Genomic DNA, 72,089 nt, shown 5'->3' on the forward strand with positions numbered 1-72,089 from the left:
TGGCATTAATGTTAATGCTCTCATGGACGCGTTATTCAGAAGCCATGCGGAAGTTATTCAAAAATGAGCCTACATTGCATCAGATGTAAGAGTAGAAACGTCTGTGTCCTCATGCTGCTTAGTTTTAGCAAACAATTCGGCAAAAAAACATTTTAGGTGACTTGATATTAAGCAGGTAACTAAATCCTGACACCAAAAGGGGGCGCCATCAAACTCTGTGGCATCACTTGTAAGTCTTTAGACACACATGATAGGCCAAGATCAGTCCTGAAACAGATTATAGACATTTCAAACATTAACAAATGAATATTCTGACATGTGGATCCCTTCCCTTTTGCTCACAAATATCATTAGCTCTGAGCAGATGTAAAATGTCTCATTTGGAATAGCTTTTGTTGTTCTTACTAATAAACGGGCTAAGTGAGACTGAATTTGTCAAACTCAAGGGTCTTCACAATTTGCCCTACCAACAAGAGCATCAGCATTCGCCTGTGTGATTCGCCTATTTTGTGGATAGTCAAACACTTTGGATAAATGTTAGGTTACTTTGTTTAGTGAAGGCAATCAAATCGCGCCACTGCGCGCTGCAGAATCAACACGGATGACCTGTGTGCTAAGAGTGAGCTCTTACATTAGCAAATCTCGTCCTGTTATTAGACTACCATACATTAGCGCGCGCGTAAACAAACCTATAATCCAACAACTGGGAACAGATTTGAACAGTTTCATTCACCTTGTCACATCTCACCAACTTAGCTTCCGGTTACTAAACTGTTATAAAAAACAAAAACAAAAACAAAATAACAATAGGTGTATTGCGTGTGTTTCTTTTTAAAAGTGCATTGCTTAACCGAATTTTCTGTGTAAAATAATACACTAGATATGGACTAAATTGCTACCAAAAATCTAATAAGAAACACCTACGAAGAAAAAACACCTATCAAGACGAATAAAAAACACCTATGAAGATAAATGTTATGTCTATGCAGGACAGTTTCTTCTGAAACAATTTTGATGATTTAAAAACATCGGATTGTGATTTAAACAATTGTTAAAACATGAATAAAGCCTGATTATAGGTTAGGTGTAACGTCAGTTTTTATCTGCGCGTGATAAAGTGGCTTTAACCACCCCCTCGCGGCCCCCCTTCTTTTTTCTTCTGTTGGAATACAATAAGATTAGCTTATAATGAATCTTTTCATATGGACGCTTGCTCTTTTGGAGTGGCGCAGGTGTACAATAGGGGGGCAACGCGGCGAAGTCTCGCGCCTAGGTGTGAGCAGATTATTCAAATAGGGCCGAGTGAAGAAGGGATTGGAGGCTCGCCCGGCGCACACGGCTATATCACAGCGCTAACACGCAGCAGCAGGCGTCATTTGAACTCCAGTCTTCAGCAGTCGCCTCTCAGCTTCCGTCAGCGCGCCTGCAGCTGACTCACACACACATACACACACATACACGCTCCCACTCACAAGTGTGCACACATGCGCCAGCCCTTGACAGGAGAGCGCGACTAGAACACGAGGATCCTTGTGGTTCCCAAACAGCCACCGGCGAGGACGCTGTTGTCTGGGGAAACCCTCTAAAATCTGAACGGAAACTTCAGGATGCTCGGGGCTGTCAAAATGGAAGGACACGAACACGCGGACTGGAGCACCTACTATGGAGAACCTGAGGTAGGTAGACTACCCTAAATATATATGTATATAGTTTTTTTTTCCTCATCGAAAGCCGATTTCGTTTTATACAACTCAATATTAGCCCTGAGATAATATTAACTTTGAGATCAAATATTGACTTGAGGCGCCTCCAAATCCTCCCCCATCTCGATGCGCTGCACTATCCTAACAAAACTTGGGCTTGACACGAAATACCAACTTCCTTCCAGTCATGGACCCTTATGTATACATATATATCTGTATACTGCAATAATATTTTAGCACAAATTCAGAAGAAATTTTTATTTAATTACAAACGAATGTTCAGATTCAGTTTAACTTCTAAGTGGTGGTCTAGCTTGGTGAATTGCAACAATTTTGCCCATATTTGATTTTTAGCATTAGCTTCAAAAGGTTACTTCTGTTGAGCTTCTAAGCTCAACATGAAATGAAATAAAACCCAATACAAAATATTTTAAAGCGTAAACGAGATTGAAATTAAATTATATTTTCAGGTTTGAAATGATATGCCCGTTTTCATAGCTCACTGCTATTTATAATAAGACCGACTTTAATAAAAACTTCTTTCTCCTTTTTTTTAGTGTTACACCTCGGTCGGCAACATGAACACGGGACTGGGAATGAACTCTATGAACACGTACATGAGCATGTCTGGAATGAGCACAGCCGCGAACATTACGGCCAACACCATGAACATGTCGTATGTGAACACGGGCATGAGCCCCTCCATGACTGGCATGTCTCCGGGCGCAGGTGCCATGGCGGGTATGGGCCCGGCCATGACGGGTATGAGCGCTGCACTCAGCCCGAGCATGAGCCCAATGACGGCTCAAGCGTCTTCCATGAACGCCCTGACATCCTATACGAACATGAATGCCATGAGCCCCATGTATAGCCAGTCAAATATCAACCGATCCCGCGACCCAAAAACGTACCGCAGGAGCTACACGCACGCCAAGCCGCCGTATTCATATATCTCCCTGATTACCATGGCCATCCAGCAGTCTCCGAGCAAGATGCTCACCCTAAGCGAGATCTACCAGTGGATCATGGACCTGTTCCCCTTTTACCGACAGAACCAGCAGCGCTGGCAGAACTCCATCCGCCACTCGCTCTCCTTCAATGACTGCTTCGTCAAAGTGCCTCGCTCCCCCGATAAACCCGGCAAGGGCTCGTTCTGGACCCTGCACCCCGACTCGGGCAACATGTTTGAAAACGGCTGCTACTTGCGGCGCCAGAAGCGCTTCAAGTGCGAAAAATCTTCAGGCAAGGAATCTGGCCGGAAGTCGTCCGAACCTGGTTCACACAGCAGCTCTGAAAGCTGCAACGGCAATGAATCTCCGCACTCTAACTCCTCCGTCAGCGAGCACAAAAGGACGCTTTCCGACCTGAAGTCGAACCCGGGAATGAGTCCAGAGCACAGCGCCACCTCACCAGTTTCCCAGCACCACCAACAGCAGCAGCAGCAGCAGCAGCAGCATCTAATGGCGCAGCACCACGCGGTTCTCGCGCACGACGCGCACTTGAAGCCAGATCATCACTACGCTTTCAACCACCCGTTCTCCATCAACAACCTTATGTCGTCCGAGCAGCAGCATCACCACAAAATGGACCTGAAAACGTACGAGCAGGTGATGCACTACGGCTACAGCTCGCCAATGGCCGGCGCGCTCTCAATGGGCTCCATGGCGGCGAAAGCGGGCTTCGACTCTTCGCCTTTAGGAGCGGACACGTCCTATTACCAAGGCGTGTACTCGAGACCCATCATGAACTCATCCTAGTCTAGTGGAACTTTTCACGTGTTTGTACATTTGTAAAAATGACTTTTTGTGTATACGTATTCTGGACTCATTTCTTTTGACGTTTTACGTTAATTTAGTGGTCACGTTTATTAGTAATTATTTTGTAAAAAAAAAAAAAAATGTGAAGAAACGAATGTGACGAACTCTGCTTGGTGGCTTTGAAAATGGACCAAAAATACAGCTGATCTGAATCTGGGAATCTCAACCAAATGAAACGGAGGAACTGTTCTTCATTCATTTGTGAAAACATTATTTATGGCTTGTAAATGTGTATTCTTGTAGACAATGATGAGAACAGAATATATATTAAAGTGTTATTTGAATTTTCAACAAGTTCTGTAAATGTGGTTCTTGCTCATCAAAATTATTCTCGCATGTCTTTATGATCGTCCTACAAAGTAACCACAATCTATTTATTCATTTAGATTTCAGGCCATTTTGCAAGGTAATTTCATTTTATGAATTAAACGCGTAACTGAACTAGTAAATACACACACACAAAAAAGATATAGCAAAAAACAAAAAATACAAAAACCCAACAACTTGAAAAATACGTAAATATAAGTACTGGAATTGCTACAGCCCATGTTTATAATATCGATTATCTCTAAATGTGTAGATAGACATATAGGCTAGAGTTAGTGTGGTGCATACCAGTCTCCTGGGATTTCTTTTTCCACAGCCAATTAGCCAGATTTCCGATAAATAAACTTTGGAGGACTGAAGAGATCTCAGAGGAGCTATAAAAGAAATTAGATAAGGAATTAAAATAGATGTTTCAACTAACAAATGGGATTTAAAAGGAAATTCAATTTCAGCAGGTTTTTTTTTTTGCACAAAAACAAAACATTACAACATTAATATATTATTATTATTATAACTATTATATTTTATTACATGATATTATTTTATATTATTTTCTTTTACATATGCTTAAAATCACATACATAAATACATACGTATAGGCCTACTCAAAATGTAATTTTTTTTACACATATTTGTTGGGGGGGGGGGGTGGAGGGTTTCATGTTGCCTGAGAAATGATGACAGTGGTGGTAACAACGACGAGACGACGACGATAATAATAATAATAATAATAATAATAATAATAATAATAATAAGTAGAAGTAAAAGTAGAAGAAGAAGACACTGTTGCTTGATAGTTACTGATGCTAAAAAGAGGTGGAGAGGAAACAGCCATCTGTAAAAGGTGACGTGAATTTTTTGTTGTTGTTGTAATTTTGACATTGTGACACGTTTTAAAAGACCTGCATGCTGCGTTTTAAATATGACTTTAAATATCGACATATATATGAGCCCATACTTTATTTGACACTTTTTGTTGCTGCGACTGTACACTGTGCTAGACATTGCACATATTCTAATGCGCTTTTTCCTGTTTACAGTCCATGAAGCACTCAACGAGTCAACTAAAACTCGTTTGAACATATTTCACAATTCACTGACATTATGTTGGTGCCTTACAGGAAAATAAAGTTCCTAACATATATTATTTGGCAGTTGCAATATGGTTATATTTTAGATCAGTTTCTGCGCTCAGAACAGGCCTACTGCTCATCTGCAAATAAACAATAGCTGGTAAACAATGAAAATATGGTGTTAATACATATATAGGATGTGTACATGGATCATCAAATTGCAAGACTGTAAACTTTCAATGGAGGCACGTCACTTCTGGGTAAATTTGCACAGATATTAAATTTCGGCCCCCTCATTTTAGATTTAGGCCTAATGCGTGGCTGAATTTTTATAGCGCGCAGATCGATATCGCTGTAAAAATAATCATTTTTTTAAACTAGCTGGGCAGCGAAATCTTTGCTTTGCGCTAAAGTCAACAGTGGCAGAGTTTGAGCTCAAATAAATGCCGCTGTGCCTGGAGCACTTTGCAGAAGGCATCGGGCGAGCAGCGGACTCTCACGCCTTTCCTTTACAGCAGCTTACAGGTAGGAGCAGATCATGCGCTCACAGCCCATTTCCACACACTTGGACGGCATGTTGAGGTTTATATTCGAAGGGTTGCATTTAACTCGGAAACGCGGGAGGTTTTTTCGCCCTCGAATTTAAGAGATACGGTTCGCGGATTGTAATAAGACTTGCTGGAGCCTTTTCTCTCGCGCGGCTTGCTGCTGACAGACTGCGACTTCAGCTGAAAGATGATGCGCTTCATTCACATTGCGGGAAAAATGCGCTCTCTCCAGCGTGCGAGTAAGAGCCAGCACTATCCACGGCGACCCCCTAGAGTTCTCATGTGTAGAATGATTGAGTGGTTGATATTTTCCATTGTTAAGTGATTTAAACGATAAGCAACGTTAGCGAAACTTAACGTGTAAGACAGTTTCTCGAAATAATTACCACGTGCGGTCACGGTATTGATGTTTTCGTCATTTGCAAGAGGTTGCGCAATGGTTTATATGCTACAATAACTAAAACTCGTGGCAAAGATAGTCAGGAGGAAAATGCGGCAATTACCTCTAATGTGTATTGCAATCATGTTTGCAGGCTGAATACACACCTAGTTTACTTCACCTACTTCAGGCAGAAATGGGAGCGAGCCACAGACCATCGACAAAAAGGCAAAAAAATATTTTGTATAGCCTGGTATCATTATAGTAGTCTAACGACTTCATGGTTTAGTTAGGCTACTGGAATTAGCCATACGCCTTTTGGAATTGGGAAGTCGGCCTAATAGAAATCAATAATAATAATAATAATAATAATAATAATAATAATAATAATAATAATAATAATAATAATAAATTCACTAAAACCTTTGTAAATATTACAGCTTCTAAGTATTATAAACAGCAGGCTGCACATGCTGAAAAAACAATTCACATGATTTTCAAATAATGCAAGTCGTTTTAATTGATCACTTATTTAGCCTATATTTTACATTTTATAAACGGCAACCAATAAAATAATGAAAACTATTCCACTTTATTACCATTACCACCAACTAATTATTCTTCTTCTTCTTCTTCTTCTTCTTCTTCTTCTTCTTCTTCTTATTATTATTATTATCCTATTACTAAATATTAAAAACCACCACCAACAACAGCAGAAACAACAACAACAACAACAATAATAATAATAATAATAATAATAATAATAATAATAATAATAACAATAATAATAAAAATAACAAAGTCAAGAACTCTTTACAGCTCCAGTAAATGGCGTGTGTTCACTGGAAATGTAATTTAACAAATGAATGTAGAAATGGGTATAAAATACCTGACGGCGGCTATTGTCTTTCTAAGCGCATAACAATCATGTCAATTAACATAACCTTTATCAAAGAGACCGCTAGGCTTAATTATCCTTACTGTGAAATCCATTTAATCGGGTTACACTTAATAAGAGCGCTTCAATTCTCGCGTTTATTTGCAGTATGAAAGTTTTCAAGTACTAAACATTTGAACAATATATCCCAAACCCCTCAAAGAACCGATGTCAGAAGTTGGGGTCATCATAAGTGGCCTGGTGTTTGCACCATATATTTTAACTGCGGCTAGTCGCCTATTTTCTTGGCCCAAGTATAGTGTAGTAAGCTACAGGCTATTTTCTTCATATTCAGCATTTCTATACTAAATAAGTTATAATATAAATCCAACTGGGCTTTCAAACCATGGAAATGGTATCAATATAACCGATAATACAACTTGTGATGAGTGACTTAGGACCAGCCAATAAAACCTTTGCGATGTTCAGTGTCTTACGTAACCCGTAGAGCCAATCTGGCGCGCGCTGTGCTAGCCTAAAGTTCAGAACACCCAAGTAGATCGTATCCAGGGAAACGGCGCGCGGCCATCTTACCGGCGTTAAAGCGGCTTTTAGGCCGCGGCTGCGACAGGAGCGACACAGCAGCCCGACTTAACTTCTCCCTTACACCAAATGCTCTTAATCCCCAAAGAACAGCAAAGTAAAGCTGCTGCCCCACAGTATATTAAAAGAACACAAAGTCAGTACGAGTTGGAAAAGGCAGTTTCTCTGACAGCGGCGATTCCCACACGGCTCCGAGACGCACGAAATGTATTTAATAACACAAGTATACACTGCGATGAACATGCATCTATTACTTTTCTTAGCTGTGTGTGCCAAATAAACAATAAAACATGACATCGGCTTATACCTTTGCTTCTGCTGTGCAGGCCTATATGCCGTCTTATATTAGTTTAGAAACATTCTGGTTATTTACATTCTTTTGACAAAATTATTAATTTTTTATTGTAATGTTATGATCTTCTATTTATGGCCTTTGTAGGCTAATAGTGACAGGCCTATAGATATACTACTACTACTTATAATACCAAGAATAATTCCTTATTATGAAAAAATGTAGAATTTATAAATAATATTAAGAGATTGAATTGTTATACTATAACTACAATAATACAAATATTATCCTTATTAACCTGCAGCCAGAAAACACATACATTACAATACTCTGCTTCTGATTTATCTCATTTTAACCGTCCATAGACAAACATCAAGAATTGTGTCTATTATCCGGGTAACTATGTATAGGCCTACTCCACTATAGCACTACTACAATTGTTATTTTTCTGACCAAAAACATGTATCTAATCTTACAAGTAAATGCATGATTAAATACAAGACTTTGGTGAAGGGAATACAGAATAGCCTATATGTAGTAATAACATCATATTGTGGAAATTAGTATGTTATCAAAAGGACAACAGAATCAGGGCCTTTAATATATTACAAATTTATATAAGATTTTGCAGATCAATGGAAATGTGCAGTGTGATGGTTAATATGGCATATAGGTTGAAGTGCCATGTACCATGAATCCATGAATCTGGCAACTTTTCGCATGGCACAAGCGTGTCAGGTATCAGCATGTGTGATGGAAACAGGCACGCAACTTTATCTGAGCATATTGGGGTGCTGGAAAGGCTGTAACCAGCAGATCAGGAAAGTGTAATGGTGCTTCATATACATCAAAACAGGTGTGTGCTGGACAGTGACTTGTTGCCTGACTATACTGTGATTCTAGATAGAAATTGAAAGAAAATAATGTTGGTATAAAAATAAACACTTTAGATGCATTTAGAGTATTCAATTGATGAATGTAGATGAACACAATCAAAATTTGCAAATAAATTTTAATTTGTTTTTTATATTTGTGCTTTTAAATTCTCAGGAAATCTTTTTCCCCCTCAAATGTATATGACACCCAGTTAACAAATTCACATCATTTTTTGTTTTCCTGCTGAGGCTGTATAGAGCCAGATGGAAGGTAGCGGAAATAGGCTAGGGATGCAACAGAGGTCAATAGTGTGTTCACAGTGCTCTAACAGAATGGTGTGAAATTCCTACTTGGTACTTTCTCTCACAGACAAGACTTGCCATACCACAGGCCAGGTCCTATACATATAATTACATTTCAGAAATTCATCAGTGTTTATACACAAACTACAAACTATTTATGTGCCTTTTTAGAGATGTCTTCAACATCCTATATGTCCTGTAATTCCTCAGTACATTACATATTTACATACAGCGATACATAAGGGTTTTCATTCATATTTGCCAAAATAGCTGGCTCATGTTTTTCCATTCCCCATGTGCAGACATACATATACATACATACACGTATAGTATAGATTCCAGTAGTTCTCACCCTCATCCAACATTTCCTCTGGTTAAAGTCTACAGTTCAAGACTAAGTCACTGGGAAGGACACTCAACTCATTAAATCTTAATGAAAGCAATAAACACAGGTGCCAGCAATTCATTCAGACGCCCAAACCAATCTCCATTTCCTGCTAAAGGCAAACAAGCCCAGATGCCCCAGTGTGATTCTCTGAATAACAAAAGCAAATCAAATTTTTGTCCTGCATGTGTTCCCAATGCAGAAATGTAGAGGCAATAGGTTATGCGGAGATAGAGCTTGTCCAATTTATTGTACGTGAGACGGGTGTGTCGCTGAGGTGATTCCAGCATTTTCTAGGACAGCAAAGAGCTTGTAGTTGAGAGGATGGCAGGAATATCTATGCAATATTCATTTGAACCTATTTCTTCAAGATAGAACTGGGCAGAAAATCAAGTCTAAAGCCCTTTCTTAGAATCAAACTCATATATATATATATATATATATATATATATATATATATATATATATATATATATATATATATATATATATATATATTGTGTGTGTGTATGTGTATATAAACAATTAATCTAGGTACTCTAGACTAGATACTTCTATGTCTAGATATTTAACTCAGCCCAAATTATATGCTGCTCTACTGATAATCTATTCTATATGTCTATAGTCTATATAGTTTGGAATTCATTATGTCTCCTTTATCCAAATCAAAATTAAATAACAGCATAATTGCTTTCAGAACTCCAAAATGTGCCCAAGTGCCCAATTTAAAGAGACCATGAGCTACTGTAATAAAATAGCCCTACCACCTACTCTATATTCCTTTACTCACATTACATGAACCCAAACACAATCCAATATAAAAGGTACAGATCATTCATCATGCCAAGATTAATGTGTGAATAAAGCACTGTTAAAAGCCCAGAGATGAGATTACTTGTAGATACTACAGGGTAGTGCTCCCCAGACACACACAATTTAACCCGCGTCTGCTTACCACTGACAGTGACATAGTGGCCAGACTAATTCAATTTTCTGTCAGATTAAGTGTAGGTAGTATTGTTGGGGAAGTAGATTTATCATCAGTGAAAAGAAAGACCTCCAGCGTGGACATACAACAGAATCTGTCAAGGACTGTGCTGTGTAAAAGGAGCAACGCATGTTTAACATGCCTCGATTACTATTATTTAGAGCATCAGCCACTGAAATATAATCTAAACATTACATAAACAGGCAAACTTTGTGGTAAGGCACAATCATGCAAAAAAAACAGAAAAGAAAAAATTTGCCAGAAAATAAAAAAGGCAAAGCATGTCTCAAAGCATTTGAGGTACTGTTCAGTTTAGGCTTACCAACCATTACCATAACTGTGTATCTGGGGCTTAAGCGGACCAACCCACTATTAAGGTCACTTATCCCAAAGACTGTTCTGTTACTATACCAATGCAAATAAGTCATCTGTACATGCAAAGCTGTGCATTATTAGAGACTAGTCCAACATGATGAATCCTTTTGAGCAGTGCGGATGATTTAGACTGGGAGAAAGATTAATCATTACATAAGGTTTGCTTATGAGAAGAGCATTTGCAAAGAGGTAGGCTTTTTAAATACCTGGCTTCCATGATGGTGTGGTTAAAATCCCCAATGTTTTTAAAATGCAAATGCTCTACTGCCAGTTGGAAGAGGTACAAATTTATATTTTATGAGAATCAAACATCAAGATGTATACCAGTGTATGAATGCAGTGGTACTTTATTTGACAAGAAATACTATATTAAGCTTGCAATCTAGTGATTTCTGAGGATTTATGTCACTAGCTATGTTGTGCAATATATCTGTTATATATCTATAAGTCAGATCAATTGACAATATTAAAGCTAGCCAATGATGGAGCAAACAAAGCACTGAACATATGCATGGGGTTTGTTTCATCCCCCATCAATGCACTACTGGGGGCTTCACTGAAAATAATCTTAATTGCAAAAAAACCCAAAAAAACTCTTGAACACTGTGTATCCAGTACAAGATGTCTGACAAGCAGAAAGCCAGCATCTAGAGGAGACATCTAACTGCTACAACGGATTTTAGTGAGCAGTTGGTGATAAACGCAGTTAGCCCCTCCTTGGTTTAAAGCAATTAATTCAGGCACCCTGACATCAACTCTCCAATCCTCTGACAGCTTGGAGCCCAAATCAAAATGCTAGTTCTCCTGGGAACAGGAGAAGATAGCCGGCTCTTTTCTGGACTGTTTGCTCACTGGGCCTGAGAGCAATCTTCCTTGCTGAATGAAATGCAAGGACACAAACAATGTGGCGGCAAGAGAATGGGAGACGGGGAATGAACAGTTTGGACTATTTGCTCAGCAGAAGGGCAGTCACAATGGCTGGCCCATGGCTTTCCCATGCATCAAGCCTCTTAGTCTTAGCACTCCTTTGTTGCTGGGTTTCGTTCAGATAAGAGCCCAGCTGCCCCATGCGTTTAATTCCCATTGTACACCATACTGTATAGCCATTTATCTGCTTTTAGGTGGCTTTTTGTCATTTTGTTATTCCATAAGTGTGCATCATATCACCCATGTATCTCCATGGTCTGGCTTCACCTTTGCATGTGCAGTCGCTTAGGAAGGATGGACCAAGAAAACAAGCAAGGTCAAGACTACAGAGAGATAATACCTCAAGTCTTCTCCTTTCACTTAAGCATATGTATATGTGTGTGTAGCTATCTCATTAAATCAGTTGCACCTTGAATCATTCTACGTAAGCAGTTACTGAAGAAAAATTACCCCGTGGAAAAAACAGGAGTAGAGTGAATGAAAAAAAATTGCCTACGCTTCGATTATTCTCAAAACAGGTGTTTTAAACAGAGAGCACCACCCAAAAAAAAAAAAAGATTTCAACATCAGCTTGGTTGTAAATCAAGCTGACAAGCCAAACTCTGCCATGTGCCATTTGCATTTAGGATTCCAAAGCCGTCTGTGACAAAAGTGCATGCTAGTCAAGTGGGTAAAACTCCATAACCACAAGGTCAGACAGGATCATTAAGAAATTATATTAAACATCAGAAACCTTAAGATTCTGATATCTCTGTGGTTCCACCCTTAAGAAAGCCTGTCAGACAGAGGAGCTTATTATGCTTAAGACAGCATTATCTATCACTTGCGTATTTATTGTGCATCTAATTTTGGCCTATTATTAATAATATGATAAACACTACAGCTACAGGCTATAATTAATGCTACCACAACTATTATTTCTACTTCTGCTGGAGCCATGCCACTACTAGTGCATGTGACATAATTACTAATTACTACATATTGCTTTTATTGCTGTTAATAAATGTACTTACGCCACTGCTGCAAACACTTTTTTTTTTCTTTTTAAACTTTTTATTCAATTTCCTTTTTAAGACCATTTTTGGAATGGAATGAAAATTACATTTCAATTTATTAATACACTACAGAATAAAATAATTAATTCATTCATTGATTCTTCTTAAAGTCCAAGATTATTAGGATGAATTCATATTTTGTTAAGAATATTATGAACCAGTCAGAATTAGTTAAAAGCATGTATTAGTGATTATTTTGTAAAATTGTAAAAATTATTTTGTAAAAACCTATTTAATAATATGGGTTTCCTTACATGAGTAAGCTGGGTACTCTTACTTATAAATCACTAAACTAACAGTTCTGAATACTGCTAAAGAGAATAACAGACCCTCAAAATAGAATAAGAATCATCAACCTCAAGAGGTCCACACTTGGTACTAAAGCAATTTTCCTCAAAAGGCAAAAAACCCCAAAAAACAACAACAACAATAACCTGCTAGGGTTTATGCAATGCAGTTAAGAAATGCATGGAGTTATTTGCAAAAATCCTGCTAATTCATTTACTCCAATCCATGTTCTCAATTCTAATTTCACAGCTTCATCAGGTCTATGAGGTGGAAAGTCAGAACACAGAGAGCCTAATACATGTAACATTAATGTAGTGGCAATGAGAAAGCTGGATTAGTGTTAGGAATTTACGTCACAGTGGGAGGACTGATTTCCACAGTATTATAATGGCCTATTATATTCTTATCATGTTTCAAAGAGGGAGTCTCATAGAAGGAGAACTATAGTTCTGTGGTGATAGTGAAAAAACAGAAAAAGGTAATGATGCAGAATCCAAAGCAACATGTCAAAACAAAGAGCAAATCAATCTTGTGTATAGTGCAGCATTCTATATGTTCATTTAAATGCAAGTACATTTGTACATGTGTAGGTGAGGGTGTGTGCATGAACATGCGTGTGGGATAGTTTTGCATAACACTTCACTGATACTAAAGTAAAGCTCTGTTCATGGCTTTTCAGCACTCCTTTAAGTTGCCACCACTGTGTAATTGATGAGTGCTGAGAAATGACACAAAGCTCTACTGCTCAGAAATGAAAGAGAATAACTGAGTCATATAAGAAGAAACACACAAAAGATGGGTGATTAGCAAGTACCGGAACAATGTTGATATTGCTCCGAGAACACACACGAATAAACACACACTTCACTGTACAGCGCTTTCACATGCTGCTCAAGCAATAAAAACAAACTCCTCATCGCTACAGTGATAAAATAAGCACTAAATTCACTATCATATTCAGTTAGCAACACTTATTCAAATAACCAATGGGCTGTATATTCAATTAGTCACTCATCTAAGTTAGACTTTTTCTTAATGCAATGCATAAAGATACATTGAAAGAACTGAGAGCTATGGAATGCCAAACAGTCCATCTTCCTATAAGACAAGCTCCAGGCAGAACTTATTTAGGGGTTGTTTCTGTAGGAGAAAACTTTCTAGTGTCAGGAAGAATCCTTTCATGAAGGTTTTGCAAAGAATGATGAGGGAATGATTCTCCTTGGCACTAAACAGTTTTCTAACTTTCATGTCATATCTTCCTTTCATTTTTGGGGATTAGTGGCTTATTCAAGGGTGCAATTACAAAGCTATACAGTGGAAGGGTGGGGAGAAATGAGCCTGCAGGTCTCTTCCATTTCATTTGACTTCATTATGCATTTGAACGAGGCACATTTCACTACTGCAGTCCATTAAACATTATTGTCATTGATGACAAAACCATTGTTAAAAACATCATCTCTCTCTCTCTTTCTCTCTCTTTCTTTTAAAGAATGGGGTGTATGAGAAATAGAAACATAACTGAAATATACTGTATGCAAATATATATAATTAAGAATATGCAGGTTGCTAAATATTTACAGATTTTAATTTTACTAATAGTACAGAAACTTAAATACTTTTTTTCCTTACATTGTCCCTTAAAAGACAAATAAGCAATATCTACAATTTGCAACAAATAATCACAAAAACATTTTCAACACCTTTATCTAGTTGTATCACATATCATGTTGCGTCAGCTCATGGTGAGTAATAGGATAGTAAGGATAGGCTGGTGCAGATCAAATCCTTAGAACACCATAGATTTCAAAACTGGAAAGAGTCCTGATTTTGCAGTACATGGAGTTAAAATGGTATGCATATTGAATAATTGCTTACCAACACAAAGTTTTATATGCAGTGCATGAGCCTAAGCTCATGTATGCAAATACAAGTGTATGTGTGAATGGTAACTAACTGAGCTAGTTTTAATAGGAAAAGTGGTTTCCTCATGCAAATTCCCACAAGGGAACTGGAGAAAGCCTTTGAATAACATGAATGAACTGAATGACAGTTATAATATGTTAGTGCATCAAAAATGCCAATAGATCACAATACTCAATACATTAAATGATATTTAAAACAACTCAAAGACAGATTTAGAGGCCTGAGAAAGGGTCAGTTTTGACCTAAATCTGCACTCATAGCATTTAAACCAATAACATTATTACCTAAAAGCAAAGTCTGTGGTTTGGTCTCAGGAGGAATTATATACACACACAGCCTCCGAGCTAATAAAGACAAGGCTTAATATTCTACTCTGACTCCCCAAAACACTATTGTTTTACCAATAGGATCCACTTGGCCAGGTTTTTTTTTTTATTTTTATTTTTTTTTTTTAGAGAGGACGGACCAAAGATAAGAGCTATGGGAGCATGTGACGGCCACACAATGTCCCCTCGGTTGGCCTCATTGACCGGCCCATGGCACCTTCCAGGTATGACTGCAATGTTTAACCAGTCATCCATCTTCTACCTGCTGCTGGCACCTTTGTCTAAGCCCCACCGTTGTTAGGGCCTGCTCTGACTCAGTGGATCAACCCCGTTTATTTCCCCATTGGCTGTGGCTCAGAATCTATGCTTTTCCTTTAATCCGCTTTTTATTTCTCTGACAGGAACTTTCAGTGTGTTAATGCATCTGTGAGATTGGGTGGTGAGATTGGGTGGTTCAGAGGAGAGGCTGTCTATTGCCAGGTTCAACTGGTGATTTGTGGCGAATTCCAAGCGCTTATCAGCAGAGTGCAGGGTTAATCTACAAACAAGCTCTATGTAGATCTGTTAATTTTTCTGGAGTGGATCTATATAAAATTTCCACATTCAGTAAAGTGGTGAAAAAGAACACTAATTTAATTTCAGGAAATTCTAAGTCTTTGTTTACGTTTATGCATGTGCATATAAAATGTCTGATGTTTATATATTTTTGTTAAAAACCTGAGAGATATTAGTCCTTGCCATATTTATCTGTATCTCAACTATGTCTTCTGATGTATCTTTAATTAAACAATGCTCAGCAGCACTTTCACTCTTCAGTTAAATTATGACTGATGATATATTAAATTAATAAACTTATGTGTGCAGTTAAAATGCATGTGTGAATGGTGGTGGCCTATTATGAAAAACCAATGGCAAGTTTGGACAGGGTGCGGCATGTGGACTGCCAATATCTTTTTTAAAAAAAAAATAAATAAAAAAAATAAAAAACCTCTGTGGAGCTCCAATGACTTAATAACCTTTTTAAATAAACATGGCCTCATTTTCACTTTGTCTGCAGCAGGCTGAACACCTTCACTTTGTTAACTGGGAGGAAGAATGCCCATATTAGGCATCTGATATTTAAATAACTACACAACAAAAAGAAAAGACTGGAAATTAGACAGGACATAATCTGGCTCTGGGACATAATGATATTGTGGTAATTCAAATGCAAATCTGCCATCATGCCATCAGTGTTACTTCCAACATAATTCCATGCATATAAAAATGAGACTGCATATAAAAATGAGAAGGTAATTTGGTAATTAATTTAATGTGAATACTTTTCTTTTCAGGTATGGATCAATTTGCAAAAGTTCATCAGTTGCAGCCCTAACCCTTCAAACCTTGATGGAAGTGCTTGCTTGCCAATCATCCTCACATCACCTTCACCTGCAGTCATGTCTGACCTGGCCACGTATGAGAGATAACATTTGTGTCTGCAGAGCTGAGAGAGGGGACAAAAGGAAGTTTGACGTTAATGATTAACGGCGCTAAAAGCCCCTGCTTTTGTATTCCCATGGTACCGAGGCTATCTGGTGGCCATGTGACCTGCGTGGAGGAGATTGGGGGTTAGCGGTAGAGCAAACACAGGTGCTGTGTTTGGGTTGGAGTCGCCTGCGCTGTCAGGGACAACCACAAACACACGCAGCTATGCCAAGCTCCACAAACAGCCGCCTACGCCAACAGATCAAGTCCAATGTGCTCCTCCCTGTCTTCCTATATGTTCCACATTGGAAAAAGTACCTGATTTATGTTTAGTGCATTCTAGCTGGGGCATCCTTAAGGATCATCCTTGATGTATAGTCTAAATAAAAACACAATTGCCTTTTACTTTTATAATAAAAAAAAAAACTATTAATACATGCTTTCATTTATGTACCTGTATATTCCACTGTGCTGAATGATCATGTTCTCATGCCACATGCAACTGCTAATCAATTTTGCTGAGGTTGCCTCACTGTAATTAATGAGCTGTTCTCAATCATTCTCAATCATGCTAAACACAATGTTAACAAGTCCTGAGGGAAAGGTGTTAAGAACCATTTAACCTAGGCATTTTCAATGTCAATCATGGCTACAGGTGCAGTGCACTAGTGGGAACTGGACCTTTTCTTGATAATGTAATCAGCTGATATGAAGGCCCTATCGCCAAAACCCTCTCTCACTGACACAGAAATGACGGAAGTGATAACAAGAACAAAAGCTACAATACACGCATCCCCTCTTGTAAAAACAAGGAAATGGAAAGACTCCATTATGGAAACACCTCATTCAGTTTCTAATTTTCTGTGTGGTGATCAGACAGACGGTTCTTTTATTGTTCTGATATTATTGTTTGTGCTCCGGCTGCCTTACAGTTAATTGCTAGCAATCAAGGAGGCAAGGTTTGATTATGAACGCAACAATGATAAAGCCTTTTGATGGCAAACACTTAATCAGAAGGGAATATTAAATTTTTTGAGGGAGAGAATCGGTGTGAAAGAGATAGGGAGAGTCCAGCCGAGGTAAATAAAATGTATACGATCTAAAACCTCAATCAAACAACAGATTTCATACCTGTGTGTATGTGTGTGTTTACATATCGCTGTCAATACTAGTGAACACACACACCTTTGTTAGCTTTACTCTAGAAACCAATGAAGGTGTGCTGGAGGATAGGTGTAAAACCTGAATGAAAACTCTGATGACACACTGCTTTAAGATTAAAAAGGAAAGCAGACACTGTCTGGAATTTATAGTTTTGAATATATTAATACAATAGGTGCACTTAATGCAGTTAACTCAATACGATGTGGTTTGGTCTATTTGTGAACACAGTTACTAGAGCTATCTTCACTAAAAATACAATATACTTCAACCTGATAAAATCAAAACACCTAAAAGCCTAGACATCTAAAAAAGTTCAGGAAACAAGGATTTTGTCCTTAGTTCATCTTCACACCTTTCATCTTCACCATAATGTACAAAGCTTAAACCAGAATTCACATGCAGGATAATTATAAGTGATCCATTGACGAATAGAAGGGCATACAGAGAAAAAAGAAAAGCTATAGATATCCATCACAGGATTAGTGCTGTAGGGTGTACTGTGGAGAAAAAAGCTTCACGGCAAACCGCTCCAAAAGGACTCGAGGCATCAGCTTTGTTGCTAGAGTATTGTGTTGCTCCATAAGTCTGGCTATTGTGAGTTGAAACTGAGCTAATCAAAGTGAGTTAGCAATGATAAGCTATGCTATGAAAAGACAGAAAAAAACATTTCTGTCTTCAATAGCTCTTTTTGAAGTGGTAGACAAAAAATGTTATGTAAAAAGCACAAGTGTTTTCTACGAAGGCAGACTTGGCATGAACCTTCATCTCTTTGTCTGCCTCTACACCTATAATGGATTATGCTGGAGGGAATAGTAAAACTCTCTACTGTATTAAAATGCTTCTATAATAATATATGCTCAAAATAGGGTTCTGTGATGGCTCCATACTATACACTTTATACAACCCCAATTCCGATAAAGTTGGGATGCTGTGTAAAATGTAAATAAAAACAGAATGCTATGATTTGCAAATCTCATAAACCCATTTTTATTTTGTTATTCACAATAGAACACATAAAACATATCAAATGCCTATTGTTGCCCCGTCCCAAATTTTTTGAGACATGTTGCGACCATCAAATTCAAAATTACCTTATTTTTCACTTAAAATGGTACATGTCCTCAGTTTGATATGTTTTCTATGTTCTACTGTGAATAACATATGAGTTTATGAGATTTGCAAATCATTGCATTCTGTTTTTATTTACATTTTACACAGCATCCCAACTGTTTTGGAATTGGGGTTGTATAAATATATGTAACGTGTATATTATACATAAATAAATTACATAAATAAATCTGTCAATCAAGTGTATCATGATCAAACTAAATAATAAATTTATATATATATATATATATATATATATATATATATATATATATATATATATATATATATATATATATATATATATATATATTATAATTATAATAAATAAACAAGTTAAAAAGAAAAGTAAAACTCAAATTTAAAGAACCAAGGAATGTCTATCTTCAGATATTCATCATAAAGACCCTTCATCCATCCATCTTTTGTAACCACCCAAAGCCTGAGAAGACTGGTATGAGGCAAGAATATACCTGGAAGGAATGCAAGTCATTCACAGGGCTACATGTACACACTCATTCACACATTCACATCTACGGACAATTTATCTTTTTAGTTGAACCTTATTTATAGGGCTACCTACTTGAGTTATTGATGTCTGGATTAAAACCAATTAATTCAAGTGACCAGTCAAATAAGCTCTATAATTATATGAATATTAATCACACAGGTAGATGTTGATCTGCTATGGCATTACTGCCTGTCGCACCTCCTCCAGTCGTCACAGGATTACCCTGCTCATTCTTGAGCTTTGCCAACATGCCTAGTGCAACCAAAACCATACAGGCCTCCCCAGTGACTAAGGCTGTAGCGAGCCCCACTGGCAACGTTAATGTATGCTCAGTGCCACTGGTTCCATATGGTTTCCTCCTGTTACACCTAATAACCATTTTAATAATGGTGAGTTATGATTTCCACAATTGTAACAAAATGCACCTCAATACAGTGCTTTGAAAATGTATTTTCCCCATCCTGATTTCTTCTGTTTTTGTGTATATCTCATACTAAATTGCTTCAGAAATTAAAACAAAATCTAAGATAAAACAAAGGCAACCTGAGTAAACACAAAATACAGTTTTTAAATGATAGTTATTTATTGAAGCAAACAAGTTCTCCAATACCATCTGGGCCTGTGTGAAAATGTATTTTCCCGCCATAGTTGCTAATTTCCCAAATATATGAAACTGCATTCATAATGGGGTTCAGCTGGACTAGACACAGCCAGGCCTGATTACTGCAAACCCTGTTCAATCAGAATCTACACTTAAATAGAACTTTATCGATAGCATGAAGTTGGTTAAAAGGTTTTACCCAGTAACACACTATGCCAAGAAATTCCAGAAATGACGAGGAAGAAGATGACTGAAATATATCAGTCACACTTCGATTAACCGATGGGAAAATGTCCTCACTGCCACATCCCTATAGTGAACCGTCCTAGAAGTTTGCCGACCTTCCATAATTCCTCCAAGTACACAGCAAGAACTCATCCAGGAAGTCACAGAAGACCCAAGGAGAACATCTAAGGACCTATAGGCCTCTCTTGCATCACTAAAAGTTCATGACTCCACTATCAGAAAGACACAAATGGCAAAAATGTCATCCATGGAAGTGTGGCGAGGTGAAAACCACTGCTAACCCAGAAGAACATTCAGGCTCATCTGAATTATACCAAAATACACCTTAATCCTTTTGGGAGAATGTTCTATGGATTGATGAGGTGAAAGATGGACTGTTTGGAAGACAGAAGTTCCGTTACATCTGCTGTACACCAAACACAGAATTCCACAAAAAGAACATCATGCCTACGTCAAGCATGGTGGTGGCAGTGTGATGGTGTGGGGATGCTTTGCTGCTTCAGGGCCTGGGCAATTTGCAATAATTGAGGGAAACATGAATTCTGCTCTCTACCAGAAAATTCTAAAGGAGAATGTCCGTTCTTCAGTCCGTAAGTTGAAACTCAAACGCAACTGGATTATGTAGCAAGACAACGATCCAAAGCATAGGAGTAAATCCTAGTCCTCGAAGTAAGTGAAAGACTGATTTACAGTTCTCAGAAGCATTTTGTTGCAGTTATTGCTGCTAAAGTTTGCACAACGTGATTCTAAGTTTAAGGGAGCAATTAGTTTTTCACATTGGTGATAGGTGTTGGATAACCTTTTTGCTTCGATAAAAAAAACTGTTTGCTCAGGTTGTCTTTATTTTATGTTTTATTTAGTTTGAGATCTAAAACTATGTAGTATGAGATATACAAAAAAACATAAGAAATCAAGGCAAATACTTTTTCACAGCACTGTATACTTCACAGGACCTACTTTGAGAATCATGGCTATAGGTCACAGTCCCATACATTTAAGGTGGGGAAAGTGATAAAAAAAAATGGGATGAAAAGTGGTAATGACTTGACGTGGCAACGACCAATCCCAGATTAAAAGCAGCTTTATTTTTCAGAGAAATGCTTAAGGAGCTGGACTATGATTTTCAGTCTACAGCGCACAGTTTTAAAATATTTAGGGATTATGGACAGACCTAGTTTAAATTTTGTTGTGAACAAGAATATTCAGTAGCTGTTAATCAGTCCTATTTAATCTGTTATAATAGTTGTTCTAATAAAAAATCAACATCAAATCAATAAAAAATTCTCTATAATGTAATAATTGTATAACAATTACAAGTATTATAACTCATTTCTGCTTAAACTAGGGACCATATACTGTGTTACACTGTCAAAACCTTGAATCCACTGTACTTCACACATGAAATATTATGATAAAATATTCTTTGTAAACCGTACAGGTCATTACAGGCAATAAAGTACCACATAAACAAGTATCAACACAGAAGACAAATAGTTCTGAGTCATGGTGGTGACTGCACTTGTATATAAAGCGGCATGTAAAAGAGCTAACTAAGGCTTGTGGGAGCAGGTGATAGTCTGGCCTTGTCCTCGCAGGCATCAACTCACGCACACTGTTTGATCTCATTTTATTCACTTGCAGCAAAGAGAGCAGTGAGGGGGAGGAGGGGAGCGGGGGTTGGTTGGTGACAGGTGTACCTGAGTGGTGTAGAAAAGCAGAAGCTCCTTCTTTCAACTCTGTCCTCCCTCTCTGCTTCCCTCTGTGCCAGCTGTACAGTACATGCCTGGGAGAGATAGATGCCATTCAGTTTGGGCAGAGAGTACAGACAAAGAGAGTATGGATGTATGAATGGGAGAAGGCAGGGTCATACAGGAGAGCAGGAAGAGCGAAGGACACAAGGTGAAGGCCATTAAAGGCCCCATAAATAACTGTGCATTATAAAGCTTGGCAAGACATTAAGATTGGAATATGATGAAATGGCATAAAGACAATTAGCTTAGATGAGATCTTGGGAATCACCTTGCGGTTGGATTGATAATCCATTGTATTTGTATCTTCTGTTCCAGTCAGATGTTACATATGTTGCCACTTTTTAAAGCTCTTTTTAAAATATGTATTTGTGGCTCATACTTTTTGAGTATTAAAATGAATTGCTGCACATTATTGTTCTTTTTTTTTAATCTACTAACAATTATTTTAAGTAAAGTAAAAACAGATGGAATATGATTAATAAAACACAACAAAATTGTAAGTGATAGAACACCACAGGTAAACTGGATTTGAGAAACAGTGTTAGTCATTTGTCATGGTAGATAACAGATGACATCATTCTTGCCAGTGATGTGGCGTTTCTATTTTAATCTACATTGATGTAATTGTTTTACAGAGAATATTACCATTCACAGAACATGACGTGGTTATTACTGAGCATCTGAACGTTGCTGATGAAGGTGGGACGGCTGCATGTGCGTGTGACCAGTAGCTTGATGGAGCGAGTGAGATAAAGAGAAAGAGACAGACAGCTGCTGTCAGCCAGAGACTGGTACAATGAGCCGAGCAGCTGAGGAGGTTTCACCTTTCACTAAGGCGAACATGACCAATCCCGTCCTTCAGCAGCCAATGAGCAGCAGAGGCTTTGAGCTCATTCAGAGCAAGAGACAGAGAACAAAAAGAACAAAAAGAAAAGTTTGGTGAGCTGTGTTATTGAGTGACACAGGAATAAGAAAGACCAACAGAGACTTTTACCTTAAGCTACAAACCGTACTTTCTACTTACAAAGACAAACCACAATGATCAGAGACATTCCCTATAGGGCAGAATATTCAGGTTTACCAGTAGTAATGTAGTGATCATCATTTTGGACAATCACTATTACTTTTCTACATGAATAATTTTTAAAAAAAAAAGTAAATTTACACAATCTGCTGTGTCTATTTTGATGGATATCATCAGAGTAGTACAAGAGGAGAGGAGTGACATTCAGTATGCCTTTCTCTCTCTCTCTGTGTGTGTGTGTGTGTGTGTGTTTGTGTGTGTGGAGAACACTGAGGCACAGAGGCAGGCAGGCTGAGCGATCAGCCGGGTGCCGGGGGTCGGGATAGAGCTGATAAAGAGATGACATGGCCGATAAGATAACCCAACTATATAGCAGACATTCAGATAGGGGGCGGGATGAGTGGCACACAGAATTGGAACCAGATAAAGCAAGAGGGGCCCCTGGAGAGTCGAGAACAATAGAAGGAGGCGGGGAGACAACGCAAGGACTAAAGGATTGCTTCCGGAAACATCCACGGAGAGCGGGCTTGAAAGAGTGGGCTGTGCCATTGGGATGATCCCCTTCCATTAACCCCAATAAGAGCACACACACTCTACAAATTCATTAACACACAGAGACAGAGCTCCATCCCACAGTGGCTTTGTGGATATTGCACTGACTCTCATAAAAAAAGAAAAAGAAAAAAGTAATGCCTCAATGAACCAAAGTGCAAAAGTACGCATCACAGCCTTCATCCACAGTTGTTAAACCCAGTAGTTTTACTGATTTCAATTCTCCACAAAGGTAAAAACCTAAACAGTCAATTCAGTTGCAGTAATCAAATTTAAGTAGCAAAAAAAAACTTGACTTCTAAACGAGAAAACAAGCAACAATATTATGATTCTGCCCTATTGTACACTCATCAATTTCATAGTGAATCATTGTTTATAGTACAGAAAAAAGAAACAGCCAAAATGATCTGCTTTCTTTATAGTGAGAACGTTCATCCCAGTGAGGCTGAAACTGACCAATTTCCTGAAACCAGACACAAACTGGAATGAAGTCAGTTCCTTGATTTGTGGAGCAGGAGGTACAACAGGACAGACTCTGAATTGAAGATGAACTCATTTTACGATTCTGACTCTGATGGTGCGACAAAAGGCAAGAGCGAGCTGGCACAATGAGCAGCACAAAGAGAAAACCAACTTTCATGGCCCTGAAAAGGGGGCGAATGTCTGGGCCAGCTGTTTTTAATGTCACCACCACTGATAGGAGGCAGGTCATTTTTAACAGTGTGCATCACCCTCATTCAGTCTCGCGCAGACACCCGGCTATTCATGGGTAACCTGTGGTGACCTGTATTCAAGGCCACGTCAGGGTCCCCTGCACAAAAGGTGCCAGCAAAAGGGGGGTGTGTGTGTGTGTGTGTGTGTGTGTGTGTGTGTGTGTGTGTGTGTGTGTGTGTGCGTGCGTGTGTGTGTGTGTGTGTTGGGGGTGAGTGGTTTTGCAACTAGGCTGTTCACAACCCTCCAACCCCCTTGGTTAAAAAAGACCTGACTTTTAGGAGTTTCAGTTAAAGCAAAACATACGGACAACAAATACAAGAAGAGGTAGGTACACACACACACACGAAGAATGTACAAACAAGCTGGAAACAAAAGAGCTCTTGTAACAGAGGCGGGGATCTTGATGAAAAATTCAAACAATATTATATGGAGAATGTCAACAAGCGCCACACTTCTGCTGAGGGCCTTACAAACAGACAGAGCAACTCAGCACACACATTACGCCAGTGCGGCTCAACCTCTCAGCGTAATGATGATGGCTCTTCTTTTACTCCTGCTTGCCTTTTAAAACCAACACATACACTGCAAACAGAGCCGCAGGAGGGGGAGAAGTCTGAACCTGTTCCTTTTCTATGTACCTGCTTCAAGCGTGCACACACACACACACACACACACACACACACACACACACACACACACACACAACGTCACGGGTCACCTGTGACTTGGATTCCCTGACCACACGGGAAGGGATAGATTCTGAAAGACACAGATTAAGATATTCTTCACATTCCAACTGTCCACCATCACCATGCAACACTTTAATGCTTACTGACAGAAAAGCTCAGGCAGCATTACTTATTCTCTTATTGTCACGAAAGACAGTAAAGAAAACATACCACTCAATCGTGAGACCCTCCACATTTGCAGTCACTGTCAAACTTACAGAATTGTATTTGAGAGTCATACTTAATGAAAGAAACTGACCGTGTCAACTGACTTTCAAAACAAAGCTATGTGCTCTATACAGGTATGATGCTAGAGAAGTAAATTGTACTCTAGTCAAAGAGTTGTGTTCTGGCTCACTTGCTTGGCCTGCACTGTGGCACGTGGAGCTGTTGGAGGAGAGAATTGGCAAACTCGTGCACCTAATTGTTATTGCGGCAGTGTTTGGCCTGGAGCCAGTCGATAGGAATCAGGGATCAGCTCCTGAGCTGTTGCTCCCACTCCCAGTGTCTTAGTTGTAATGCATCCCTCTACTAACAGGGATCAAGGTATTAGGGATTCAGGTTATTTGTATTGATTTTATGTGCTGTCATGCCGCGTCCCAGCCAAGTCATATTTGTGGAAATTGCAAATTTCACCTAGAAATGTCACCAGCATTTAATCTTTTCCAGTGTGGTCAATACGGGAATCTCAGGCTGATCAAAGCAGCGTTATTGCACCGAGCTTCAGAGCTTCCACTGTTGCCATGGCATCAACCCAGTGCACAGGTTGGAGAGAATCGAGGAAAAAGCGAATCAGAACTGTAGAAAAGATCGATTGGATCCTACACTATTGACTACAATTAGATCCTTATAATACTATAGAGTATACAGTATATATATATATATATATACACATATACATAAAACAAAAGAAAAACACTTAAGTATGTAATTTCCCCATGGCAAATCCCTATGAATCCTATATGAGAGATTTTTAAAACAGGACAATCTGCTTCTTTTTCTTCTTCTACTATCTATTTTGCAAAGAGGACCATGTTTATTTAATGCCTTCACTAAAGATACTGTCTCCATCATTGCACCAGTCAATCTGAATAAATGTAATAAGTAAAAACAGAAACTTTTCTTAAGTGTTCATTTGAAGTGAGCACAAAGCATACCAGTAAAATCAAGCTGAATAACATGAAAGCTTTCACTGATTGCATTGTATAGATGTCCCTATTACCATCCAAGGCAACACAGACACAAAAAAGCCACAAAAGGATCAAGTAAGCTTAAAAATCTTGCAGGTGCACTACTTGCTTTACCCAAAGGCTATAATTCAAGCAAACACAGCCATGTAAAAATTCTGCGACATGCTGCGGCCCAGACTGCTGGCTTACACTTCGCACGCTGCAGATGTTTTCTTACACTCCAAATTTGCTCTGGAAACTAATCAAGGCCTGATAAAGCTCATGGCAAATATAGAAAAGATTGACATCCACATGTGGAAGTTTGCATAGCTTGGCCAAGTGTACATATAGGCCATTGAGAGCATGGCTTCAGCTGGGCCAGAGTGAGTTTAGATTTGGATACTTGGAAAGGAGATTACACAATGGGCAAGGTGATTCTTTAAAGCTGCAATTTAAAAGAAAGAAACACAAATGCTACCTGATACTTTTGATACCTTCAGAACACAATTAGCTCTCGGATCATCAGGATTTTCTTTTTACTAAAAAGGCCAATAAACAAAATAAACAAGAAACAAATTGAATATTTGTTCTCTTTTAGCCTTTACACTTAGTTTTCACTTACCATAGGATAATAAATAGGTAGGATGAATAAACTGTGTTCGCCCATTCGTCCTCAAACTGAAAAGGCCATTGAGAAGGTCTGGTCACCCTCCAACTGATGAGCCTCATGCTAATCAATGGATCAATTAAGGAAAGGCACACAGGGTCAAGCCACAGATATTGCACTGCCTATTAGTTCGTCTACCTGTCATTATTACACAGTCACATGTCCAAACAGAGAGTGAGGACTTGGCACGTATGGCAGCACTAGCCAAAGTAAACAGAGAAGCGATGAGGCTTGAACAAAATATTGATCTGACACAAATCTGCAGACGAGAGGTCTAAAAGCTGTGATTAAGGCTAGTGTGTGTCTCAGTGCATGTATGTGTTTCTAAAATTATATTTTAAAAAACCCTCAAAGTTTAATGTTTAAATATTGCTTCTTATATATGCTCAAGCATTTAGAATATTCAGCATTTCTGAATGTAGCAGCAATGAAGTAAAGAGATGAATCCCTTTATTAGATTATTGGTTAAAATGTTCCCTTTTTATTGAATCATGCAGAACTAAATGATGTTAAACGAGCAAGGATAGAAACCTTCTACTGATGTTTTGGTATATTAGACACCAAATACCACATACACAAAGTATTTTCAGTGTAAAATGTTCAGTAATAAAAACATTTAAATGATGATTGACACTGAAGCTGTGTTGTGTAGTTACAAAGCTTTCGATTTAGGATTTACACATCTATCTATATACTACCTTAAGGCAACATTTTTTATATGAATATTTTAATAAATATGAAAATAGGCAAACTAGTACTAAAGCAAATTACCAATCAGTGGCATCTTTGGACCCCATGGATACTATAAATGCAAACAGTTTGTGCATAAATTTATTGCAAAACCCTTTCTGGCCATTTAAATTTACCACAAAGAAAATAAAAATGTAAGAGTATGAGTGAAATAGAAACTGAATTCTATTTAAAATGAGATTAATAATTACAAGATGACTTGTCTTGCTGAGAGGGTGATCATATCTTTACAAACTGCTTTGCAAAGCTGGTAACGATGTTGGACCATCATGGCACTCTTTCAAAATAAAGAGTAGTCAGGAATAATTTCAGTTTTCGTCTCTGTAGGCAAGATTAAGATTATTGGGACTTGAATGAATGCTCTGAGGCTAAGCTTATGAGAGAAACAATACTGGTAAGTTGTACAAACAGCCCTAGCAGAGTAATCCAGAGTACTGAAATTCAAAAGCGGCATTGTGAAACTCAATGAAAACAGCAAGAGTCCATATTCAGGTCTGATAAAGTTTTCAAATTCTTTTGAGATTCTTCTTTTACTGCTCCTCCATACACGACAGGGGACCAAGATGTCCTGCTCAATAAGGACAAATGACCAAACAGAGTTCTCAATAGAAAATGATGCCATTGATGCACTGCCAAATGGTAAAGCTGTTCCAATGCCTCTGCCTTTATTACTCGACACCATTTCATTCACTTCAGATAGAGAGCTGGCATGGTTATATCCAAATTAGGAGTTGTGATCTGAGCAAACATGCTGGGATTTGGACCGACAACAATAGGCACACAAAAGCACGGTGGCCTAATGGGGACATCCAGCACAGCAGGGCAACCTCTCTTCTAGCTGATCTTCTGTGCCCTCCTGCAGATCGACAAGATAAAGTAGCCTGATTCGCATACAAAAGGACAATTTGGACAAATCTTGGATAGGCAGCTCAACCCAGTCCTCACAGGTTGCTATCGCAGCACATCAGTCAAACAGTTGCTAGATAATGACAGCACTTTGATAATGATTTCACTGGAGGTTGTTGTTATGCTCTAAGCTATTCAAAGGAATGCTGGAATTATGACACTAAAAGATCATGGCAATTTCAAAAACATTTGAATTGCAAGTAATTAATAAAAGATTAAGTCTTCGTTAAATCATTTGTTAAAGCAAAACATAATTAGAGTATAGATCTGAGCTCTTCAGGTTTAAGGGTCTTGCTCAAGCGCACAACACTGGTCCTGGGTTTTAGACCTGGATGGTCATGATGGTCACTAGAGCAGAAGTTTAAGTGCTGAGCCAGCTACAGTAGAAGTTAAAAGTTTGGACCAAGCCATTTTCTATTTACCACATCAGTCAATTAAAAAGATATCAAACCTCAGAAATAAAACATAAGGAATTACTGAGTTACACATCAGAGTTAAATCAAACAAAACTGTCTTGTAAGATTCTCTAAAGTAGTTTTAATTATATCTTCGCAAACTCTTCACATTATCTTAATCATTTTCAGAAAAGAGCCATCTGGGATTTTCCAGTGTACTTGAAGAATTAATATTTGACAAAACCTTAGATCAAAATAGATCATGAAAAACATACATTCAGTCAGGTGTTTCCAAACTATTGGCCAAAAATGTCTTAATATTAACTTGCAGGTTCTAAAATGTTACACAGCTCAGAATAAAACAAGCACACTGTAGATAATTAATACTACTTGTCATTGAACTGATATGAAGAGATGACAAGATGGAACAGATCTGCTCTGAAAATGTAGTACATTCTGTTGCTTTTTATATACATGAAAAATACATGGAAACTGCAAATGGATAATGAAGCTGAATCCCACTTTATTAAACATGACATCTTTAAATAACATATGAACATGCAAATCCATTCCCCTCCCCTTCAGCCCTTTATCCAATGTATTATGTGTCCTCTGTATGCTTTAAAAATCTGTAACTACAGAGCAGAATTAGTGGGTGTTTGACACAGCTCCTTGTAGTAAGCCCCCACAAACAGATCAGAATGCTATTGGAGAGTCACTGGACACCATTTAAGGCATAGCCTTTGTTCTCCCAATCCTAGTTTGATTCTTAAATCTCACTAATTTAAGCTCTCCCCACCTCTTAGGCCTAAGCAGGTCCTAAGCTTTCCCTCACAAACAGTGGCACACCGAGGTGGGCCTTTTTCTGGTGGTTATAGTATCAGTGTCACACTTTAGTGGACTCTCTCAGCATACAGAGAACCATTTGCTGTAATGAGATTACAATTAAGACTATTATTACAAGTCTGGGAAACTGAGCAAGAATGAATTGTCCTAGTAAACTTGGAAAAGACTATGTAAATTTAAAAACTCTCACTAATTTAAATAATTTAAGGCATCTAAAACCTCTAACACATAATCTGACAGATGATTTATGGAGAAAACAGATGATCTAGCATTTCTTTTCCTATACTGTAGAAATCGGATAAATTGCAATTATTTCTCTTTAGCACAAGTAAATCAAATGAACATAGAGATATTATAGACCACACAACACTTCTAATTACACAGCATTAATATATTTAATATTTATTCAATATATTTAACCTGTACAGACTAAATAAAACTAAGCTTTAAATAACTATATATTCGGTAAACAAGAATTGATTCCTAATTCACAATTAACAAGCACGTATATTACCTAAAACCCCCAAATCTTCTCTGACAATTGAAATCATCCTTATAAAAAAATAATACATTTGGCAGTAAAATGCTTATTTGTCAGAATACATAAATAACGTTGCTGCATTTCTGTATTAGTGCAAACAATTCCAAAATAAAAGTGAGGCATTTGCACCAACATGTAAAAGCACTGACAAAGCAAAAAGAAGCCCTTTATTAGTCATTTGTTAATTTTACACTTAAGTGGTGTTCAGTGCATATCCACCACAGGTAACTTTATAGAATGACACATTATTACAAATTTGAGACCACCAGGTGTGATGGGCCTTAGAAGTAAGTTTCATCCCATATGTTTTTTTTTCCCCAGCACAAAAGCCAGACTCTAATTTGCCATCATCAGTTGTCTTTGTTAACGTAGGGCTGGTATTTGGGTATAATCCTCTTCCCATACAATATTGCCCCAACAGGCATGGGCAGGACCAGGTCTCGAGCTCTTTCAGAGACGGCTCTTTGTGAGTTATACCACGTTCAAGGCTGAGTAAGTTCTGTCTTGAGTAATAGAAAGAGAGGTTGGACAGGAGGTAACTTGGGTTCAGTGTATTTACATGCTTCCTCTCATAGTCACTTTCTGGTGGTCCAATGATAGCTGCCAGATTGGTCAACAGATGTATCACCTTATATAAATCCTTTTATTTTCCTTGTATATGTAATTATTAAAATGATTTCTACTTCATGCTATGACACATTTTGCTGAGGCTTTTTACAAAAAAAGAAAATAAATAACAATAGTCTGAATAGCCTGATTGTGTAAAATCTTCTCATTGGACAAACTAATATTTAGTGCAACACAGTCAATGCTGAAAGCTTTCTAAATTTATCAAACTATAGTACAAATACATACTAAAACAACTATAGATCATTTGCCCTGACATGTATTAAACATAGAAATTATATATTTATCACCATTTTAAAAAACAAAACAAAACATTTTACATATATGTTAATGATTATTAGCTACTGTGCATTGTAAAAATACTCAAAAAAAAAAAAGAATTAATAAGAAACCACTCCCCATTTCCAGTATCTATTTCAATATAATCAACTTGTCAGGTCTAAAGGCTGTGACATATGGCCAAAGGTCCAAATAACATGGTAAATAGCAAGTTGCAAATGTTGATTGATTGTTTAGACGCTCCGGGTAATGGCATGCCACTTGAGATCTCTCCTGTTTACTCCTCAAATTTCATAAAATGTTGTAGGTGAATTATAACTGTGACTCATTGATGAACTATCTTGGTGTGCTCACACTGCAAAAAGTAATAAACAAACCTGTATTTAACATAAAACGTATGAACTATTCTTAAATTCAAGGTTGGTAATAAATGAGTCACAGTTACTTTTTTTTTTTTTAATTAAAATCACTTTCATTTAAACAAACAGGATATACAACTCTTGTCAACATTCATTGTGGAATAAGGGATTTATGTGCTGAGGTTGTACTGTGATGCAAACTAAACTACAGCAACAACAAGATTCTTATAAACAATTCAAATGCAATAATTACCACATTCAAAGATAACTCTTTGTTCCTGTGCTAAGCCAAAATATTTTGAGCACATTAAAGTCTGAAAAAAAAAAGCTTGTCACTTTCAACAAAGAAGGATAATAGATGTTAGCGTTGATGGTAAAGACGGACAAAAAGGAGCAGCCTATGGCTGCACACAAAATGCCCCACCGCAACTAAAAATGAATCCATTTACTTCAGTTTGTTTACTTTGTACTTTTGGCTGGCAACAAATAAAAGAGGAGCCAATTCAGGGGCAGGAGCTTCGCCTTGCGGTCTTTTTTTCATAGGCTACTTTTTTCCTCCCTTCCACTGCTTTAAAAACTAGCTTGGCAAATGCAAAGGCAGTCTGTTAAGGCGGGGAGGAGGAGAGCTGGAGAGAGGAAGAATGAAAGGAAAGCACAGTAACATCTGCAGCAACTTCCAGACAGACAGTTGGGATGTGAATAACTCAACACTCAGCTGCCATGACCTCTGAAGAACAAAAGAAGGGGATGTATGTGTAAGGAGCAGCAAGTCAGGGAGGAGAGCTCGATTTATTGTCTGGGCTTGGAGTGAAAACTGTGCCACTGGGGCACCGACCACTGCATGCCACCATGACTGTCATAGCTGCAGCACAAAGATCACATATTGCAATGCAGGAATGAACCATAAATTTCTAGTGTCCATGTGCAATTAACTCACAGTGTGAGGAATGCATAAATTGATCTTCGAGAAAACAATAAAAGCAATGTCACACAACGTGCAAAAAAAGTAGCAACTAAACATAATTCATCATCTCTTGTGAGCAACCAGTCGTCAGAATCAATACTTATTTTTCTCTCTAAATCAAAGCACAAAATGCCAATTCTATCAACTTGATATCAAAGCAAGAAGCAACAAAGCAAGTGTGTACTTCACGACTTAAATCTTACAAGTTCCTAATCCTTCTGAAGTCTGTGCGGGACCTTTCGTCTCCATGGAAACACAGGGGCATTCAACCAAGTGATTGCCTCCAATGAATTTCAGATAAGACGAAATGGAAGTGAATTGATGTGATTTTAATGCAGAAGAGCGCGGCAGAGGGGAGGTCCACTCGGTTCATATTTGAATAAAGCAAACACAAGAGACAAAAGCCTGACAGCCGTAAATGACATTGTCACTACAAAAATTATCAGCCAGTTTACAATCTGTTTGCTCATGTAGAACAAACAGAATGTGTGTGGCATCCCCTGGCTTTGTGAATGGCAGGGCCGCCAGCAGCCAACGAGAGAGAAAAGCTGATATCCGCTCCCCCAACCACCTCTGCTACAATTAGATAGCAATTTGATGGGCTGCCAGAAAAAGAAATGTAAAGATATATTTACAAAAAAAGGTAACAATTAGTTGTTTTCACCCTGAGTGTGGGACGTATCATAAGCCAATGTACAGAACTAAGATAAATTGCTGAAATTCTCTGGGGTGCTTTCACAGGGAGAACCACAGATCTAATAGAAGGCACATTCCACACCACAAAACCTCAGTCACCTAGCAAAGGCCCACACCACAGTTCACTTTTTGCCTCTGACTCCATGCAGGGGGAGATAGGGAACACTGGGATGCTCCTTAAACACAGTGCCTCTAAAGGCTGTGTTCGATCTCCCAGCCCCCTCCCTTTTGTGGCTTTTTGTCACTTGTTTTGTTTTGAGCTTGTTAACTTCTCAATGGCTGCACTAACCCAAGCAGCTGCCCAGCTCGCGAGGACCTGCGAAGCATCAATATTCAGCCCAGGAATGAGGCGTGAAAAGCACCCACATTCCCTACAGACCTTCTAGCTGAAGCTGGAGTTCCAACAATTTGAGCGCATCATCCTACAGCATTGCATTTGGAAATATATGTATCACCACAGCTCAACTCCCTGTAGACAGGTAGGGCAGATGGACAGGTTAATGCTCTGAAAATATAATAACAGTAATCACAATACTTATCAGGGTAAGTCAGTGAATAAAATAAGCATTAAAATTGTCCATAAACGTATATGTAGAAATTGTTCCATCAATATTATGCATGTGAAAATGCATAATGTGAGACATATATATATATATATATATATATATATATATAAAATATATAAACATTACTGTACATTAATGGTAAACTTTTTTGATGCATGTGTTTGCATGCATTTTATGTCTTCATTGATATTCATCCCTGCATTCCCAGTGTTCCACAGCCAGAGTGGCGAATCTATCCACAGGCCACGAAGCTGCTGTTCAGTCTTATTAAAAAGTTGTTTGATTAGCGGGGGCCGGAATGGAGCCCATGGAAAGGTCTGCAAGTGGTAGATAAAAGGCAAACAACAAATAGGCAAAAAAGGCAGCCGATCACCAGTCAGCCACTAGAGCATCAGAACACAACCGTTTTGCTGGAAACCTGATCCAATTATTGTCAGCCAGTGGGTGATAGCTAGGATGTTTTTCTCAGTTCATTCAAAATCTAAATTGCTCTTTCCTTTTTCCCTGATATGGCAATCGGTCATAAAGGGGCAGCCATCATTAAAGTTGTTTGAATTGGAGCCCTATAGTGTTTGGTTAAGAGGGCAAATGCAAATTTGATGAAAGAATAAGGCTAAATTTACATATCTGTCTCAGCTCACACAGGGAGAGTAAACATTCTGTTTATCTCGAGTGTCACTTTATGATTTCAGTAAAATATAAAACTGACCTTGGCCTCAGCCATATCAAAAGACATCAGTGAAATACTGTTGTATAAATACAATTTGTGGAGGAAGAGCTTGTCAACAAATCCTCAATAACTTAGCAAATAGGGGTGGAGCACAATTTGTTAGAATGAAAATGAACCGCAATTCCTCTGTATTTTACTGTTATGATTTTCTGTATTCAAATATGATCCATCTCATGCTATTTGTTACCAAGAAGAAAAACTATGATGTTACCAGACAAACATGGGAAGTACAGATCTAATTTATGGAATAACGTATTTAGTACTTAAGAAAGAAGTATTTTTACTACTAAAAGTTTAATTTAATACTAAATTTAAGCACAATCTGACTATTAAAAAATACAACAGTAAAGTGAATGTGTTAAAGACAGGAAGCATGTTTACAGAAACATTCTTCGCAGGAGATTATAAATGTTACTGTTATAATACTGTTAAGGCTACAGTGAAGGTTAAATCATTTTGCTGTGGTTAACTTGTGTTTTCACTTTCAGAATATCTGTAGTAAACTGTATAGGCCTATATTTAACCTAAAATTAGATAATAGTAGCAGGGGTATTTCAGTACTAGATTATATAAATATGAATAATGCTTAGGAAGTATTTTATCCTATCAACCTGTCTTGACTTGTTTATGAATGTTTATGAATGTTTATGAATTTATGAATGATCTTGAGATCTGAGATATTTTGAAGTGTGCCTTTGCCAAACTAGCAGTAAGCCTTTAATATACTTTAATATACAAAAAAAAAAAAAAAATTAAACACTTATTAATATATAATAGAATGGACATGATAAATAATACATCAATACAGTCAAGGAAAGATACTACAATAGACAGGAAATATTATATGGGTGAATGGAGACAAGATTGGAAAGCACCCATGTCATGGTTATGTTGAAACTAAAGCAAAATACTGCCATCTATGGCCACATACAGAGCAATGCTGGGTTGTTTTTCCCCCGGATTGGACGTCTATGCCGCTAATCTATAGCCAAATTACTTCAATCTCATTAAATAGATTTCCAAATTCCCTACACCAATGCCAAGTACCATCATATTAATATCATGCTGAAACTCCCTGTTTAAAATGATAAAAAACAACCACGATTAAAATGTAGGCTATAAGCTCTATTTCTGGGAAAATAACTATGGTAAGTCTACTATACAACATTTAAAAATAAGATTCACTTAATCAAAAATACCATAGTCAAAAAGACATGGCGTTAAGCGCATATGTCTGTGTGTAATGTTCAGAGGGCAGGATCGGAGGGTTACACATGTATTGTTAGACTTTGAAATAACATGACTAACACAAACGGACCACCCCAGGAACAAGTGAGCTCACTGTAATTCTACCCCATCAATCATGTGAGTCAAAGCAACTTTTGTTTTCATTTACTATTTGAGTCATCTTGTTATAATGTTTCTACAGTGGTAAGATTAAAGTAGTGCAACATAGTATGAGCAAAATGTGTAGCAAGTTTTCCCTCTTACCTTGGAGGTTGTTTAAAGCTGAAGAAATTCTTATTTTGCTTGCACTGACCTAATTACACTTGGTGAAAATCAACATTTTTAATAAAAGTTTGTGCCATAATGAGGTCTTTAAAAGCCCCCCTTTTTCTTTAAACAGAGCTGGATAAAAAGTTAACTTTCCATCCAAATGACCATCTGGTTGCCTTATCCTTTAAATAATAAAATTCACAAAGCAATTAAGCAAGGGGATTCTGCTGCAGCTTTCTAAACCACCTGCCGTACCATCATAAATTTAGATCTTATTCAGTCACCCAGCATGACTTACATCAGTCAAGAATGTGCAAAGTGTGCAATGTACATTTTTATTTTTGCCTCCATATGTAACAAACTTTTGTTTACACAAAATCTATATTTGTCCTAAAATATACATTCATTCTATATATATATAGAGAGAGAGAGAGAGAGAGAGAGCGAGCAAAATTTCAGTTCACTATTCACATGACTATTTCGGACTAAAGCAGAAAGAATGTCCATCTCATCCTGACAGCCTACAGCAAGCATCACAGGACTGTCAAAAAGAAATGAGAAAGCGTCAGCCTTAAGTATAAGACTCATCCAGGCCGATCAGCATATCAAAATCTTGCGTCCCTCTGGATTCCCTGGCTTTAGATGCCATGTGCTATGATCTGTCCCGTCTGTCATTCTGTCTGTTAGCTCCACACTCCCTTGCTGGGTCTGACAGAGTCGCAAAGTCACAATTAATCCACATCTCTGGGGTTATGGCTGGCACACTCCTGTGCCTGCTGCTGTCAGGATGCAGTAGTTAACAGGAAGTAGCAGATGTCCTCAAAGCATAATTTAAAATTCTGTAATTATTTAAAAATCATTATTCTCCACAGTAGAATAAAGCTTTCCCCATCTAACTACCTTCCACTTTGCTGCACAGTCAATTTAACACTGGTTAACTGGAGGCACTTACTAGGGTAACCTGTAACCATACAGGTTGCCAAGGAACAATTATATTTTTACTTAACTAGGCTTTCATTTTCAAACAGTAATATTCCATAATTTGCCAGAATTTAAAAAGTCAGTTAAATGGTCAAATCAGAAATGAACTGAAGGGAATGTGAAACTTACACAACGGACCTGTCACAGCGGTCATCAGACACACCCTAAAATTCAAAAGTAGGCTACCTATACTCAAAGAAAAACATCTCAAACAACAAATCAGCTCAGGGGTGTATAAAGACAAAGACAAAAAAGAGAGATGAAGTCAAGCTTCTAAAAAAACCTCACTAGTTATGTCTACCTTTAAATTATCAGATGTTCTTATTCAACACTTTGTACACAGACACAGTTAAAACTGTCATCTAATTTTAAAAGTCAGTACAGACAGACATAGTACATGCATGGTGAAGATTTATATTCAAACACTGGATTGAATTCAGATTAAAAGGCCTGATTTATGTTGTCAATTATACATGGCATTGAGTAAAGCGCAGCAGACAAAACCCAGCGGCTCCGTGCTGCTTGGAATAAAGCGCCATAGCGTTTACTGTGGTGATGATTTCATAAAGTCAACATGCACAGTATACAAGTTACCCTATTATGTTTACAAACAAGATGCATTAAGATCTTATTTAATTAATTTAAACATCCTCTAAGGTATAAGCAAATAACAAATGCTTTGAGATTATTTACTCTGCAAACACACCATACAATAGCTTAAGTCTGACAATATGCCAAAGTTATCAAAGAAAACTAGTGTGGTGACTGACATGTTTGCGTGATGTGATTTTCTCCCCTTAACCTGCACTTTACAGATTTGTCTATTGTGAGGCTTTCAGTAACCTGTCAAGGTGCTGTGAGGAGGGAACTCTTAGTTTTTCTCTTAAAGAAACATCATTTTCACCTGAGAAAGTCAGCCACCCTAATACAGGGTCACTGCAAAAAATGTGACTTGAAGGGCTAACACATGGGAGTTCACTTAAATATCCATTAATCAGCTGTGACAAGCATAGCCACATATGTTTCCCAGCAAACTTTGTGTAATTAAACATGTTAAAAACAGTTTACCATGGCAGGGAAGTTTTTGCAACAAAGATACAAATTGCAATTAGTTTGTTTTACTTAAACATTAAACAATCTGAAACTATCTAATGAGATTTTTTTGATTAACGTTGATGATAACTTTGCATGATCGTATCATTCTCAGGTTTAGTTCCAGTAAGTAGCCCTTAAGGGCTAAGCACTCATTATAGAGGAATATAGTGGAAGTTCTAGTTTTAACTGCACACTGAAAGTAAAACTTTATGCTTTTCCCTTCTGAAAGCAAGCTGGCCAATTTACCATCCAACTACTGCACTATTACTAAGTTAAACTGATTAGCATAAGTTTCTTGGTCATTTTTAAGGTGGCTAATGTTCATTCATTCAACTTTAGTAACCGCTTTATCCAGTTCAGGGTCGCAGTGGCTCTGTAGCCTCATTAACATAGCAGATGCCTGGATTAGATGGCAAGATTATAGTGCTGTGAAAAACTATTTCTTCTGTTTTTGTGTATATCTCATATTAAATAGTTTTAGATCTTCAAATGAAATACAACATAAAACAAAGGCAACCTGAGTAAACACACAATACAGTTTTTAATTAGTTGTTTTTTGTTTTTTTTTAATTGAAGAAAAGGTATCCAACACCTGTCACCAATGTGAAAAGCTAATTGAACATAAACTTAAAATCTGTTTGTGCCTGTTTGTGTTTTGTCTTTCACTTACATCTAGGACTAGGATTTACTAGTATACTTTGGATCATTGTCTTACTGCATAATCCAGTTGCACTTGAGTTTCAATTTACAGATTGAAGACCAGACATTCTCCTTTAGGATTTTCTGGTAGAGAGCAGAATTCATGTTTTCCTCAATTACTGCAAGTTGCTCAGGCCCTTAAGCAGTAAAGCATCCCCACACCATCACAATTCCACCACCATGCTTGACTGTAGTTATGATGATCTTTTTGTGGAATTCTGTGTTTAGTTTATGCCAGATGTAACGGGACTCCTGTCTTCCACACAGTTCCACTTTCAACTCATCACTCCACAGAACATTCTCCCAAAAGGTTTGAGAATCATCAAGGTGTGTTTTCGCAAAATTCAGACGAGCCTTAATGTTCTTCTGGGTTAGCAGTGGTTTTTGCCTCACCACTCTTCCATGGATGCCATTTTTGCCCAGTGTCTTTCTGATAGTGGAGTCATGAACAGTGACCTTTATTGATGTGAGAGAGGCCTGTAGGTCCTTTAATGTTGTCCTGGGGTCTTTTGTGACTTGCTGGATGAGTTGTTGCTGTGCTCTTGGAGGAATTTTGAAGGTCGGCCACTTCTTGGAAGATTCACTAAAGGGATGTGAAGGTGAGGAAATTTTCCCATTGGTTAATCAGCGTGTGACAACACTGGTAATACCAGTATCACTGCTGGGGCAGGGCCAGGGTTGGGGGGGGCTGTTTCACCCTTGCTTATGAATGCCCGCTTTTGAATTAGTGGCAATTCGGGGGTGGCAATTGCTTGAATGGTAGGTTCATTATTATTATCATTATTATTAATGAAAAACACAACAACTACAAAGCAGTACAATGTCAAACTTGCTTATATTAAACATAGAACTTTTGGAACCAAATCTTCCACCATCATGTTGTTAGTCAACTTGCCTCACTCTCATTCATGCTAAATTACATCTGTCTCCTGCTTATCTGTGCTGCGACTTTGACTCATTCAGCTCATGCTGAACTAAGCAGAAGCGATCAGTTTTTAATTGTAGCGTCCGTTCTCTAACTGAATGAAATGATTTTTATCACTATAAAAATTCAAAATGACGGTGGGTGGTGGTGCCATGGTGGGCAAGTGATGTAATCAGTGTGCAGTCCCAACACCGGGAACACCGGCTATCACAGCAAGCCTAGTTCACTACTGTGCCCAGTTTTTTCAATTGGAGATAATGGCACTTTGGAGTTTTAGAGTCTTTGAAATAGCTTTGTAACCCTTCCCAGACTGATGTATTTCAATCACCTTCTTCCTCATCAGGAATTTCTTAAAATTTTGGCATAATGTGTTACTGGGTAAGAACTTTTAACCAACCATGCTGTTGAAAAAGATCTATTTAAGTGTAGATTTGATTGAGCAGGGTTTGGAGTATTCAGGCCTGTTTGTGTCTAGTCCAGCTGAACTCCATTATGAATGCAGTTTCATAGATTTGGGAAATTAGTAACTATGGGGGCAAATACATTCTCACACAGGCCAACTTGGTATTGGATAACTTTCTTGCTTCAATAAATAGCATTATCAATCAAAAACTGTATTTTGTGTTTACTCAGATTGCCTTTGTTTTATCTTAGATTTTGTTTTAATTTCCGAAACAATTTAATATGAGATATACACAAAAACAGAAGAAATCAGGGCAAATACTTTTTCACAGCACTATAGATCACAAGGCACAATGCACAAACACATTAAATGCTATGGACGATATAGCACCAGCCTCCTACAGGCATATTTTTGGACGTTGGGAGGAAAATGAAGAGGAAACCCACACAGACCCAAGAAGGACAACCGAAAATCCACATAGACAAGAACCTGAGCTCAGGATTGAACTGCGGACCCAGGAGCTGTAATGCATGTAATGCGCGATCTACTGCACCAACATGCCACAGATGACAAACAGCAGCCAAGAATATAAACCAAGACATCAGTCACATGACCATTTAACAAAAGATGCCTTTCATTGGACAAGTTTAAATGAATGCTGGATGTTCTAATTGGATGCCTTTTGCTACTATTTTCCAAGAAAGTTGTTGACTAAAGTTGTTAAACCAAATGGACAAGAGTTATGGTGATGTAGCAACATGACCATTCAGACAGTTAAGGAGTTAAAGAGTTACAGGACAACAACCATCTTTTTGCACATTTTTCCTGTTTCTTTCCACTCTCAAAAACAAAAATTCAGAGTTCACACTGAGGGCAAAGTTATTGACACAGTACATGCTCTAAAACCTGTACCTCATACTTAGGAATGTGGTCTTTTATTGCACCTCGTCTATTATGGCGCATTCCTATCTATGCTGTAAAGGCAAAGTTTTAGGCACCTATAAGCTTATGTAGCTCAGAGTAGAACTTATACAATGTCTTTATGTGGCAAATCTATTTTGCAATTGCAAGGACTTTTAAGTGTTTTTGTATTTTTTGTAAATCTTACAGGTATTTGATACATATAGAAGGCTTTAGAATACTTTCATATATTTCATATAATGCCATAAAGTGTTCTGTCCTACTAGACAAAAGTAGGATTTTGTAAAATACTAAATTTTTATGTGATTCAAATCATGCAAGAAATGTGAAAAGACTCAACTCTGGCAACCCATGCACATTCTATAAAACAATCTCACCCCTTCTATGCTACATTAAGGAGAACAGCACAGCAATCAACTGCAATAGCATACCTTTGATATAAGTGTGACCCAAATATATCATTACTAAAATGCCTAATTGATCAGTGAGCTGAAGAGCAGACAGGTGAAGCAAATCTTTTAAGCTACAGTCCACGAAAGCCAATCAGTCAAGGGAATGTCCTGAAATAAAGGTTCCCTTCTTCAGTTAAGCAGGCACCAGTGAGTGCTCCAGTCACACATGGTTGAAAACATTAGCAAGGTTGGGAATAGTCTGGTGTGACATAGGTGACAGTACAAATGAGGCCTGCCCATTCCTTCAAAACCACATAATCTCCTGAATGGTTTAGGTAGTATTAGTATACAAAAACTATTAAAATTAAGTTTCTAAGGCTTAGTCATTCTCATTTAGGACACACTTGTCCTGCAATTCAGACCTTCTCTTTCTCATACACGTTACTTAGTGAAGAATTTAGTAACGGAAAAAGTAAAAAGCATTGCAGAAGCAACAATATTAGCTTAGCTCATTCAGCAACCACTCTGCACTAAACATTTATTAGGACCAAGTTTTATGAACAGTTAAGACTGAAGAATTTAATTAGTCATAGCTTTTATATGACTTATTTCATATTAAATTCAACAAATCACTTTTGCTCGTTAGAATTATTTTGCATGAGGTTGGGTTGCATATGCCTGTAGGCTATTGAAAGTACTATATAGAAAACTTCTAAACTGCTCATTTACATAACATTTTCTACTTTCACAACTGCAAATAAGCACTTGCACCCATCGCTGTGCTTTTCTGCCAATAACACAAGCAGTTTTAAATTATTACACTTTGTACAATACATAAAAGTACAGGACATGGAGCTTCTACATTATTGTCCTGATCTTGATAAAAGTCTATCATTGAAAATAAATACAATTCTTCAGATGCACATAAAATGAAGAAACAAATCTATATTTTTTACTCATTTGTAGAACCCTTTATTAACCATTTAAGGGGCATGGGCCAGTGCAATGCTATTCTGTCAGTTATACACATTCACATTCTAGCAGTCTTTAAGCAAATTTTGTTTGGGACTTCAGCAGGAAGAGAGCGCTGGCACATTTTCCCATGCACACAATGCAGATTAGATACTGTGTTCTCACATTGACATTTAACAAGGTTTTTAAGAGTCGTCTCCATAAGAAAACCACTACCAACGGCCTCTTCCTGTGGCACCATCTGCAAAGGCTTAAACTTGTATTATTAGTGGCATCCAATATGGAAATGGATATTGATTTTATGAATACTATTTTCCTATTCTGTCACAATGGTAACAATTATGGGAGATCCTTTCTAAAAGAAGATATTTAAATTAATACATTTACATCTGAGGCCATGTCTTTACTTGATCGTTTTCTACAGTGTTTTTACATTAACGTATCATGGAGACGTTACAGCTTATTTGACTGCTAATTTGTTTGACCGATGGTAAGAGATGAATGTAAACGGCCATTTCGATTTGTTTTTCAGCAAACTTAGCCAAGCCAATTTGAGTAGCATTCACTAAACACGACTAGCTTAGAAATGGCTTGTTTCCGGCTCAACCAACACTGAGTGTGTAAGCACTGACAACAGCACACAAAGATTACAATATATGATAAATATGTATATAAATAGATTAATACTTTAAACTACTTTATTCTTTTTGCCTTTTAATCTATTGTAATCTATTCTAGGCCCAAAAGTTCAACTGTAAAGGCATCCTTTGTGCCATGTTATTGTTTTCCATTGCACCCGATTGAAGAGGCTAATAAAATATTCATATTCATATAAATTATTATTTTTAAACAGGATACTAACCTTGTGATTACTGAATAGCTTTTTCATGGCACTGATATGGTAATAGAGCATAGAACTATAGACCGCCATTTATACTAAAATGAGCATGAGCCATAGGTGGCATCCATTAGTATGTAATTCTATACATCTGCTTGGTATTAAGTCATTTCAAACTAAATTCTCACATGCTGTTCTCAGTTAATGGGATATTAAACCAACTAAAACAATCCATGACAGTGAAGTCTAAACAAAACAGAAAAACAGTTTCTGTAAAATTAAAAAAAAAGTAAGGCTGCTTGAAAACATCAATAACGTAGACCACAGTGGACATCTCTAATCTTCTACATCAAGAATTGATAAATGGGCTTGCTTTCAATAGTTTGCCAAATGTCATTTTGTCCATAATTTACAGCCACAAACCTTCATATCAGCTTAGCTATGTTGCTGCCCAAGCAAACTGAAAGAAACCTGTCCTGCAAATGGAAAAAAAAGAAAAAAGAAAACAAATATATATTTAATGAAATTTTTACTTCTAAGTAAAAGTAAACTAACCCCAAATCTAAATCTGTGGAAAATAACCAATTAGCCCTGCCTGTATTTATACAATATCACTTGTCCTATATACTATTTCATTGCTTCACTTGAAAAAGCAGGTACGAATATATTTAGGATGGCAGAAACTTCAAAATATAGATCATCAAAATGTCAGAGAAAGCAGAAAGATATTATTTGGAGATGGCAGCTGGTAGGTGGCATAGCCGCTCAAGCTCAGTGAGAAAACAGCTAGAAAAGCATGCGCCAAAGGTGCTGAGAAGTGCTGCTGCAAAGCCTGGCACCTCCCTCTCTGTAAACACAATGCTATTGCTTAATGCTTCAAGTGTCAAGTACTGAAAAGAACCCATCCATTGATTAATGAGTACGTTCTGGGAACTCTCTGAAAACAGGGCATCGCTAAGCTTATTCACAGTTTCAGTTCAAAGCCCTGTACAACACATGATAAGTGAGCAATGTGGATTCCAAACAGCCTACACAGAAGCAAAAAGTGAGAAAAGTAGCATCGTCCTCTCTTAAACCTGGTCAAGTTCATGAAAACTAAAAAAGTGCTTAATCTGAGCACTTGGTGTAAACGTCAGTGTCAAAACATTAGAATGGTTTCAATCTTTTGTTTGGCGCTCTGACTTCTCAAACATGATTTAACATTTTTTTTTAAATCAGCACAAATTTGAATTAATTATACAATACAAATGAAGTCAATTACAACCCCAATTCCAAAAATGTTGGGACACCGGGTCAAATGTAAATAAAAACAGAATGCAATGATTTGCAAATCTCATAAACCCATATGTTATTCACAATAGAATACAGAAAACTTATCAAATGTTAAACTGAGGAAATGCACCATTTTAAGAAAAAAAATGGAATTTTGAAATTCATGGCCATAACACAAACCTAAAAAAGTTGGGACAGTGGAAACAAAAGGCTGGAAAAGTAAGTGTTACTAAAAAGAAACAGCTAGAGGTTAAATGGCAACAGGTCAATAAAGTGATTGGGTATAAAAAGAGTATCTTAGAGAGGCAGAGTCTTTCAGAAGTAAAGATGGGCAGAGGTTCACCAATCTGCAAAAAACTGTGTCTACAATTTCAGAATAATGTTCCTCAACGTAAAATTGTGAAGACTATGAATCTCTCATCATCTACAGTACATAATATCACCAAAAGATACAGAGAATCTGGAGAAATCTCTGTGTGCAAATCAATATTGCATGCCCATGATCTTCGGGCCCTCAGGCGGCACTGCATTAAAAACAGGCATGATTCTGTAATGAAAATCACTGCATGGACTCAGAAACAACTCCAGAACTCACTGTCTGTGAACACAGTTCAACGTGCCATCCATAAATGCTGGTTAAAGCCCTATCATTCAAAGAAGAAGTCATATGTGAACATGATCCAGAAATGCCGTCGTCTTCTCTGGGCCAAAGCTCATTTTAAATGGAATGAGGCCAAGTGGAAAACTGTTTTGTGGTCAGATGAATCGAAATTTTAAATTCTTTTTGGAAACCATGAACGCTGTCCTCCAAACTAAATAGGAGAGGGACCATCCGGCTTTTTATCAGCACTCAGTTCAAAAGCCTGCATCTCTAATGGTATGGGGGTGCATTAGTGCCTATGGATTGGGCAGATTGCTCATGTTGAAAGGCACCATCAATGCTCAAAGGTATATACAGGTTTTAGAGCAACATATGCTTCCATCCAGATTCCATCCCATCTTTACTTCTGAGAGACTCTGCCTCTCTAAGATACACTTTTTATACCCAATCATGGTACTGAACTGTTGCCAATTAACCTAATTTGTTGCAAAATGTTCCTCCAGCTGTTTCTTTTTAGTAACACTTACTTTTCCAGCTTTTTGTTGCCCTGTCCGAACTTTTTTGAGATGTGTTATGGCAATCAAATTCAAAATTACCATATTTTTTCCTTAAAATGGTACATTTCCTCAGTTTAAACATTTGATATGTTTTCTATGTTATATTATGAATAACATATGGGTTTATGAGATTTGCAAATTATTGCATTCTGGTTTTATTTACATTTGACCCAGTGTCCCAACTTTTTTGGAATTGGGGTTGTAGAAAAGATACAAACTGCACACAAGATGGGTTGTACGAATTGTTTAAGAATTAGCACAAGTGAGACCATGTTGGTTTTCTCACAACCTCCATCCCTCCATTTTAAAGCCCTATAAGCCAAACATTGATGAACAAAAAAATAAGTAAATATGCTAGTAGAGAGTAATTGTAATAACAAGCCATAGGAACCAAATAAAATAATGTCAGTGAACAACCTGACCACAAACAGTTTATCTGAATATTTTAATAAGTGATGGAAGATTTGATTTTGGGTTTCATTCAAATGAAGTCATTACAAGAACTGTGCACACTAAGCCTGCCCACAGCCAAATGTACAGTCCTCTGAAAGCATTGGAATGGTAAGGCCAATTATTTTGTTTTTGCTCAACACTAAAGACATTTGGGTTTGAGATCAATATCAGCTTTCATTTCCTGATATTTAAATCTAGATGTGTTAAACAACTAACATGGCACCTTTGGTGGCATACCACCCAATTTTTAGGTAGGCAAAAGTATAGGATTAGATAGTCTTAAAGTTAACTAAAGTAAATAACATTAATATTAATAAATTAATTATTAAAATGTCTATGAAAATTAATATTTGGTTGCATATACCTTGCTTGCTACAACTGCAAATTGTCCGTGACCCACTGACATCACCAAAATGTTGCATTCTTCTTTTGTGCTGCTTTTCCAGGCTTGTACTGCAGCTTTTTTCAGTTGTTTTTTTCAGAGGGTTTCTCCCTTCAGTCTCTTCTTCAGGAGGTGAAATGCATGCTCAATTGGGTTAAGGTCTGGTGATTGACTTGGCCAGTCTAAAACATTCCACTTTTCCCCCCTGATTTGTTCTTTGTTGTGTTGGCAGTGTGTTTTGGGTCATTGTCTTGCTGCATGAAGTTCCACCCAATTAGACTGGATGCATTTCACTGTAAATTGGCAGACAAAATGTTCCTGTAAACCTCTGAATTAATTCTGCTGCTACCATCACGAGTTACATCATAAATAAAGATTAATGAGCCTGTTTCAGAATCAGCAATGCAAGCCTAAGCCATGACACTACCTCCACCATGTTTCACAGATGAGCTTGTAAGTTTTGGATCATGAGAAGATTTTTTTTTCTTTCTCCACACTTTGGCCTTTACATCACTTTGATAATCTTGGTTAATCTTGGTTCCAGCCCTGCAATGGACTGGCACCCTGTCCAGGGTGTACCCCGCCTTGTGCCCAATGCTCCCTGGGATAGGCTCCAGGCTCCCCCGCGACCCTGAAAAGGAGTAAGCGGTTGAAGATGGATGGATGAATCTTGGTTCCAAAACTTTTGTGACTGATTTCTGTATTTCTTTGCGAATTCCAATCTGGCTTTCTGATTCTTACTGATGATGTGTGGTTTGCGTCTTTTGATATGGCCTCTATATTTCTGCTTCCAAAGTTTTTTTCAAATGGTGGATTGTGATACCTTCACCCCTGCCCTGTGGAGATTGTTGGTGACGTCACTGACTAAAGTTTCTGTTTTTTTCTTCACGGCTCTTCACAATATTTCTGTCATCAACTGCTGTTGTTTTCCTTGGCTGACCTATTTGATGTCTGGTTGTTAGTATACCAGTGGTTTCTTTCTTTTTAAAGACATTCCAAATTGTTGAAAAACAAAAACATCCAATGAGCAGCATGTCTGTAGACATAAACACCTAGTTGATAAGATAAGCCACAGGAAAATGGCCAGACTGGTTTGAGCTGACAGAAAGTCTACAATAACTCAAATACGAATGCACAAGACAACAAACTTAGAGGTGGATAGGCTACAACAGCAGAAGACCACATCAGGTTCCACTCATGTCAGTTAAGAACAAGAATCTGAGGCCAGATTCAGCATGCTCAAGTTCAAGTTCACTGAAACTGGAGAGCCAAAGATAGGAAAAATATTGCATGGTCTTTTTCAACTCTCATCGACACTCACTATTCATCCCGAAACAGATCTTTTTTCGTCTTTTTAATCATTGACAGCTTACTTCAGTGGTTCATGGTGTTGCCCAGATGTTTGGACTGGATGGGTTCCCTTCTGAGCTTGATGTTTTCTTTGTTATTTCAACTCAGAAAGGTCACCATTGTTGCCTCAGACTTTCTTAATAGAGATAAGTGAGACTGATTTATCGAACTGCTTCAACCTCTATTATATTTATTTGAATAAATGATTCCAAAATGGACATAACACCAGGACTAATATCCTTCCTTTGATATGCTACGTTCTGATGGTTTAGATGATTAGTTAATCGCATTTAATACAATTTAAACATGGTTGGGATTTATGACATTATGTTAGTTGAACCTGATACCCACATGTCAACACTGAACATAAACACTTTTGCTGACTGTTGGAGTTGAGAGCAAACAGCGGAAGTCTTCAAAGTGAGTGAGTACCCATAGTGTCTGATTAGACTGAGGACTGAAAGACCTGAAGCCACTGGCTTGGGTGGATATCATAAAAACAATGTTTGTAGAAGGATTTGTTTTAATGCATAGACCAAGCAAAGAGAAGAGCACTTGTTTGCATGTTTGACTGTAAAGCTAAGCATTTCAATGTTCAATCATTGTTTCACAAGACAAGACAGTAACCAATCATTTGTGTTAGTATAAAGTCCTCTGACTAACAATTTGGTATTTGGCAAAAATTCCATAAAGCTTTGATCAACTTTATGATCCATTACACTTTTTCCTAATAATGTTGTTGCTAAGCATACAGACGCTAGTGTTATTCAGGACAAACAGGAGAGGATTGTGATGTAAAAGCAGCTTAATAAAGAGCAAATGATAAATGATTATACCTGGCATTTTTTTTTAAATGGAAGGGACATTATTGCTTTTGGAGAGCTGATATGCAAGTCTACTGCCCTATTACACGCCATATGAAAAGAACATGCAATTTTATGCAAAAAAATGGGATATATTGACATTTGTCTGCCATACACAGAGACACCCCAGGCCTCAATTGTATTTTCATGAAAGCTATCTAACATTTCAGGGCTATTTGCTTGAGTTTGTTCTTGTACGGTCCATATCTCATCTTTTATGACTAGTGATAAGGCAGGTGGCCTGGTCTGTGGGCTGTGGTGACGATACCAACTACAATAAAGCCATAACTCAGCGTTCCCATTAGAGCTACATTGCCCACCAGTCATCACACCTGCTGCTCTCCTCTTTTACATCAGCTGCGCTGTGCACTTTATGGCCCTCGCTCTGTCACTCCAGTGAAAGATGATGAGGGGGTTAACACTCTGTGACGGTGTGTTCTGTAGGCCAGTGTTGACACACTGCTCTATGGCAATTATCTATAAGAGCTACAGTGGGGGAAATAAGTATTGGACGCGTCAAAATTTTGTTCAGTAAATATATTTCCAATGAGGCTATTCACATGAAATTTTCACCAGGCATCAGTATTAACTCAAGAAATCCGGAAATATAAAGAATTCACAATAGTAAAGTCCATCAATAAAGTTGTGTAATAAAGTGGAATGACACAGGAAAAAAGTATCAAACATGCTAACTGAAATTTATTTAATAAATAGTGCAGAAGCCTTTGTTGGTAATGACAGCTTCAATGCGCTTCCTTTATGAAGAAATTAACTGGCCGCAGTATTCAGGTGTGATTTTGGCCTATCCTTCTAAACATATTGTTTTTAAATCTTGTTCAAATGGATTCAAGTCAGGTGACTGGGCCATTCTAAGACCTTGATTTTTTTTTCTCTGAAACCAATTGAGAGTTTCCTTTGCTGCATGCTTTGGATCGTTGTCCTGCTGGAAGGTCCACCCACAACTCATCTTCATCATACTGGTGGATGGCAGCAGATTCTTCTCAATAATCTCCTGGTAACGGGCTCCATTTATTGTTCCTTCAATTATATGACGTCTGCCAGTACCATGTGATGAAAAACAGCCCCACACCATGATGCTTCCACCTCCAAACTTTTGGTATAGTGTTTTAAGGGTGATGTGCAGTGCCATTTCTTCTCCAAACATGGTGTGTAGTATGACAGCCAAAACGTTCAATTTTGCTTTTGTCTGACCAGACTACATTCAGACTACTACACAGTATTTCATAGGCTTGTCCAAATGAATTGTACAGTAGCAAACTTTAAACAAGCTTCAACATACCTTTTCTTTAGTAATGGAGTCTTGCAGGGTGAGCGTGAGCAGTGGAGTGCATTGCCTATTGTTTTCTCTGTGACGATGGCACCTGCTGCCTCCAAGTGTTTCTGGTGCTCTTTCCGAGGGGTCATTGGCGCTTTGGCTACTCTTCTGACTATTCTTCTGACTTCCTGGTCAGAAATCTTGTGAGGAGCTTCTGTACGTGGCTGGTTGATGACGGAATGATGTTGCTTCAACTTATGGCCCCAATGGTGTTTACTGAAGGATTCAGAAGTTTTGAAATACATAACAAAAAGCCTTTTATAGACCATCAATTTACTAACCTAGCTGATATTAATTTGCACACATAGGAGGTATTATTACTTACAGATTTCAGCTGGTTCCTTGCCTTACCTGGCCTTGGAGAACTGCTTTTTCTTAGCATGTTCAGTACTTTTTTCCTGTGTCATTCCACTTTATTACACATAACTTTATTTAAGGACTTTAATGTTGTGAATTCTTTATATTTCCAGATTTCTTGAGTTAATACTGCTGTCTGGTGAACATTTCATGTAAATAACCTCATTGGAAATATATTTACTGAAAAAAATGTTGATGCGTTCAATACTTATTGCCCCCACTGTATATTTGTTTAGCTAATGAACACCTACTTAGGCTCATATTTATAAGTACAAAGTCAAATCAGCCTACAACGCGTGTCTTTGGACGGGGTTAAGAAACCAGAGTACCTGGAGGAAACCCAGGGTTCGGAAGACCCGGCGGGATTCGAAACCTGGAGGTGTGAGGTAAACATGCATACCACTAAGCCACTGTGCCCCCCATTTTTAAAGACATGTTACATTCAATTCCAGATACATACTAAAAGGTATGAGGGTGCCATCAGACATAATAAACTTAAGAGAGCTGGTTAAGTTCACAGACTGCACACTGGTGATGGAGATTGTGGTGGAGGGGAGAGTACTCGACAAGCTCTCAACCATCATGAGTAACTACTCTTTCCAGATGCTTTCTCCCTGCATCAGACTACACAACACCATCATTAGTTCACCCTCCTGACATTAATACTCAGACTAATCTACTTCCTTAAACTGAACTTTTCTGATTTTTTCAATACTTTGCAAATGTTTTTATTAACAATATTCATATACATTATCATAGTTGCACCATCACCGTTTTCACTAGTTACTCAGTTATTACTGTCAATAAGTACATATGTAAATGTTATCAAATTATTTATTTATTTATTTATTTTTCACATTTACTGTCTAGTATTTGTATGCCACTGTAAAACGTAAGTTTTGCCCTTGGATTAATACAATCTTATCTTTTTCCAGCAACAAGCCATATTACAGTTTAGTATCTTTTCTTTGTACCAGACAGATGTCTTTAGTGTTCTAAATTTATTCTTTCATTCTCAGAGTGCACAGCATTACACTGTTTAATATTTACATGCTTATTTAAATACATTTCCTCCATCAGTTCTATTATCAGCATCACTGACAATGTCTGCGGAACTTTGCACATCATACATCAACATCTGGTTGCTTTTCAGTTTCCAGACTCATAAGCAAATTTCAAAGGGTCAGGATTTCCCATGGGGGGGGAGAAAAAAATCACAGTTTTACCAAACTGACATTCATAGAAATTTGAATTAGCACAATGGATGTAGATCACTTTAGGAAAAAAGGTACTGAACTGTTCCTTGTGCCCTCATAGGTACATTGTATATTTATAACTTTTAGTTTGTATCATACCTGAGAATTGTGTATGCTGCCTTCAAAGATGATTTAAAGTACACAATTAGCTAATAATGACTGTACATCTAATGAGCTTTTAAAATAAAGCTTTATAGTGACACTACATGCTAAAAAATCACTATGCTGCAAAAAATCTAGCTTGTTTGACCAGCTACTATGTACAAAAACACATGGCGAACTGGTAAATCATCTTTCTCCAGCTGGTACTGAAAACCGCTACATTGAAGACCAGTGACTATTAAGAAAATACCAAAACGGTAAGCCAATTATGAATTCTTAAACATTTATTGATCAATTTATTCAAGTAATACGGAAGCTGGAAAATAATTTACCAGCTGGTAAAGTCTACCAGCTTGACCAGCTCAGCCTGTGGTCAGAGTAAGCTGGATTTCTCAGCAGGGAGATGTAATTTGAGGGCACCACCCAGTGACAAAGATAGGTACAGTTTAGTACCTTTTGTATGAAAATTTATTTCCATTTTATATAAATTAAATTGTTAGAAAAATCACAAGCCTCAATGTCTCCTCTAACCTTAACCATCTTTCCATAATCGTGTGAATTACTATAAATTTGCAAGTGTGAGACCTTGTTAAGTTCCAATACCACAATTTTGTACGAACACACCATGCTATTTCGGATTGCCCGACTAAAGCGCACAATATGGAGTTTGTTGTATTCTGCTGCCCCCTTGTGATAACAAGACCTTTATTGACGGATGAATATGGGCTGCTGTTTTTAGATGAATTTCACAACAAAATAAAAAGCAGTGTGTAATATTTTGAAACGACTTAAAGTCGAAAAACTTACAGTAGTACAGTGAATAAACACATTAACGCAACTCTAACAACACTGGGTGTACACAATTTAACATTTTGCGATGAAAGAGCATCAATTGGTAAATGCTAGTTCTGCTGCTACTGTTTTGTTTAAAACTATGTAATCCCTGGAGATTATGGCAAACCTCCTGTTCCCCAAACACCCAGCTAACTAACTACTTCTGAAAAGTGAATTTTAAATGGATTGCACTCTTCTAATTTGCCTCATTTCCACAATGTACCAAGCTTAACATCACCGTTTTAGCCCGATGTCATTTGCTCAAGCATGCTAAATGCATTAGGAGAACCACAAATGTGGAAAAAATCACTTCATGTGAGCGGACAGGAGAACACAGAAATGTAAAGAACAGTAACACTTACCGTTTCATCATTACATGTGCTTTCAGAACACCGGGACAAACAGAAAAGATAGTCTCTTATCCATGATAAACACAAACAAATGACAGTTTTCCCTCACAACAATAGTTTAATCGGAGCTAGATAAACTAGCTTTAAAAACTTTGGGCTGTATCAGGATTGTACTCTCATTTATTAACAAAAATAATAATAATTTAAAAAAAAAATCAATAATAAATAGCATTCTTAGCTTCCTGAAAGGGTTTCACTTGAAACCCCTTCTGAAATGTTGTAGGGTCAGTAAGACTATCCAAGAATCATTAAGGGTTCTCTATATTTTCTAAGAGTGTACATTCAAATGACGAGTCATTTATTATATTATATATATGTGTATATATATATATATATATATATATATATATATATATATATATATATATATATATATTGTTGATATATTAATTGGGCAATGTTTCATTTGCCCAACAATGCTCATCTTATGTTTATTAAAAATCAAAATAGAAAATGAGAAAATTCCCTGGGAGGAATTCAACTGTAAATAGCAAGCAAGTATTCTTTGTATTATTTATAATTTTTCTTTGTATCCACCCCATTGTCACCCTGTTATCAATACCCACCCTGTATAACTGGTTTACACTGTACGATTTTGGCCACGATTTGGTCGTCTGAGACAAATTTTGAGAATATTAAAAGATTCCTATAATCCTAGGCCAAAATCTGTAGTCTTTGATCGCTAGTTTGACATGTTCCCCGACAGCCGATTAATGGCTGTTGCGAGCAAATTTTTCCTCCGATTAAATTCTGGCAGTGTCAGAAGATTTGAGGCACAGTCAAATCAATTCTATTTTTGAATGAATCATTCAGACTGGTTTTATCAACGGGGTTCACCAATTCATTTAAATTAACCGACTTAAACAAATGATTCACTCATGAATCGGACATCATTACGACACTTCTCTCATAAACTCACTCCGGACAATTAAAGCAGATTTATATGATTACACTACAGTTCGATCGATTCCTCACAGAAAGATGCTGCAAGGCTTCGGAAAGCGTGAATATATACATCACTGGACTAGTTTTACTGTCGCTTGGTGCTTTTCTGTCTTTTTTGAACGCCCTTTTTTCTATTTTTTTTGTTAATTATAACAGTTTCATACGGGCTAGCTTCAGAATAATAGCACAAAACAAGGAAGATAAAAATCACCTTTTTTTTTTTTGGAAAAATTGGGTGACTTGCTGTCTTTGTCGTCGTGCTTTCTCCACTTTTTCATGTATTTCTGTCCTCTTTTGGTATCCCGATGTTATCTGCGCCATCTCTTGCCATCTACCGGATGCATGTAACGATTCACAACTGTGAAGTGCCGCGTTTCTGAATAAACCGCAAATGTCTTAAGGGGACACACACATTCACTTGGAACAGTCTGAGGACATTCATTATACCGTGCTTCTTAATATATTATTGTGCAAAGAGGTCATTTAATTACCAAAATCATACAGGAAAGTATGGGGTTCTGCTGGGCCCCCTGACCTTAGAGTCGTCCTATCTTCCCCCGGTTACGCCCCCTGTCGACAAGAAATGGGAAGTGTAAATTCACTCAGTGCTTACCTAGGATACGTGTGGAGAGTTGTGATTGGATGTGCAAAAATAGGAAACGTGTGATTAGTTAAAGTTGGATAAGAGGAACATGCATGAAATGTATATAAAGAGATTGTAAGCCACTGGTACTTTGGTGCAAGTTACATCCTCATGTGGTGAACACTCCTGGTACCAGTTTGTTTGCTGTCTTGCTTGACTGCTAATAAACCTACTTAATCTGAATCCAGTCTTCATGAGTTTGACTTTTTTAAAATTTTATTATTATTATTATTATTATTATTATTATTATACATTTTGAGTGTAAGATAGATCTTGTAATTAGTTTATAGTTTGAATCTGAACTAGCAGGGTCAATGTAGGTTGGAGAAGTAAAATATCCTGCACCTCTTGGTTGTTTCTTTGAATAATTAGCTGTCACTCACTTTTTATGGCTGGCCTCCTCTAGTTGATAATTGAGGTAATGTTGCTCCATAGTATCATAAGATCTTTTTAAAAACCTTTTATACTTTTCCAGACCTTTGTTCCAGAGTTGTTTTGATGCATGGTCTTCATGATGCTGTTTGCGTCAGTATGTTCTCTAACAAACTGTAGGATCTTCCAGGAACAGGTATTTATATTGAGATTACATGACACTTAAAATGGACACCAGTGAACTCCACTTAACTAATTAATTGACTTATGATGCAACAGTTAGTTCTGTTGTAACAGAACTAGTTTACAGGCTCACAGTAACAGGGGTAAATAATTATGTGATCACAGCTTTTATGTTATTTTTTAAATATATAATATATAGATTTTTACCCCACTTCAATATTATGGGCTATTTTGTGTAAATTTGTGACAGATGCCAGTCAGCCATATCATTAAAACCACCTGCCTTATATTGTTTAGGTCCCCCTTTTGCCACCAAAACAACTCTGATCCATTGAGGCATGGACTCCCCAAGACCTCTGAAGGTGTGGTATGGTATCTGGTACCAAGAAGTTAGCAGCAGATCCTCTAATTCCTGTAAGTTTTGAGCCTCCATGGATCGGGCTTCCATTTATTGGACCTCCATGGATCTGACCCAGCACATCCCACAGATGCTCAGTCGGATTGAGATCTGTGTAATTTTGGAGGCCAAATCAACACCTTGAACTCCTTGTCTCGTTACTCAAACAATTCCTGCACACTTTTTGCAGTGTGGCGCATTATCCTGCTGAAAGACCAGTTCTGATTCTCATGTGCCCATTGTAGGGATCAGCATGGGCGCTCTGTTCGGCCTGTGGCTACACAGCCCCATATGCAGCAAGATGCATTACACTATGTGTTCAGACACCTTTCTATCATATCCAGCATGAACTTTTTCAGTTTGCTTTTTTTCTCAGTATCCTTAGAAGCTCTTCTGTGGGATTGGACCAGACAAGCTAGCCTTCGCTACCCACATGCAACAGTGAGACTTGGGTGCCCATGACCCTGTCATTGGTTCACTGGTTGTCCTTCTTTGGGCCACTTTTGGTAGGTACTAACTACTGCATACCTGGAACACCCCACAAGACCAGCTTTTTTTGGAGATGCTCTGACCCAGTTGTCTAGCCATCACAATTTGGCTCTTGTCAAAATCGCTCAAATCCTTATGCTTGCCCATATTATCTGCTTCCAACGACAACTGACTGTTCACTTGTTGCCAAATATGTCTCATCCACTGACAGGTGTTATTGTAACAAGATAATCAATGTTATTAATTTCATCTGTCAGTGGTTTTAATGTTATGGCTGATTGATGTGTAATCCCAATTAAGTCCATTTTATTTCCAAGACATTTCAGGATGAGAGATCAGGGAATATACAGTGGGTATATCAGTATAATTATTGGAATGGGTTTAAAATGTGTGCTTAAACAGCCTCTTCCAAATACTAAATATGCTCAAATATGAGCTTGGTTGTAGTACCAGTGCTTAACAGTTGCTGGTTACAAATATAGTTTGAACAAAAGGTTCTGAGCATACCCAGTGCACCTTTCCAGTGTTTTTAAAAGAGAAAAATAAAACTGTAAATCTGGATGTGCATATGTCTTGGACATCAATTGACCACCAGTTCTTGTATCCTTACTGAAAAATCACCTATATTTCCCATATGCGTATGTGAGTATTATGTGATCAGTTGTGAAAAACATGTGAAGGTGCATTTCACCATGCTATGAGCTGTAAACATATGGGAATATGTAATTGCATGAAACATTTTACACATCAAAATAAATTAATTATGTGAAATCACATGTGGAAAGAAATAAAACCACAAGGACTGTATGTGAAAAGTCCACATGTTAAAAAATGTGTTAAACATAACATATTACGCAAGTGTCTATACACCACGTGTGAAATTTACATGTGGATCATGTTTTTTTTTTTTTTTATCGAAATTTTTTTGCAGTGCTTTCTGAACAACTTCACGGACTCACTGTTTCACAAGGAAAGGTTCTACATGACAAAAACTTTGGCAGACAAGGTCATCTAGATTTTCCTCTTCATTTCACAGATGAATTCTTGTGCTCCAAAAGTCAAATGATCTCTACTGCATTCAGGATACTTCACGTTTCTGAAAGCCTAAAAAAAGAATAAAAAATATAATAATTACTTTTTACTGTATTGCTCCGGTGTTGCAACGTTAAAATGATTTAACAATCTTGGTAAGAGATTCTCAGTCTCTAAGAACTACTGTTAGAATATAGAAATTGTGGCTGTGAAATTACCATAAATAATTACAACCCCAATTCTGAAAAAGTTGGGACAGTATGGAAAATGCAAAAACAAACAAACAAAGTCATTTGAAAATTCAATTCACCCTGTACTATATTGAAAACACATCAATAACACATTATTTGATGTTTTATTTTGTGAATTTAATTTATTTTTGAAAATATACACTCATTTAAAATCTGACTGCAACCCACTCCAAAAAAAGTTGGGACAGTTGACTGTTTCCCACTGTGTAACATCACCTTTTCTTTTAATAACACTTATTAAGCATTTCAGTTTGGACACTGAAGCACCAGTTGGTTAAGTAATTTCCCCCATTAATCATAATTTCCCCCATTCATCCATTATACATTTTTTCAGCTGCGCAGCTGTACGGGGCCTTATTTTGTGTGTCATAATGCACCACACATTTTCAATCGAAGACAGGTCAGGACTGCAGATAGGCCATGCTAGCACCCGCACTCTCTGCTTACGCAACCATGCGCTTGTAATCCAGGCAGAATGTGGTTTGGCAAGTGGTTTGGGGAGCCTGGAGCCTATCCCAGGAGACACAAGGCAGGGGACACCCTGGACGTGGTGCCAACCCATTGCAAGCAACAATTGTACACACATTTAGACATTGCCCCCCCCCCCCCCCCCCCCAAATTCTTATAAAATTGACTGTTAAAATGTTTTAATTTGAGATTATTTTTTTTAAATGTAATTTTGCAAGTGATTTACTGTGATTACAAGTAATAGACTGGTATAAAATAAAATAATCTCTCGCTTATTGTAATTGAATCCTTCCTTCCTGATAGCAGTACATTGTTGCTAAGTTTGCTACGAATGATTAGTGAAATGAACTGCACAAATAGTGACAGTAGTCTAAAAGAATGTCAGTATGTAGATGCCAGAATGCCACTGTAATGATTGCTTTCTGCCTGTTTTGACTGACAGCTGCAGATGAATTTTTTTTTTAATGTAGCCCAGTTTAAATATCTGACTGCAGTGCAGAAGGTGGGTCTACATTCTGTGTTTAATATGCAGCAGACAATTAAAGGGCTTTGCCATTTCTCTCCTTTATGCACAAGGAAACTCAGCTCATCTAATGGTTTCTGATCATAGTTAATCCTTAACGCAAATGACTTCTAATCCTAGAATCCAACATGCAGTTACCTGTGGGAAATGCTACCCAGCTTCTTCATGTTCTTCCACTCTTCTCACAGATTAGACCAATATATATTAATCCCTTCATTTATCTTTGTCACTGAAGGACAAGAATCATTTAAAAGAGAGTAAATAATAGACAGAGAAGGGGAGAGTTAGGGAAGCTTTATTAAAGACAGCAGAAGGCAGGTGCTCGCCACCTCTGTGCTGCTGGCCCTTATACCCAGAGACTTTCTAATAAGATGCTCTGCATTTTAAATAACACCTCTCTCATCCACCTCATTAACTTTGCATGTCCAGTGAGATTGCCTTGACAAGTAAACAAAATGTTTAAAAAAAATTGGTAAGAATTAAAAAAAAATAAATAAAAGTCTCTTCAGGTGTTGGATGAAACCACATTTGCATAGTGAAATAAATCTATATTAATATATTCAGCAAAACATAGTATTGTTATCTTAACTGTTTGTTTTCCTAGCAAAGGGAAAATATATTTCCTAACTCAAATCATTTTAATTTTAGACTACTGAAATATTTTCAGTATTGCTTTTTGGAAATGTTGCATCAAGAATGCATAATAATTAAATATGTAAGACTGGACATATAAAAACTGTGAAAATATGGCTGACATGCAAAGCACAGATGCGTGTATGGGGAAGCCTCACAGGTGTGGGTGAAAGGTTTGGGGAGGCATAGTTTCCTTGGGCCTGTGTATTTATTTTAAATCCAAGATTTATAAGCTGCCATCTGCTGTCGGGTGTTCTCGCCTTGATTATTTACCCAGAGAAAATATGGCGGTGAAAAATTCATGTGTGTGCGTGTTACACTGCATTCGTCTGACCCCAAGGTCCCTGGCAGGATGGAAAAACAGGGTCAGAACCACTCAGAGATGAGGTCAGCTGAGCCAAAGCAGAGAGGTGGCCAGTGACACTGCTTCACCACATCCATTTGCCCCCAGAGCACAGCTGAAAAGCGACTGCAGTGATTGAACAGACACACACATTCACTTTCTACATGGCCGCTGAGAAAAATGGGCTTGTGACTCCGGCATGGTGTATGTGTTTCATATATCACACTGTGACTTGCTGAGGATAAGGTTAATGTGATTATCAATGAACATGTTACACTGTCAGCAGGTGGCCCTTTAGTATATTATGGCAACAATTACCGACCCTTAATTTCAGATATGTAGATTATGTGTATGGTTCTCTACAACAGAAAAGGTACTAAAGTATATGGCTCTAGATAATTTGATACAGATTAGTTTACATGCGATTTAAAATGGGTCCTTTTTCTACCATTTAAATGTTCATAAACAATCATTTTTTATTTTGTTCTTGTATTCCACAGGAATGAAGAGCAACCTCCACAATGCCTACTCAATACCTACAATAACAATCAAAGACAAAAACCATGTTATTGGCACAGGAAATATGATTCTCTGAATATCAGGCAAAGCATTTGATTGGCTGCATTACATTGCTTTATGGTCCTCAAAATGCTATCTAACAACAACAGTGAAGTACTTTTTGGCAGCAGCATGGCAACAGAGCTGATGTCAATAAACTATACAACTGATTCAGCATCCATTCTGGCCTGCCAAAAAATTCAGTGCTTATCTGATGTTTTCAGTGGGATTCATATGAAAGAAGATTTTCCATATCCTCCAGCTTATGTTAGATACTTGTCAAAATAAATCAGCAATGAATTCCAACTTGTATTTGGACAGACTTGAGAAAAGATGTGTCTTACTGACTGTGAGACAATAAGACACAGCTTAATCTTTCTGTTATGTTATTACAGTATGTCTGATACTATGTTTTCATAAATTTTTCAGGAAAAGTATAGGAATAAGGAATAGGAATAAATGAAAATGACAACTTACAGACACAGACTGAAATTAGTCATATTCAGTATTCACATCAAAACCCTTCAGATTTTGAATTGGAAAATTGAAAATGACAAAGAAAGAAAGAAACATCCCCCCCCCCCCCCACCGTTTTCCCACACGAGCAGGAGAGTGGTAATAGGTTACATACTAACCCACAGCTGGGATGGGATTGGCATTTCCTCTTTCTTTTGATCTGTACATAACACACCTGACTCATACAGGAAGGTAAAGAAGTACAAATACAAGCAATAGTCAAAAATGCATGGACCTACATGGACTGGGAGACGTGATGTGGGGTAGTGAGGAGGAGGAGAAAGAGAAAGAGGATGAGGGAGAGGCAATTTTTTCATACCACCCAATAATGGAGGTTTGGAAAATTCATCATCAGCAGTTAGTCCAGGGCCCCAGTCAAACATGGGTGGCCACCAACACAAAGTCTCAAAACAAATGGCTTTACATGATGTGATTATTATCTGTAGTAGAGCAACAAAAGTAGGGATGAAGCAAGCAGTGTAGCTGCCACTTTCCTGTCGAAAGACAAAATTATGGGTGACAAAACAGAATGGTGTTTGATGATGGCCAGAAAAAACATAGATGAACAAAGCCATGTTTGTACGAACTTTGGGCTGGCTGGCTGGCTCACTGGATGAAGGCTGGATGCTCAGGACATATTTGGACAGGAAAAATAAAACCGTGAAACCCACAAGCAGACTTGTCATGTTCTTTTTGGCTACCCTTTTGCCTTCTTTTGCTGAATCAGCAGTTGTCAGTTTATGCAAATAGAAGTACAATAAATATACATTAGACAGTATGTAATGGTACAGGCATATCTGAGCACAAGGACTTACAACATGACCAATATTTTTATTTAAGAATGGCTAATTGTCAGGTATAGTAGACATTGTTCACACAGACATGGCACCTTATAATTGTTTACCAGGTGCTGAATTGTGTCTTAAGTCAGTGATAACATTTAATGTACTGGCATTGGTGTACTAAATAATTATGCACTGTAAAAACTGTACAACAGTAAAAAACAAAACAAAAAACAAAAACAAAGAAACAAAACAAAATAAACCAAAACAAAAAAACATCTTATATCTTTGGATATTTCATAAGGATCACTGCCAATGCATTTCATTATGAGACCAATAGAGGTCAGTAACACCATTTAATAGAAAACAATATGGGTAATATAAGTTAATGAGCCTTCTGATACATTTACATCAGTTGGGTAATAGATATTTCATGGTCCTACAAAGAAAAGAGGGATTTGGAGGTTGGTGGCGGTCATACAAATAATATTATTTGCAGGCATTAGCTAGCAGGTTAATGCTGTGGGAGATCTTTAAGCAATTGCTAGTAAATGTTTATAAAATATATAGTTATCAAGAATGGCACCTCTGATGTCACAAGTTCCTATATACTAATTATGTCCATAATTAGTATACTAATTATGGCCAGCCTATGGAGGGCTGCTCCAAAAGGTCATTACATGTATACTGTTATGTTAAATTACTGCACAAATGCTATGCAGAAGAAAGGAGGGAAAATTACAAAAGCTTTCACATCTGAAATATGGGAAAATAAACAATTTGGGAATAATTTGAAACAGTTAAAGTAAACCTAAAATATGGGCTGTCTGGTTACCATAGTTATCAACTCTCTTTTTTTTGGTTAATCAATAATTACTTGTTATTAAATGTCAGTACCCAGTATCTTTAGCCCGCAAAAACGATCCTGCGTTCTCAAATAAAATTGCAATAACATCATTTAGTCAATACTGAAAGAAATACCCTGAAACATGGCACTGAATTGGAGCATCCAATTCCTAAAAAACTAATTAAAAGTCAGAGCAAGTCCATTTTTGGACACATCATACCTCAGAAATGCAAAACTCAAAGAGTGTAATGGAGAGCCTCAGGTTCACAGGGATTTGTGTTTTCCATCCTCTACCATGCCAAATTCAGCCTATGAAGTCCTTAGTGTTGATCTGATAAGCCGAATCAGGTGTTAAATCAAAATGCTTTGGTTTGGCCTGTGGCCCTAGATATCTAGCACTGAAGCTTGATATCCTTCACATCTATACTTGCATAATAAATTGAAAGCTACAAGAAAGTTCAGGTACTATCAGTGACAATGTTGAAAAGTCAGCATAGAACCAGATTATTTGGTGGATTATTAGGTGGATACCTGAAAACATCAACCTATATTATTTTTTTTTCAGTGCCACTGGTGGTCAGGCACCCTCATATAGGCTGCAAAAAAATCTAAAACTAGTTCTAGAAATATAGAGCTTTTTCCTTGATGAACACGTAAGATATTTTAGGTGTTTGTTTCACTGTCGTCAGCATGCTAACTAAGGTAGTGTGCTAAAATTATGCATTTGCCTGTTTGGCTGGCCTAACTTATGTCTGCCAGGCAGGAGTTGATCACAGACCCTAGTCACTTATGGCATATGTATTCAGGCTGCTCTCAGCCCTTTGTTCACACCTGGCTGCCCTGACCTCTGGAGCTACTGTGTAACTGCACTTGCTTGGGGCATTCATCTAGTTAGCTCTGTAGCTGGTGGTGCTGCAGGTGTATCATTTAGGTGAGAGGAAAAGTGACTCCATTTTGGGGTGGATCAGTGTGTGACTGAATGGATTGCCATGTTGTCACAAATGTCTGCAGTGGTTTGCCTGTTTCCATTAAACATCCAGTTTTGTGTGGCCCAGTTTTTGCTTTGTGTTATAGCAGTCTAAGATTTTGATTGTAATTTAATATTGTGTTTATAGTGTTATCCAAACTGTTGCATTTGAATTTGAATAAAAATAGAACTAATTTCTAAACTATTACATATAATTACATATAGATGTATGAGCTGTCTATGACTACGTTTACATGCACATCAAATTCCGTTTAAGGTCTGTATTTGGGTTGCAGCCATATTCCGATTTATATGCGTACAGGTATCAGAATATTCCTGTATACATGGTTGTTGTAAATATTCCTTAGTTGCCATTCCTAAATACCTAGCCTACAACTAAGCATCTGTTAGCATGCACAATTTCTTGCAAACTGAGTATGCGCATATATTTCCTTTCAGTGGATTTTCTTAATAAGGTGTTTACATGCAACAGATTTCCCATTAAAACAAGCATATTCCAGGGGTGGGATTCAGGATTTGGGGAATCAGAATATTGTCTTCATCTGAATCAGGCAATCGGATTGCGGCATTTACATGACTCAATACTAATTAGAATATTGCCAAATTCCGATTAATATCGGAATATTGATGTGCATGTAAACGTAGTTTATGTGAGTTATCCTATTAGATCTCAAATACAGATATTGCAAGAACAAACCTCAGAAGAACTGTGCAGGTCTTCATCTCACTTGCTCTAAAACAACAGCAGTAAGTCTCAGTGGTTTGAAGAGCAGCGATTCCCACATATGTTTTTTTCTAATAGCTGTAACATGTCTACTAAGTCCTATAGAGACAGTTCGACATTGTCAGCTTTCGTGATGAGTTTGTACTCATCTCTTATACATCTGTTTCTTTTTCCTATAAATAAGTAAAAATAAATCTATCACCATATAGTATGATGATTATAGGAATATATTTGGAAGACATACTGTAAGCCCAAAACAAAAACCTTTATGCAGTACTTGGGGATTTTCCTTATGGAAACACTCACTCACTCACTCACTCACTCAGTTTCAGTAACCCCTTTATCCTGGTCAAAATCCTGGTAGATCTGGGAGTGAGACAGGAATACACCCTAGATGGAAAGCCAGTCATCACAGGGCACAATGCACACACATTAAACACTTTATTCACTCTTAGGAGCAATTTATCATAACCAGTACACCTACTGGCATGTTTTTAAGGGGTGTAACAGAACCGGAGAACCCAGATGAAACCCACACAGAACATGCAAAATGATACACAGGTAGTAAACTGTACTGTGAAGTGGCAATGCCACCCATTCTGCCACTGTGCAGCTCCCTTGTGGAAACAATAATGACAAAATGCTTCATGATTCAAGTTTGTTTTTCTTAATTTTGGTTACATCAGATGGCAGTAGTTGGTTAACAGGAAAGTTTTTTCAGGAACAGCAAATGAGCGTTGACATCATGTTCACTGAGCAGGATACATACAAACATAGCAAAAACAGAACATGGACATAATGCACAAACACATGCACAGACACACAAACATACATCCATTCTTATTTTTGGAGCCATTGCTATAGAAGGCATTACTCCTGCTTTATGCTGCTTGGCTCCCAATCAAACTGGCTTTATAACATTTAAAGCTTCTCCAGAGCCCACACAGTCAAGAGTAAAAGGAGGAAAAGCACAAGTGTCAGCCAACCACACACACTCACTAAGCTCATCCCACCAAGCTGCAATAAATCATTAGGAACGCAGAAGTCTGTGTGGAAGACACAATCATCTAAGGCTAATAAACTGCACATTTTCTCCAAATGGTCCACTCACATATAACTGTCAGTAACTGTCAGTGTGCTGGCTAGTGATTGCTCTTACTTTTCTTATTGTTTCATAACTATTCCAATTAGCACATAGGGCCACTTCTTGATTTTTGGACTCATTTTGTTTGATTGTTTGAAAAGAACATGTCATATATATGGAAAACAGACACAGGGATATTATCTGGTTCATTTTGTAGTAAGCTGTCTTGAAGCAAATGCAGTGCATGGTAATAATCAGTATCACTGACTGAGAAATATAAACATTGTTTTGGGGTGAATCCAATAGAGATTAAATTATGGATTTGAAAGCTTTGGCAGTGCCTTATTCCATTCTCCATGCTGGAAGGTTTATCATGATTGTCAGGTCATATTGCCAAACCAATTATATGGGGAACTTTACTTATGACCTATATTCATAGGAAATATCACTGCAATTGACTTCTGTTCAGACCGATTATTTTTTTTCTGAAAAAAAAAAAAAAAGAGTATTTAGGTAAAGTCTAGAGTTCAGTAAGTCATTAATAGTCACAAGAAGAACAAAAAGTTCAGCTAATTTGTAGACATGCTTTAAAACACAGCCCATTTATTTAAGAATAAAATTGGACCCATGACATAAACAGGTCATGAAATACTGAAACCTGTGGGCACCAAAAAAGAAAGTGATAAGTGAAAAATAAATTCCATATATATATTTTGTATTTGAACATAATAATTTATTGTCTGAGCTCTGTTTTGTACTGTGTACTCAACTGGTAATCATTTAAAATGTCTTAAGCATATACGACACTGACATGGTTTCACTGCTCTATTTATTGGTTCAGAAATAACCAGTTCTAACCTAAGTTCATATAAATATACTAAAAGAGCAGTATGCCAGCTGAGCTGGCTTTAAGTACTGTTTGGCTGTTTGGGTGACTGAGAGGAGTTTACAGTAATGTGGACCAGTATGTTAGGTTAACTTTCCACCAGGCCTTCAGCTCTGGAGTTATTTCAGGGCAAGAGAAAGCAGACTAGAGAGAGAAGTGTGTAGAAGTACTGGTCTTGGGCCAGTGACCTTGCCTGTCTGTGGTGGTATTGGCTTCAGAGGGCCTGATGGTACCGCGGTTTGGCTAAGGTGGGAAGCATCAGGCTTGCTATGTCACTCCCCAGACATTGTAATCTATTAGCTGCCTACTGCTAAGGGAAGGTGCTAAATAACATCATGCAGTATTGGTTGATGGTGAGAGGACTGCAGTGATTTTACCACACACAGAGAACAGCACACACAGAGATGGCTGAACATCAGTATCCCAGCATCTATAGTTATACTAGCGATACAATACTAGCTAGGACTTTGTATCCTTTTACATGGCAGATAATTGGGACTTTGTAGTCCTTATGGCTTTAATCTGTTATAATCTGTATCTGTTATAATTTAAGATGGAAAATAAAAATATTTTGTTTCTATCACTGTGCATTGGGTGTAAGCACAATTAACGAACAAGACTACAATTACAAAGATTACAATTGGTCTAATTATTGGCCCCTGATTTTTCTTACAAGAAATAGTCTCTGAGAGACTAATTATAACCACATAAACCATTGCCTATCACAGAGAGAATCACACAGAGGATAGAGACATCAGCAGCATATGGATGTCATTTGTGAGCAGCACTGAGAATCTATAGTCCAGTCTGCCCTTTGCTATCTCTCTATCCATCTGTTTTCACATTACTTCCAAATTATAGTGTCCTCCAGACCCAAATGAGCATAAATCATCACCACAAACGTGCAGAAGTTTTCCTTGCTGTCATAAAACAATGATTTAGAGCGGAGCTTGTGAAAATACGCCGCTGTGAATTCGCCCCCACGTCCCAGCAGTAGGAACACAAAGCACCATCTCATAGGAATAATTTATGGCCTCCTTGGGAGATGTGGATGATTAGAGCCCAGGCCACCAACAGGCAGAAAAACAGTAGGCGCTCCAATAAGACCCACTGGAAAAACTTGGGTCAAATTTATCAAACAATTCAACAAAATCTATTTCTGTTTGAGATAAGTGAGCAACAGGAAATATATGGTGTGTTTAGTATACTGGTACATCTTTGGAACATTCGGTCATCGGGCATTTGTGAGTTTTGGAGTTTCTAGATTAAATAGTCATAGCTAAAGACATGGACACCATGGAATACCCTGGCAGCCAAACAAAATATACAATAGGAGGTTCCAGGATTCTAAACTAGATATTTGGGTAAATGATGTCATTTTGAAATTATTTAGTTTTTTGTGACTGGTGTTGAGGAGCAAATCATTCTGAAAACACACACACACACACACACACACACACACACACACACACACACACACACACACACATACAAACACACATACACACACACACACACACACACACACACACACAAACCCAATGTCTGTAGAAACGCTCTGAATTGATGTTACCTCTGGGGAAGCGGGTGCATTTACAAGCTAGCTTATTGGGTTAGTGTAGAGCTACAGAGGGTCTGCAGAGGTGGTTTCCTGGCCCTGGCTTTATATATTGTGATTAGCCACATGCTTCTTCTGGAGAGAGGAAATGCAGGGCCTGAAAACTACTTGCAATAGCAACCAGCTACATTTACTGAAACTTAGGACTAGGTATGTGTCCAGTGTGTGTCCTCATTGACAAAACCCATGTGTATTCTCTCTAATTTAAAAATGGGCACTGTAGCTAAAAACTGGTTTGGTGAGGACCCTCCCTGTTTGGTACAGTAACTGCCAAGTGATAGGGTAGAGCTAACTAGTGGAATGGAACTTGCAATTGACCAAATTATGAGAAAATCGGTTTAAAAAATCAAAAAAATAAATAAATAAATAAAATAACTAGTGATGGAAATTCATAGCATGGTAAAATGATACTATATTTCATAGCACTGACTGGAAGGTGTATGAAAAGCAATAGATTTAAACAGCAATATATTAAATTTAGGGTATACCTGAACAATGTTATGTGTCATTTGACATCTATGTTACAATCTTCTTCAAAAAAAGATTCTCCAAGGGTTCTTTGGTGAAGGGAATTGTTTAATACAGAAAAATGGTTCTTTATGTGTGTCATTCAAATGATGACACAGTTGACTCCAGTTAGACTATTATATTCTCTCTTAATATATCTCTTAATTATTCTTGCATCTACATAAAAGTCATTAATCATCTTACTGAAAAAGTGCAAATAAATTTTGGCAAAATTTGTTAATTTTAGACCAAATAAATGGTGAGTAATTAAACTTGTAGCCTAAAAAGCAAAAATATGTCACAACCTCAAGTGTAATTGTACATTTGCGGGGTCCCTGAGAATCTGGAACCTATCACAGGAACACTAGGCAAGTGGCAGGAATACAACCTTGATGGGATGACAGTTTATCACAGGGCACCAAGGTCAAAAAGGTGACCCTGGAACTGTGAGGCAGCAATGTTACCTGCTGTGCCACCATGCCACCCTGGTTGTTCACTATATGAAGACTTTTTTTTATATAATGAATAAGCAACCTCCGAATGTTTCTTCAAAAAAGTTGTCTCTCTTTTTGTTTTACCCACTGACAATTTTTTGTTCAGCTTACTTGAAATAATAAGGAAGCAGATTTTTAATTTTTTTTTTTTTACCTTTTCTTGGGTAATGTGAATGCGTAGATTTGTGAATATATATTTCAATTTTATATACCATGTGCTTAGTATAACTTACACGTTTAAGTATACTGAACTGATATTTTAGCAATCAACCTATTACTGATTTTGAGTTAACCACACTAAGGTTTCCTGACATGACACAAGTTGCTATTAAACAGTGCAATTTTTTTTTTTACAACTTTGTTATATGCGGCAATCAGTTATCTGATTTGTTCAAAGTAAAGTCAATGTCAAAGTCAAGATAAAGGCATTATTATTATTATTATTATTATTATTATTATTATTATTATTGTTGTTGTTGTTGTTGTTGTTGTTATTTTATATTTACAGTGTATTGTCATTAATATTAATAGTATTATATAAAATATCATAATGAATGTGATTTTAAAAAATCCATTTAGAACAAGCAATGTGGAGCAATGTGGAAAAAAAATTTGCTGAACAGGTAAGGCATTTATTTGTTCTCTAATTTGGTGGAAGATTATAGTGAATAAAAGATAATCATCTGATAGTTTTCTTAACCTCTGCGGTGGGTTTTAGCTAGTGTGATAACACTATCAGCTTCTTGCCAAACTTTTTTTTTTGAGAGAGGCTGGAGAACAAAATACACAGATTAGATAACGAATTCTCACAGAGAACACTGATTCGATTTTTTTTTTTAATCTTGAAAGCAACCAGGAATTTTGTTCTCTACACTACATTTAACTATCCAAATACAGTGTTAGCAGGTTAGCTGTGTGGAACAGCCACACAATTGCAGGATGAACACAGTTATACTGCAGCAAGTTGACGATACATGAGCAGTGCTGCTTGATAAGAGAGTCACAGTGAGAGCTGACTCAGACAAGCTCTTGAAAGGTTTGGCTTTTTTATTTGGTACTCATTTAATGTGACAGTCACGTTGATGTACACATGAAAGTTATTTTATGCTCATAATATTTTTGTAATACTGAACAATCATGAGTCATGAATATGTGGGCTGTGTCCCAACCTGCATACTACCACACGATGTCATTACTAAATACTGTAGGTATACTACTTAGTGTGCATTGTACAGTTTGGTACGCAGACTTGAATTCTCTCTAAACATGTGCTCTCATGGATGTGAGATTAATGCACACAGAATGTCACATTTTCTCAAGGAACTTGGTTCTATATTTAAAAAAACGTTCTATATGGCACCAAAAACGGTTCTGATATTGCTAAAAGCCAATAAACCTTTTTTTTTTTGTTCATTAAGAGTGTTTATTAAATAATTATAATAGTTCAATCTATGTTGTATAGAATAATATGCTATAGATTGAGTAACTGAATAATAAACAGGGAATTTAAGTGGTTAACACTTGTTCATTACTCAGCCATTTTATCGACCTTTTTAAATGTATTAATAAATAACTAATGAAACTGATATTCCTCTCAGTATCTAATATTTAGGGAAATATATACACAAAAGGCAGTTACATACTTAGTGATCCTTTATATGGGAGGTGTGTGTGCATATGAGTGGAAATAACAGATGAGGACATATGACAGAAATCTTTGCAATATTAATATGCTTTTAAAAAATACTTCATAAAAAAACGAGTCAAGCATACAATGTTGAAAAAAGCCTTTGACACAAATAAGTAAGATGTACTTGATGCTAGACAATATTCTAAAAAAAATGTTTTTGTTCAGTTTCCAGTTTCCTGACAGATTCAGATTCCTATATAAGGATGTGTGCAGCAAACCTCAATGACAGTTTAACAACTGTAAAGCAACACAAAACTGACTGTCACTCATCATCTTATACATCAGCCCAAATTCAAGTATTTAGTTCTCACATCAGGACAGAGTCTATCCTCGTGGTTAAAGCAGAGTTGCTAGGTGGGCTTGGCAGATGCTCGAGCCACCCAAGCAGACAAGACCATGGCAATAATCTCATGCATGTTGGCAAAAGTCACAAAACTCAACTTTGACAATGCAAATGAATAGATTATTAGATTAGATTTATGCCTAAAATGATAAAAAAAAAAAATGATGATGATGATGATGATGATAGTATATTATTACAGTAAAATTATGAAATGCTTTTTGGTTTCTGAATATTAACATTACTATTATGACAAAGCTGAACTTAGAAGTAGAGTTTTCTAACTAGTGACTGTAAATTTGATCTGATATTGTGATTTCAATCTTGCATACACTGCATGCATGACCAGAAAGAAAATACGTGTAAAAAATAAATATCCTAAAATACTGACCGGGAATGTAAAATCTGTACAGATTATTAGAGTAATTTTTATCTCCTGGAAATAACATCAGATCATTCAATTCCAGCACACCTTTTTTTATTCTATTTGTCTGCACTTTTAAGTAATGTATTTTTTTCTGTAATTTCAAGATGCAATCTCAAGGTATGAGAACATATTCCATGCCTGTAATAAACGTAAAAACACAGAAATGAAAAAAAAAAAAAAAGATTGTTTCTTGAGGTGCTTTTTTTTTTTGGATAGGAAATTAATCATTTTTGCTCAGCATGCTTAGTAAGTAAGCAATGTTAATTAAACAAATGTAATGTTTAAAAATGCTCCTTTGTTCAGAATCTTTGTCGGTTTATATTATATTTTAAATCCTACAGCAGTTACTGTAATCTACAGAGCAGGTGAATTCTCTCCAGCAGATGGCACTATTGCTGCTGGATTTTGTGTGTCTGGGCAGCAGGTCACAGGTTGGCATTTAGATTTTTTTGTGTGTGTTTATATGTTTACAGGTTTGTAGGTAGTCATGTGTGATTCTGCGTAGGTGTGCATGAATAGGTTTATGCATTTGCATTTATGTGTGGAGAAACCAGCACCAGTATCTCTCTCTCTCTCTCTCTCTCTCTCTCTCTCTGTGTGTGTGTGTGTGTGTGTGTGTGTGTGTGTGTGTGTGTGTGAGAGAGAGAGAGAGAGAGAGAGAGAGAGAGAAAGAGTATTATTCTTTCTTTCTTAGGTTTTATACAGACTTTAGAGTAGGTTTCATTTAAGTTAAACTTGAACTTTAGATTTAACTTTGGGAAAAGTAACAAATTTGAGAAAAGAAATGTAAGAAAATTCACTTTCTTACTTAACATGTTTGATCATTGTATCTCAATGTCTTTTATTGGCTGACTTATAAACTATAATTCTCCTAATATTTAGATATCAAAGTTTTTAAAGATAATTTACAGAAACCAATGTTTTATAAGTTTACGTTCTTTTCTTTCATGTCATTATCTTAATTGCTCTCATAAAAGCCTCTGAAGTATAACTGGAAACAATTAATTGATTTAAATGGTTCATTTGCAGCTAAATAAACAAAACATCAACCCAGAGACAGAACACAGAAGGCGCCATCCTGTACAGAAAACAATTCAGCCTAATGTAGAAAATTAGAGGAAAAATACTATTCTACCACTGATGAGAGGAGAGTAGTCTACAGAATTACGCAAATAGAAATGACCAGCTTCATATCAGATCTACATTACATACAGTATAACAACATTTGGGAAGGGTTTTTTTTTTCATTCATGAGCTGTGTGGTAACGTAGGAGTGAAAGCAAACCACGTCCAGCACATCTGAGCTCTGCATGCTCTTTCAGCAAGTGGAGTCACACTCACTGAGACTCAGCAGGATGCATAATTCTGACCCAGTGTTACCCACAGTTCCTCTCTCTGGGAACATTTACATATTTTTGTGGGTAACCAG

General features: G+C 37.3%; 1 protein-coding gene and 1 long non-coding RNA gene across 2 annotated transcripts; both read left to right on the forward strand.

Moving 5' to 3' along the window:
- Nucleotides 1-1,076: 1,076 nt before the first annotated feature.
- Nucleotides 1,077-4,103, forward strand: foxa2 (forkhead box A2). The gene is made up of 2 exons (XM_053632982.1): nucleotides 1,077-1,676; nucleotides 2,261-4,103. Exons 1-2 carry the CDS (start codon nucleotides 1,608-1,610, stop codon nucleotides 3,458-3,460), a joined length of 1,269 nt encoding a protein of 422 aa, XP_053488957.1. The 5' UTR covers nucleotides 1,077-1,607; the 3' UTR covers nucleotides 3,461-4,103.
- A 1,192-nt stretch (nucleotides 4,104-5,295) lies between these two features.
- LOC128613123 (uncharacterized) lies at nucleotides 5,296-18,411 on the forward strand. The gene is made up of 3 exons (XR_008386830.1): nucleotides 5,296-5,445; nucleotides 15,194-15,288; nucleotides 16,399-18,411. It is a non-coding gene; the product is annotated as an uncharacterized LOC128613123 (long non-coding RNA).
- Nucleotides 18,412-72,089: the final 53,678 nt, after the last annotated feature.

The sequence above is a fragment of the Ictalurus furcatus genome, chromosome 9 (assembly GCF_023375685.1).
Source record: "Ictalurus furcatus strain D&B chromosome 9, Billie_1.0, whole genome shotgun sequence".
In the NCBI taxonomy this organism is placed as follows: domain Eukaryota; kingdom Metazoa; phylum Chordata; class Actinopteri; order Siluriformes; family Ictaluridae; genus Ictalurus; species Ictalurus furcatus.

What these genes read in the sequence shown, in the direction of transcription:
- foxa2 (XM_053632982.1), top strand. Translation starts at nt 1,608, where the DNA reads ATGCTCGGGGCTGTCAAAATGGAAGGACACGAACACGCGGACTGGAGC. An exon ending in CCTACTATGGAGAACCTGAG is followed by an intron (nt 1,677 to 2,260) that starts GTAGGTAGACTA and finishes CCTTTTTTTTAG; the next exon opens with TGTTACACCTCGGTCGGCAA.